This window comes from Gossypium arboreum, chromosome 1, assembly GCF_025698485.1.
Source record: "Gossypium arboreum isolate Shixiya-1 chromosome 1, ASM2569848v2, whole genome shotgun sequence".
NCBI classification, from domain to species: domain Eukaryota; kingdom Viridiplantae; phylum Streptophyta; class Magnoliopsida; order Malvales; family Malvaceae; genus Gossypium; species Gossypium arboreum.
In genome coordinates, this window is record NC_069070.1 from 2,807,100 (window position 1) to 2,879,188 (window position 72,089).

General features: G+C 30.2%; 6 protein-coding genes, 1 long non-coding RNA gene and 2 other non-coding genes across 15 annotated transcripts; 2 read left to right on the top strand and 7 right to left on the bottom strand.

Annotated features, from left to right (window-relative positions):
- Positions 1-2,359: 2,359 nt before the first annotated feature.
- Positions 2,360-2,431, bottom strand: TRNAH-GUG (transfer RNA histidin (anticodon GUG)). The gene has a single exon. It is a non-coding gene; the product is annotated as a tRNA-His (tRNA).
- Positions 2,432-4,190: 1,759 nt separating this feature from the next.
- On the bottom strand, positions 4,191-4,262 carry TRNAH-GUG (transfer RNA histidin (anticodon GUG)). The gene has a single exon. It is a non-coding gene; the product is annotated as a tRNA-His (tRNA).
- Positions 4,263-4,977: 715 nt separating this feature from the next.
- Positions 4,978-6,686, top strand: LOC108482493 (G-type lectin S-receptor-like serine/threonine-protein kinase LECRK3). The gene is given in 2 exon segments (XM_017785627.2): positions 4,978-5,766; positions 5,769-6,686. Coding segments are annotated over 2 exon segments (1,383 nt in total). The 5' UTR covers positions 4,978-5,127; the 3' UTR covers positions 6,513-6,686.
- A 1,728-nt stretch (positions 6,687-8,414) lies between these two features.
- Positions 8,415-10,309, bottom strand: LOC108481328 (molybdenum cofactor sulfurase-like). 2 transcript variants are annotated; one of them, XM_017784476.2, is made up of 2 exons: positions 9,976-10,309; positions 8,415-9,861 (listed from the first exon to the last, which is right to left on the bottom strand). In XM_017784476.2, exons 1-2 carry the CDS (start codon positions 10,171-10,173, stop codon positions 8,509-8,511), a joined length of 1,551 nt encoding a protein of 516 aa, XP_017639965.2. In that variant the 5' UTR covers positions 10,174-10,309; the 3' UTR covers positions 8,415-8,508. The 2 variants fall into 2 exon arrangements, with proteins under 2 accessions (XP_017639965.2, XP_052878227.1); XM_053022267.1 differs by having other exon boundaries at positions 8,415-10,309.
- Positions 10,310-23,827: 13,518 nt separating this feature from the next.
- LOC108457656 (SPX domain-containing membrane protein At4g22990) lies at positions 23,828-28,345 on the bottom strand. 3 transcript variants are annotated; one of them, XM_017756718.2, is made up of 11 exons: positions 28,020-28,345; positions 26,976-27,035; positions 26,694-26,814; positions 26,278-26,589; positions 26,030-26,134; positions 25,510-25,964; positions 25,141-25,433; positions 24,872-25,050; positions 24,568-24,758; positions 24,353-24,486; positions 23,828-24,241 (listed from the first exon to the last, which is right to left on the bottom strand). In XM_017756718.2, exons 2-11 carry the CDS (start codon positions 27,026-27,028, stop codon positions 24,003-24,005), a joined length of 2,082 nt encoding a protein of 693 aa, XP_017612207.1. In that variant the 5' UTR covers positions 27,029-27,035; positions 28,020-28,345; the 3' UTR covers positions 23,828-24,002. The 3 variants fall into 3 exon arrangements, with proteins under 3 accessions (XP_017612207.1, XP_052882176.1, XP_052882178.1); XM_053026216.1 differs by lacking the exon at positions 28,020-28,345 and adding an exon at positions 27,449-27,951; XM_053026218.1 differs by lacking the exon at positions 28,020-28,345 and adding an exon at positions 27,251-27,429.
- A 5,190-nt stretch (positions 28,346-33,535) lies between these two features.
- On the bottom strand, positions 33,536-38,626 carry LOC108449983 (uncharacterized). Of its 4 annotated transcripts, none has more exons than XR_008280403.1 (11): positions 38,437-38,626; positions 37,704-37,855; positions 37,404-37,491; positions 35,693-36,221; positions 35,525-35,578; positions 35,199-35,296; positions 34,966-35,091; positions 34,796-34,885; positions 34,578-34,696; positions 33,961-34,035; positions 33,536-33,816 (listed from the first exon to the last, which is right to left on the bottom strand). XR_008280403.1 is itself a non-coding variant. In XM_017747426.2 (9 exons), exons 1-9 carry the CDS (start codon positions 38,494-38,496, stop codon positions 34,580-34,582), a joined length of 1,314 nt encoding a protein of 437 aa, XP_017602915.1. In that variant the 5' UTR covers positions 38,497-38,626; the 3' UTR covers positions 34,320-34,579. The 4 variants fall into 4 exon arrangements, 1 of the variants encoding a protein (XP_017602915.1); XR_008280401.1 differs by having other exon boundaries at positions 33,942-34,035; XR_008280402.1 differs by having other exon boundaries at positions 33,916-34,035.
- A 3,951-nt stretch (positions 38,627-42,577) lies between these two features.
- LOC108484994 (dehydration-responsive element-binding protein 1A-like) lies at positions 42,578-44,013 on the bottom strand. Its single transcript, XM_017788866.2, has one exon. The coding sequence runs from the start codon at positions 43,934-43,936 to the stop codon at positions 43,130-43,132; it is 807 nt and encodes a 268-aa protein (XP_017644355.1). The 5' UTR covers positions 43,937-44,013; the 3' UTR covers positions 42,578-43,129.
- A 14,029-nt stretch (positions 44,014-58,042) lies between these two features.
- LOC128285341 (uncharacterized) lies at positions 58,043-58,926 on the top strand. The gene is made up of 2 exons (XR_008275887.1): positions 58,043-58,390; positions 58,622-58,926. It is a non-coding gene; the product is annotated as an uncharacterized LOC128285341 (long non-coding RNA).
- A 4,378-nt stretch (positions 58,927-63,304) lies between these two features.
- LOC108487457 (ethylene-responsive transcription factor ERF027) lies at positions 63,305-64,197 on the bottom strand. The gene has a single exon (XM_017791812.2). The coding sequence runs from the start codon at positions 64,001-64,003 to the stop codon at positions 63,473-63,475; it is 531 nt and encodes a 176-aa protein (XP_017647301.1). The 5' UTR covers positions 64,004-64,197; the 3' UTR covers positions 63,305-63,472.
- Between the last annotated feature and the right edge of the window lie 7,892 nt (positions 64,198-72,089).

Consider the following 72,089-nt stretch of genomic DNA (forward strand, 5'->3'; position numbering starts at 1 on the left):
CTTGAATAAGATTTAAGAACAAAGATAATATGGATAACTAGTCAAAATAAATAAAATCAACAATATATATTAATCTTACATTATAATTTCTTTGTATTCAAAAGAAAAATGATTAATCGAAAAGTAGCATTGTTTGAATATAATTGGTTAAAATGTATTTGAATGAAATTTGATATTTAATTAATGTATTTGAAAAGTTATTTTGTTAATGAAGCCTTGACATATCAGGTAAAAGTTGAGACTTCGAGTTTCGAATACTTAAGTTTAAGTGTCACTATCAAAGATTGATTATGTATGTTGGAGTTGGAGTTGGAATTTGGATTATTTCCGATATTTCACATGTCAGTGCGCTGTAATGATTTGATTATATTTTGTAGTTGCTCGAACATGTAATTGTATTTATAAAATTCTTAAAAAAAATTTTAAAAACTCCAATCTAATTTTTACCATTATTAATATTTTTCATCAAAATTTACTATATCAATAGCTGACATAAAAAGAATCAAATTATGAATATGGGACTTTTAAAATAAAAATAAAAAGTTCAAAATTTTCTGAAGAAGATACAAAGGGTGGGGGTGGGGGGCTGAGGCCCTACCCTGCCTTCTACCAATCTCTTTGAATATATCATGTAATCACATTAAAAATAAATTATTATGAATTCAATAAGCTATCTTGATATAAATACAAATTATATCACGGATTAGATTAAAACTTTTAAACCTAAAAATTAAGAGATTTTTATTTATGGAATCTTAGCTAAATTGATATAGGCACTACTATTAATACATAATAATATGAGTTTGAGTGTTCAAATGCATTATTCTCTTATTTATGGCCATTAAGATATGCCTTAAAATGCTTAAACCAGTTAAGGACTCTTCATGTTTAAGTAGCCTTTGAAATTGGAATTTGTCTCTAACCCACTTAATGCTCTTCTTGGGCCATTTTAAACATCTATTTTTCCTAATTATATTAAATAAAATTTTATATTTAATTATTTTTTGTCACCTAATTATAAAAAGTTATAAAATGATCACTCAATTATTAATAAATTTCTTTTTGGTCACCTAATTATAAAAAATTATAAAATGATCATCTAACTATTCAATTTTGTCATATTTGATTACTAACTTACTAATATAAAGAACTCCAAAATAATTGAATGATAAAAAGATAAAATTTAGTGCTAAGAAAACTTAGATTGTGCTTTGTTTCATGTAAAACCTTTTACACAAAATATTTTTCTTATTTTCCCATGTTTGTTTGACATAACATGACTTGGTCAAAGTAAGTCATTTTCTAAGCCAAAATAAAATGATTTTTTTTTGTGTGTAAAATGTGTTTATCAATTCTAATTTCGTAATACATTTTTCAACTTTAACTATTCAAAGCTTCGTAACACTCAAAAATTTCTCTTCAAACTTTTAACCAAAAACAATCATCATTATCGGCGTCTATGTCTCTCCTTTGACCGCGATAACTCAGGTGAGTTAAGTCAATGTTCTGATCCATTCATCTTTCCTTCGAAAATGTTGAGATTTTTTCTATTATATGTTCATCTTTGTTTCACGTTCTTTGATTTGCTATTTTTATTGATTTTAACATTATTTTCCCATTTCTGTCAATAAGTTCATTATGAATATAAAGAAATTTATTTATTTTCTCAATTGAAACAAAATATATTTGGTGGCAGGTAGGGAAAAATTATAACTTTTAAAAATAACAACAATGACCCAATGTCTTTACTGATTATTATTTTATTTACAATTTTGGTACTTGTTATGATATTTTCTCAAAGTAGCTTTCAAGACCTTAAAAGAAAAGACAGAAAATTCAACAATATATATTAATCTTACATTAAACTCTCTTTGTGTCCAAAGAAAAAGATGTTTAAATGATTTTATATTGAAAGTTAAGTGTGTGAATATAATTGATTAAAATGTATTATCATCTTTTTATTTGAATGAAATTTGATATTTAATTAACGTAATTACAAAGTTAAAGAATTTATAAATGAAGTCTCGACACATTTGCCAAAAGCTTAGACCTTGATTTTGAGCACCAAAGTTGAAGTGTCATTGTTCACAATTATGCATATTCGACGGTTTGAGTTTTAGTCAAGATCATTTCTGATGTTTTTGTTATTCTATATATTGTAATAATTGATTATATTTTGTATTTGAAAAATCCTTTAAAAAAAGTTTAAAAAATTAAACCACACCGGCAATGTTATTATAAATTCAATAAATGAGCAATGTTGGCAAAAAGGCGAATCATGTAAGTAAAAAACTTCATAAGATTATAGCAAAAGATCATAGATGCACTGAAACAGATGAAAAAAGAGAAAATTAAAGAATGTGGCTGCTGGGATTCGAGCCCAGGTCTCCACGGCCACAACGTGGAATTCTTACCACTAAACTACGGCCACTTGGTTGGTACTTCGTTATTGGGTCACTAATAAATTTCAATTAAAGTGTTTTGAAAACAAATTATGAAAAGATAAAATGATAAATTTAGCCCTCAACGTTTAATCTTTATCAATTTAACCATTATTCTTTTTTCGAGCTAAATTTGATCATTAACCTTTCAAAAAGAGTTAAATCACTATTTTTTTTTACAGAAATACTAACTAAAACATTATTTTTTTAATGATATTGGCATGGCAATCCGTGTGACAGTCCACATGTATTTTTTTGCTAAAACGACACTATTTGCCTTATATGTCACGCCAACAAATAACTTAAAAATTATAGAAATATTAAAAAATTAAAATTAAAAAATAGGATGAAGTACACATGAATTGTCATACTGCCTGCCATGTTTAAAAATTTAATGTTTTAATCAATATTTCCGTTAAAACATAGCAATTCGAGTCTTATTGAAAGGTTGATGGTTAAATTCGACTCTCTTAAAAAAGTTGATGGCCATATTTAGCTTAAAAAAAATAAGGGCCAAATTGATAAAAATATATAAATGCTAAGTGCTAAATTTATCATTAATACCTAAAAACATTTAACACCTTTTGTAGTATATTTAGAAAAGGAAAAAGTGAAGAATCTCAAAACTACACATGAGCTTTAATTTTTGTGCAATTTTATATATGAAGTATTAATTTAATTCAAATTTTACAAATTACTAACACAATTATCGATATAGCACCATTTTAAGTATACATATTGCAATACAAATAATTATATAACTCTAATATAAAAATAAATTGATGTATTTATTCCTTTGAATGTGTACAAGTTAATCAAAAATAAAGTTTCATGTATACATTGAACCACAATCAAAATTTCATGTGTATAATTGTGTCAAATCAAAATTCATATATCAAATTGAACATCATATCAAAGTTCATTATCCCAAAAGAAAATTATTCAAATTCTTCAAAGGTTTTTAAAAAAAAATTCACTTTTACCTCCCCATGATTTGAAGAATATCTACTTTATCTTTGGTAAAAAATTACTAACCCCTAACAATTATTTAAATTAATTAATATTTTTTAACTTCAATTTTTACATTCAATAATTTTAATTAAAAATAATAAAATTATCAATTTATAACTTCCCTTCGATATAGAATAATTGTTATACCTACACACGTGAGCTAGCCTCACGTCTTGTTGACCTCGTTGGTCAATGCCACGAACTAGAATTTCCTCCTGATACAAGAATGCCCACAAGGCCAACATCCCGCGAGCTCATATCGTGAGGACCACACGCTTGACATGAATAAAATACTTGCATTCCTATAACATCATATATTCATTGTCCTGACATGACAACTCATACTTACAAGGATAGGATATTAATAAATTAGTTGGGTTTTAAGGAGTATAGAACACACACACTCTCTCTCAAACTCTAATCGTTTCAATGAACACGGATTTCAATTACTTATGACTCTTTACCCACCGAGTGAAATGTTACAAACTACAATAACCTTAACTTTATATCAATAATGACTTATAAATAAATCCTAATAATTTTATTTAAATAAATTTATATGTTAATTAATTATAAATAAATATTAACAGTTCTCAGTTTAGAATCTTGAATTTAATTTTGAGTTATAATATTTATTTATTTAAAATTAAAAACCTCATAAGATTATAGCAAAACCAGCTAGGAGATGAACTTCTTTTCCTTGATTTTTTCAGTCCATAACAAAAATGGTTCAACAAATGTGGCTGCTGGGATTCGAGCCCAGGTCTCCACGGCCACAACGTGGAATTCTTACCACTAAACTACAGCCACATAAAATTTTAAATTAAATATTTACTAATTTTTGGGATGTTGAACGTGGTTTATAGTTCAACCCAAGCTTCCATTTTGATCTTTCTATTTCCTGACGGCTGCATGTTTTGCTGCCTCTACCATCAACATGAATCTCATTGTAGTTAAAATCAAAAAATTTATAGCAAGACTAATTATAAAAAGTTAAAATACATATGGCCTGCAATGCAAGTCATTTTCTTGACTAACCATATTTGTTTCCAATTTCTTTTATTAATTTCACATTCAGGCCGGCCGGTAGATGAAATTGGAGAAGATACGGACGCAGCTCTTGCTGTATAGAGTCAATGAAACCATGTTTCAAGTTCATATATAAAAGCATAAACAGGTCATGCGTAGGACGAGACTTCATATTCATTTATGTTGAAGTTGGCATGCATGCAGCAAATGCAGCACATGAAGCAGCCAAGAAGCAGAACAAGCTGCAAAGCCATACTTATGCTGGCTAAAGTTCAAGCTGCTGTTCATTTTGTTACTTCAAGCACTAGTTTGGTTTTTTAGTTCAAAATGAACTGAGTTGGTATAGCTTTTAATGTAATTAGGTGCTGATAGATTGATAAATCAACTTACCTATGTGTGCAAGTAATGTTTTCATAAATTCCAATATAGCTTAGTAGTGTTAGGTGGATGTTTAGGTGATGAAGTTGACTATAAATGTTTTGTTTTTCTTATTGAAAAGATGAGCTAAATGAGCTGAAGCCATAGCTCCCTTGCTGCATATTTGTGAGCAAGTAAAAATACTGTCTTGTTCTGTCCTGTATTTCTTCCTCTGCTCTGCTCCTCCTCCAAAATCCCCAACAATTTACAGATTCTTTATTATCCATCCATGGCTTTTGATTTTAAACTACAATGTCCTTTTTGTTTTTTCCTGTTCTTTCTGCTACTATTATACACAACCACTGCTCAAAGCTATAGCAACATAAGCTTGGGTTTATCCTTTGTCGCACAAGATGATAACTTAGTATGGCGGGCATCACGTTCGGGTGATTTTGCTGTCGGTTTTCGAAAAATGGAAATGGATGGCTTCTTACTATCAATTTGGTTCGACAAAATACCTGAAAAAACTGTTGTTTGGTCGGCCAATAGAAACGATCCAGTCGAAAAAGGGTCGATAGTTGAACTGACAACCGGTGGTAACTTGGTCGTTAAAGATCAAAAAGGCAGGCAGATTTGGAGTTCTATTTCGGCTGATACTGGCGTTTCATATGCAGCCTTGCTTGACACAGGGAACTTGGTGCTAGCGAGCCAAGATAATACGATATTGTGGCAGAGCTTCGAGAATCCTACCGATACGCTGTTACCAACACAGACTATGAAACTTGACACTCAAGTCATTGCCCACTACACGGAAACGAATTACTCAAGTGGACGGTACAAGTTTATGCTGCAACGTGATGGGAACCTTCTGCTATATACCACGAACTTTCCGTTTAATGATGCTGTGGCAGCTTACTGGTCGACCCAAGATTCAAAGCCGAAGTAGCAGCAATTGGACGATCAAACCATAAAAACTTAGTACATCTACTCGGTTACTGCAACGAAGGACAAAACCGTCTCTTGGTGTATGAATACATGAGAAATGGTTCATTAGCAAAGTTCTTGTTCAAAATTTCTAGGCCAAACTTGTACGAAAGAACAAGAATTGCTTTAGGAATTGCAGAAGGGCTATGTTACTTGCATGAACAATGTAGCTCTCGTATCATACATTGTGATATCAAGCCGGAAAATATCCTTTTAGACGACACATTCTCACCACGAATTTCAGATTTCGGGTTATCGAAGCTTTTGAAAAACGATCAAAGTAGAACCACAACTGCAATACGAGGAACTAAAGGATATGTTGCCCCAGAATGGTTCAAAAACATGGCTATTACAATCAAAGTCGATGTTTATAGCTTTGGTATTTTGTTGCTGGAGGTTATTTGTTGTCGAAAAAATTTCGAACAAGATGTAGAGGAAGAAGAAGAGATGATATTGGCTGATTGGGTTTATGATTGTTATAAGAGTGGAACATTGCATTGTTTAGTGGAGAAGGATGAAGAAGCCATGAAAGATATGAAAAAGGTTAAGAAATTTGTGATGATTGCTATATGGTGTATTCAAGAAGATCCATCTTTGAGACCTATGATGAAGAAAGTAATACAAATGATGGAAGGTGCAGTTGAAGTTCCTGTTCCTCCTGATCCTAACTCAATTTTTAGTTCAATCTAAATTTGCTTTTGTAGACTAAATAAAGGTTGTTTACAACTGAGCTTCTGCATGTATTTAAAGCTAGCTCCATTACTTAGTTTTGTTAGGTGGATTATGAACTATTTTTAGTATCTAATATTTTGCATCCTTGTCGATTTTTTAATTTTTTTAATCGATGCTTAATCTTGTTCTCTATTATTTGAGGTTAGTGTTTTATCTCGTAACTCCATCGAAAATCACAAACGATTCACAAAATGAAAACATTTAATCTAATCAGGTCATACATAATAAATACTATTGAAACCATGCATTTTTTATCAACAAAGTAAAGGATTTTGGAATCTAATTTTATTCTAATTGAAAATAAAAGTAAAAATTTAAAATCTCAATAAGAGCGCTTTGTATTTTAAAAATTGAAAATTAATAGTTTTGAATAACGACGACTAAAATATGATATCGAAATTTGATATTTAATTCATATACTTAAAAATTAAAAGAAATTAAATCTTTTAATGTTTCAACTTAAAATTTTAATCTAATTATTAACACTTAATATTTTTACATATTAGGATGGAAAATTATCATCCGTCCTATTTTATTTCCTTTCATTTTTCTTCTCAACCAAGCACACTCAAAATTCATCTTAATGCATAAAAATATATCCTTTCAAATTGGAAAGAGGAAAGGAGAGCGAAAGAGAAAGATGTGAATGTTAGTTCAAAATTATATATTTTTAAATGTTTTATTTTCTTCTATTTTATTTTTCAACTCTACCAAGCAACGGAGGAAAGGAAATTACTTTTTTCTTTTTATTTTTCATCCTTGCTACTAAGCAACCTACAGAAAAAAAAAATATATTTTTCATCTTTCTATTTTTCCACCACTCTAATTTTTTATTTTTCCAATTTTCTTTTCACTCTACCAAATAAAGTTTAAATATTAAATAACCTTTCAAATTGAAATTTGTTTCTAACCCTTAGAAATTCATATAAATTGAAAATATGTTAAAATTTATATACAAACATAATTTTACAAAATTAAATATATAATAATATATATTTTAAAAGAGAAAATAACAATATAAACGTTACATTTTAATGAGTTACCCTTCCATAAAAATACAAATTTATTTTAAGAAAAACTAAAATATAACCGATAGAAAATAAATATGTAATAAATATATTTATTAACAATCAATAAAATTTTAAAAATCAATTCAGCCTTTGAATATAATGACATAAGATTTCAAATTTAAATTTAATTATAAAAAATTATTAATTTTATATAAAAATAAAAATATTTTAATAAAAATATAACTTAATTTACGTATAAAAATGTTTTAATAAATCCTAAATTCTAAAACACTTCAGTATGACGTCAGGATGACGTGCATAACCCGCTAGCTTTTTTAGCAACTCGGTAGATTTACAAGGATGGGATATTTTTCTTAGATAATAGGTAAATTAGATTATTAGTCATTAAATTATGAATAAATTTTTATTTCAGTCATTTAACTAAAATAAATAACAATTTGATCATAAAATTATTCAAAATATTTATTTAAATTATTAAATTGTTGAAATTGATGTTATATAGTTTTATTTATTTACACAGCAACTTATTTCTCTCATATTCGCATTGATCATTAAATTAATTTAAATTTAAGATATATATTTTACACATTAATAAAAATTAATTAATTGTATCAATCATCTAATTTTACTTAAAATTCACTGACAAAACTTAAAAAAGAAAGGCCTTAATAACTTAATAACTTAATTTTTGAGATGAAATTTCGTCAATCATTTAATATCTGAAATGACACCAACTGTGATGGCCTTTATGTCAATTTTGTCAGATTCATTAATGGATTTCTCTGTTTTTTCCTGGTATAAAGATCTCATTAACTAATTGGCACTGAAATTAAAGAACCTTGCTTCCCCAAAAAAGAGAAACAACAAAGGTTTCATACCAGACAATAATATACAAAGAATGAAAGAATTAACAAGTTTTTGGACTAAATTTCAATTGTTTTTTGATTAAGAGCTTTATATCTCCATTTTTCTTTATCTAAAAAATCAGCATCCAAGAACCTTGAAACAAATACCCAAAGCCTATAAATGTCTTCAAAATTAGTAAGGAACCCAATTGCAGCTGTAACAACATCTATCCCAGGGTGAAACTTATCTTTCTCCTTCATTTCTTCATGTTTATCACCGAACCAAATGTGTTGTAAACACCCAATGCTCAATGAAATATTGTTCCTATCAGCCAGTTTTTGCACTAATGCAGGATCAATTCTTTCCCCTTTCCAATCAAATACATTGAAAGCCAATGCTGGACCTCGGTCAAACATTACTTTTGGACCATAGATTTTGACAGCAGGGATTCCAGTTTCTGAATGTGGATGTTGGAGACTCATCAATGCATTCACTAACCAGTTAATCAAGCTCCTTGTTCTGCTACTTATTAGTACAAGACCTAATGAATCTGCATGGTCCAAGGCCTTGCATTGTAGGGTGTTGCTGGTTCTTGAATCTATTATTTCCTCAATTTCATGCAATGGTGCCTTTCCTTTGGGTGCTTCTAGCTTCAATGGTGGAACAAGGCTCACGATCCCAACATTAGTGGTTGAACCTTTCAAAACAGATGAACCAATGGATTTCTTGATAAACAAGCAGCAAAACCCTGATGGGTTTTCACCAAAAACTTTGAAAAATGAACAAATAAGGAAATCAGGGTCAAACAATGAAAGCCCTAAAGTCTCCATTTCTTTAGCACCTAATGCAGTTGCATCGAGCAATACATGCCATCCATTTTCCTGAGCTAAACTCATCCATGTATATGAATATCTAGACCCCGTAACCTTTGATTGAAGTGGAATGACAAATAACCCTCTCTTTTTTATTATCTTCTTCCTTAACTTCTCTGTTTGAATTTGCAGATTAGGCCATGAAAAACAAGCTGACATGCAATTTGCTCCTCTCTTTTTTGCTTTCTCAATCATTACATCAATAGCTTCACTTTGATAATCATAAACAGTGAGAAGATTTTGATTAGACCCAAAAGGATAAGATTCAACCAAAAGCTTAAAAGCTGAAGCTTGATTAGCAGTGAAAACCATGGTATAATCAGTTTCTGAAACATTCATAAAACTCATAATCCTTTTCTTAATCCCAGACTGAAACTCAGTTTCTTCACCATATAAAAGCTGAGAATTCAAGTTTATTGACTTACAACAAATATCAAAAAACGGTGACCCTTGAAGCTGAGAATAAGAGAAAAGACCATGCCCAATGTAATCAAAACAAGCAACATTCAAATCCAAATGAGGGTATTCACTAGCTCGGATCTTATCAGCTTCATCTGTCTGGGAATAGTGAGGGTAAACTTTGTTGAAACAAGCAAAGGATTCATGATATGAAGGGAGAGATTCATGGTTGGTGAAATGGAAATGAGGGTAGAGAGAAGAAGTGGTGCTAACCTCGAATTGGTAACGTGATGCAGCAGCACTTTGGGGTTTTGAAGAAGAAGAAGAAGCTTCAACATTATGGGGAAAACCAAGGAAGGGATTCGGACAACAACCAGAAGATGAACAACAGGCTTTAGAGGCCTCTCTTATCCAAGGTGATTGCATTTCTTGGTCTATAAATTCATGTTTTTGTTGGTTTATGTAGAACATAAATGCTAAATAAAGTCTTCAATTATTAGCATTGGGACAGGTTTCTTTTTTTTTTTTTTTTTTGAAAAACCCCATCATCAAGCATTACTCAATTGAATTGACCTCGTCTTCCATGGATTACAATGCTATGTGTCCTCTTGTAAATTTAATATTCTTCATTTACTCGTTGACCCAAAATCCACAACATGGGTTTTTGTTTACAATTTATAATTGATTCAAGGGGTTTTGTGCAACTTTTTACATATATAATATGAAATGATTAAAGGAAAACTGTTAAAAGAAATTAAAATTAAAATGATAAAATTCATAAACATTTGAAGATGAAATTTATCATTATATCTCAAAATTAATCCAAATATATATTCTTAAAATTATATATTATATAAAATATAAATCTTATAATAATAGTGATATATACAAAGTCAAGCATTTCCATCATGCTTTCTAAATCAACAAGAATATGATTAACTTTTCTTACTTCGCTTTTTATTTTTAATTTCAATAAAATGATCAAAAGTTGCTTTAAAATTCTCGTGAAGATGCTTAAGATGAAGAAGCCAACAAGCAGAAAATGGCAAGGAAAACTTTTGGAAATGAACGGCTTTTTAATGGAGGCCCAAAAAACCTTCATTTTCATTGTTTTTTATTATTTTAAAATATGCTATAACTCTTTATACTTTTTATAAATTTAGAATTTTGTTTTTTTACTTTTTAAATTTTAAAATTTAGGTCCAACTATTAATACTATAAAAATTATTTTGTTAAATATAGGTTCGTTATAACGCCAATCTTTGAGTTACATAGCTGCTAAGTGAGTATTCTTTTTTTTATTGCCGACAAAGTAGAGAGACAAAAATTTTGAAATATAAAAAATAGAGGGATTAAATTCTTTAAAATAGAATTAAATTTCAAAATTTTGAAAAGTAAGTATAACTTATTGCATATTTTTTCTATTAACATTAGTGGTCTCTTGTTTCCTTTTTTACTTTTGGATTGTTGTACAAGTCAAGCTCAATTGTGGCCCCTTTGCCCCCACCACTCGATTATAGGCAAATTTTCAATCACTTATATTAAACAAAGACTTCACCCAAGTCTGCCTTAGTAGTTTTTACATTGTTTAAGTTATGGGTTTTGTTAAATTAATAATTTGGTCCTTATATTATTATTAATATTATATTTTAACCTAAATCACTAATTATATTTAAAAAGGTATAATGATAAATTTAGTTCTCAATTTTTATATCTTTTATTTATTTGATCTCTTTTTAAGCTAAATTTAGCCATTAACATTTCAAGATGAGTTAACTTGATTTTTTTTAATGAAAATGTTAACTAAACATTAAAATCTTAAAAATATTGGCATGGTAACTTGCATGGAAGTTTATTTATACTTTATGCTGACATACATTATTTGTCTTATATGTCACGTCAATAAATAATTTTAAAATTATAAAAATATTCAAAAATAAAAATATTCATAGAAATTAAAATAAAGTACATGTGAATCGTCAGATGCGGGCTGTCATGTTTAAAGATTTAACATTTTAGTCAGTATTTTTGTTAAAAAAATAATTCAAGTCTTTTGAAAAGTTATAGTTAAATTTGACATTTTTAAAAGTTAAGGGCCAAATTTAGCTAAAAAAGAGTCAAATTATCACATGTTCGTAAATGTTAAGCACTTAATTTAATATTATGTAATTTAAAAATATTTTTAGTTTGGTATAATTTGACACAAATTGTGAACTTGAGTTCGTATTTTTAAACCACAAATTAGTCAAAATAACTAATTTTTATGGTTATATCAATAATAATATAAGTAGTAAATAAGTACAAAGAATATTCTCTAAATTAAGTCTATACGAAACTGTCGACGAGGCTTCCTCTACAATCGTACATGATTTTGCTTTAGAAATTTCCAACTTCCTTTTTGGATCCAAGACGTTTTTACATTATTGTACTTACCATTTAGGGCCAAATTCATGAAAAATTGTTGGGTTTAAACATCAAATTATATATTTTTATGAAATTAAAATATAATTTTATCTTATATTTAATGATTTTTAAAATAGTTAAATCGAAATTTTAATATTTTTGGGTTCAAACTATAATTTTACCATATTAATTTAAGATTTTATGAATTTGGGGTCAAAAGCAACAAATTTTCATTTTAAGGGGTCAGGGCTCTTATCAGCCTCCTTCTTCATCCGTTCAAGTCTTGTGTAATAGGGTACTCGTATTCATAGAAGTTTTCATTTTCATTTTCATTTTCGTGCTTATCCTAATTGTTGATTCAAGTTATGCATGACAAAAAGGAGCATTAGAATGGTCTCAGTTCCTGAATATTCAGATAATAAAAAGAAAGAAAAAAGTAAAAATAATAATAGCATTGAGTATAAATTCCATCAAATTTTCCTTACTTAATCGAACAACCCAAAATCTAGTTATTTCAACTACATTAAATGACCTTTGAAATTGGTCAAGACTCTCTAATTTATGACCGCTTATTTATGGTACCAGTTGTTACTTTATTGAATTTGCTTTATTAATAGGCTCATTATTCAACTTTGATCGTTATGAGCTGGTACCAAAATCGAGTCCTAAACAAGCAGATCTAATTTTAACAATTAGAACAATAACAATGAAAATTATACCAAAATCGAGTCCTAAACAAGCAGATCTAATTTTAACAACCGGAACAATAACAATGAAAATGATGCATAAAATGCATTTTGAACTCAAGGAGCAGCTAGTGGTTTTGGTCCTCCCAAAATGAATATTTTTTATTTATTTTTAAGTCACTTAAAGAATTATAAAATAGAAAAAAAAATTCTTTTTAACTTTAAAAAATATATATTTCAATTTAGACCCTCTAAAAGATAAATTAACAAATCTAATCAAACTGTTTAAGAAATAAAAAAATTATCAAGAAAATATTTAAAAAGGTTGTCGAAATCTGAACTCAAAAACTACCCAGACCACAAATTCCACCAAACTACGTACGTTGTCATGTGATAAATGGTGAAGTTTCAAAATTGATCAATTATTACGCATTTGAAACTTATATTTTATCTATTAATGCCAAAGTTTTTGGTCTTCTCCAATTTGTACAATCTAATTGTTTGTTCTCGAAATGTTTGGAAAGTAAAAACAACGCAATAAAGATTGAAAAGGACCAAAGCATATACACCATAGAATGGTATAAAGTTTTTGCATTTATATAATATTCACATATAAATTTATGTATGTTTGAGTTGTAGTGTTGCGTATTGGTTCGGGTGATTGCTTTTGCGTAGTTAGTTCCTCTAAGGTCCAAGAAAAAGACTTGTGTTGGTCCATGGTTGTATTTCCTCCTTTCTTCCCTTCCACGATTACAACCTTACAATCAAGAATAGTTTCGCACATGTACTATACATTTTTAAAATATATAGAGCGTTTATTATTAAGGGTAATTTACAAAAATAGTTACTTTTGTTTGCCTCAGGTTACATTTTAGTCACTTATGTTTAAAATATTACGTTTTAGTCACTTATGTTATTATTTTGTTACGAAGTGATCACTCTACCGTTAAGTTCCGTTATCTCTCTAACGGTAATCGTAGGTGACAGTCCAACTAGATTTTAGGTGCCAACTTAGATTTTTAAATGGGATGAAAATAAACTTTTAATTAAAAAAATTTAATTAATTAAAATTTTCAAATCTAAACATTAACTAAAAAAACTGTTCATCTTCTCTTTTTAACTTTTCTTCTATCTCTTATTTTCTTCAATAGATTTTTTTTTATTTGATTGGAAAAACTATTATTAAGATCAAAATAGTTGAAATCAGCAATAAGAAACAATAATCTGGAATATCCACAAAGAGATTGTGAACATACAAGTTGATTCAGATAGAAAAAATTTGATTGAGAAACCAATTATTCAAGAACTGTGAAAGAACTAGAAAATATAATAATTAGGAACAAAAACAGTGAAAGTAACAACCCTTTTCTGAAAATTTTAAAATTAGCTTTAATGAAACATGTTTCTGGTTGCATTTTATGGGATGTCTATTGATGCAAAATAAAATATATGTTTACAAACCATTTTAAAAAGTAGAAGAAAATATCAAGAATTTTAATTTAGGATTTTCATTAAACAATAAAAAATCTAATCTTTTGTTTTTCAGTACTGAATAAAAGAGATAGAGGAATACAAAGAAGACATGGCTGAACCTTCCATTAAATCCATCTTTATGAAGCAGTCAATTTGATTTTAACTATTTTGATCTTAATAATAGTTTTTCCAGTCAAATGAGAAAAAAAAAACCATCGAAAAAAAAAGAGATGGAAGAAAAATTAAAAAGAGGATATGAACAGTTTATTTAGTTAAGGTTTAAGTTTAAAAATTTTAATTAATTAAATTTTTTAATTAAAAATCTATTTTTATCCTATCTAGAAATCCAAGTTGGCACTTAAAATCTAGTTGGACTGCCACGTAGGATTACCGTTAGAGAGATAACAGAACTTAACGGTAGAGTGATCACTTCGTAACAAAATAATAAGATAAGTGACTAAAACGTAACATTTCAAACATAAGTGACTAAAATGTAACCTAAGGCAAACAAAAGTGACTATTTTTGTAGATTACCCTATTATTAAAGGATATGACTATCTATTTAGATAGTTGTGTTCTTACGAAAAGACATGAGAATTCTTATAAATAGGAGTCAAATATGTTCTTTCATTATTTTTTATATTTTTAGATTGTTTTATAAAGAATTATTACAAAAACTCTTTATAAAAATTGCTATTATTGTTATGCTCCGTTCAATGCTTAGTGGATTGTTTTCGTCAATGCAAAATGTCTGGTTCATTGAATCTTCGAGGTTTATTTGTCAATAACTCATTAACACACCGTAATATAAGTGAGGTGAATAAATCCTTAAAAAAGATATAACATTAATTTTTCGTAAGTTTATTTTTATCCCCACACACTAATAATCAACATAAAAAAATTTATTTATGCGGTTCGAAAATTTCTGTGAAGCTTTACCTAATGAGTTAATCCTCTAAAACAGTAAAACTAATATTGCTCTCTCCATTAATTCGGCCATATAACCTAAACAAGTAGTCAATATATACGAGTAAAAAGGCTTGTTGAATCACATATTTATTTAAAATAGTCTTCAATATTCAATATAATGGAAAAGATTTTCTGACTGACAAACTCCTTTAACTTGGACTGAAGGGGAAGTGTTTATAGATGAGGCAAGGTATAATGTGTTGCCAGCTTTTTCTTAGTGTTTCTTCAAGTTGCAACTGCCATTGAAGCTGGCAGTTATGAAGGGCACTAACAGTTTCGGTAGTTAATTTAATAACGGAAGTAACTAATAAACATAAAGGCAATTCTTAGAGTTATCGTTTTGCATCATCTCAATCAACAAACCGACAATCTGGTTAAAGTTACGTTTATGTGCCAAACACCAGACCAGGCAAGTTAAGAATTGTTGTCTTTGGGTGTAGTTCGTGTATAGTCCAATTATGCCACCTGGTGTTCAATTAGTTTGCTAAGCAATGGTCATTGTGCTAGTTAGCTCAGTTGCTAAACTCTCAATAACTATATAAATATGCATGTAAGTCAGTTTTAGGATTAATCAAGATTCCCACTTCTCTCCTTTCGTTTTCTCTCTATTTCCTTCCATCCAAACACTCCACATTCATGGATTCAACCTGGTTTTTGAGTCGTGTTTCATTAGTTAGAATACTGTTCTTGAATGCCTAACATTAGGGAGGAAGCTAGAAATTTGTTTTGAGAGCCGGAATTAAGTAGTATATTTTTACAATATTAAAAATGTAATTATACTATTTTAATTGTTGAGATGGTAAATCTCACATCTAAAATATATAAGGTTGTGGAGTGGTTGTACTACTATAAATAAAAGTGGTTTTTCCATCTTTAAATTATCTCAAAATTTGTCATTTTCTTCTTAACGCAATTTTCTCTCTTCCTATTTATAATTTTTCACTTGTTATCTTTTGTAATGAAATATATTTAGTAGTGTTCGAGGACGTAGAAGTAATTTGTTGAACATCGTTAAATTTTTGTGTCTTTTATTGTTTTATATATATTAAATTACATTGTAGGGAGAATTTTCTAGTATAATAATTTATTCTTTTTCATTCTATTTGCACAACATTAATAGCTTATATCTTTATAATGTTTAACTAATTAAATCAAAATTTTATCATTTTTAGGAGATTAAAATATAATTTTATCATTACTACTTTAAAATTTTATAAATTATAAAGAGATTAATTTTTTTTTTTAATTTTAAAGTCCGAGCCCTACCAGCCTCCTTGGTTAACATGGTTGATTTTGACTGTGGAAATTCATAGTTATTGATTGTTTCATCTAATGCTACCAAGAACTTTACTAACAAGAAAGCAAATATTCATCTTGATGAAAGAAACTTCTCATTGTGGAAACAACAACTCTTATTGTGGAAAACTATGGTCTCGAACCCTTCCTTGAAGGAGTTGGTTTGTTGATGAAAATGTTTAAAAGATCAAGAATCCCATGTAGCTTTGTTGTGAGCACATACATTTGCCTATTGGGATATCGTTAATGAAACGGTCTATCAGAATATATAATTTACAATTGAAAATCACAAATGAATTTAACAAGACAATCATCCATAGGCATGCATGCATGATCTTTCACTTTTGTTATATATTACTTTCTTTACTTGAAAAAAATACTTGGCACAATGAACCCTAGCTAATATACTAAGAAAAAAATCACATTAAAAAATCAAATATCATACCTTTTGAAAGATCTGTATATAAAGGTAAAATTGTTTAGAGATTTATTAAGATGAATCAGTTAAAGGGCAACTCTCCTTTGGCGAGCTTCCTTTTGAATATTATTTCTTCAAGCTTTAAACCCGCCAGAGGAAAAAAGCCCTGCAACTACTTCACTTTGTAATCAATATTTTTCATGTTGTGTATAAACCTAGCTAGCTCTCAATGGTTTTAGCTCAGGCATGATCCAATGGTGTTAGGGTTTTGGGACACTTTATCCGGAGGAAGTATGAACTTCAGTCTTGAACTTAAACAACAATGTAATGAATCTGGATGAAAAATAAAGAAAACTTGAAGTTAAAGTCTGGTGATTCTGAGCTTGAAAAATAGAATGAAATTGAAGGCAAGAAAAGAGAGAGTATTTTGGATGAAATTCTAATGAATTTTCATTATATTGAACTTTGGCATAAGGCCATTACATATACCAGACAATGGCTGGTCTAAATTAACAAATACATCACCTAAACATTACCTAACTCCACTTAATTCATTGGAACTAGGTGAAATTGACTTGCACACTTAGACAAAGTTGGTAATCAGCTCTTTCACCATCTAGTTTCATCAAATGTCATCCAAACATAGTTCAAAATGCACTAAATTACAAAACATTATTAAAGGTAACAAAATGAAACCGAGATGAAACAGTAGCATTGATATCTTCAGTTGCATGTATTTCATCTGGCAATACTGCAGCAGCTACTTCTTCATATTTCATCCACATGACTTATGTGCATGAATTCTTCTTGGTTGCATGAGCTGCATGGAGGGCCATTCTCTAACACTCCTCCTTGGTCTCCATGCTGCTGATTCCTAACTGCTTCCTTAATTTGATGAACCTTGACACACCAAGAGCCTTTGTGAAGATATCAACAACCTGTTCTTCTGAATTGCAATGATTCAACTCTACCTCTTGAGCTTGTTCCATTTCCCTTACCACATGTAGCTTGATGCTGAAATGCTTTGTTCTACCATGTAAAATAGGATTCTTTGCAATTGCAACAGCAGACATGTTATCACAATAGATCTTTGTTGCTTCCCTTTGATGCAGGTTCAAATCAGCTAGGATTTTCCTCAGCCAAATGGCTTGATTAACGATGATTGCAATCGCAACATACTCAAACCTGCATTGATTGAGCCACTATAGATTGCTTCTTTGAACTCCAGCAGAACATTGCTGAGCCTATTGTGAATGCATAACTAGAAGTGCTTTTCATATCATCTTTTGAACTAGCCCAGTCATTATCAGTATAACCTATCAACTTCAAATTTTCAGTTTTTCTAAACCGTATCCCATGGCTCAAAGTACCCTTGATGTACCTGAGCACTCTTTTTGCTGCTTAAAAATGTTGTATGTTGCAGCAATGCATGAATCTCGATAGCATACTTACAGCAAACATGATATCTGGTCTAGTAGCAGTTAAGTACAATAAGCAACCAACTCGACTCCTATAGGCAGATTCACTGACCTGTTCATGATCTCCTTTGCTTGACAGCTTCATTCCAACAGTCATAGGTGTGCTTGTTGGCTTGGAATTCTCCATAGAGAATTTGCTTAAGATTTTTGCAGCAAATGTCTTCTGTCTCAAGAAGATTTCACTTTGTTTTTGCAGCACCTCCATTCTAAGAAAATATGTCATTTGCCCCAAATCAGACATCTCAAACATGTCTTTCATTTTGGCCTTAAAATCAGCCAATATAATTTGATCTCCTTCTGTCACCAAGAGATCATCCACATGAAGGGACACAATGAGCTGTGTTTCAGCCTGTTCCTTTACAATGTTGGTTCACTGATGCTTCTTTCAAATCCCAAACTGATCAAGTAACTGTCAATTCTGGCATACCAGTCTCTAGGAGCTTGTTTCAAGCCATACAAGGCTTTCTTCAGTTTGTACACTTTGTGCTCTTCACCAGGCACTTTGAATCCTTCAGGCTGTTCTACATAAATTTCTTCTTCAAGGAATCCATTGAGGAAGGCTGACTTCACATCCAGTTGATGTATGATCCATTACTTTTGTGCAGCTAAAGCAACTAATAATCTGATTGTATCAAGCCTGGCTACTGGTGTAAAAGTTTCCATGTAGTCTAGACCATATTGTTGACTGAACCTCTTAACAACAAGTCTAGCTTTCAGCTTATTTAAACTGCCATCAGCATTCTGTTTTGCTCGAAAAACCCATATGACACCAATGGCCTTTCTGTTGGCAGTTCTTTCAGTCAGCTCCCATGTTTGATTCTTCTGAATCATTTTAATTTCATCAATCATGGCTTGCTTCCACCCTTTATCAGCTTCAACTTCTTCAAAACTGGTTGGCTCCACTATAGCAACTTATTCTCTTTCATAAATTTCAGTTAAGAGTCTGGTCCTTCTAACCGGCACATCATCTATGTTTATTTCTAGATCAACTTGATCAGGTTCAATCTGACCTGTTATGAGTTCTTCAGAAACATCTTCAGATTCATTTCTTTCCCAGTTCCACTAAGCCTTTTCATCAAACACAACATCCCTGCTCACTTGAATTTTGTTTGTTACAGGATCTAAAATCTTGTACCCTTTCTTGACCATACTGTAGCCTGCTAGAATTCCAGGCACAACTTTCTAGGACAGCTTGTCCCTTTTTACTGCTGGTATATAGCTGTAACATAGACAACCAAAAACCTTCAAATGAGCCAATGATGGCTTAAACCCAAACCAGGCTTCAAATAGAGTCTTATGGTCCAATATCTTGGTTGGTAGCCTGTTCTGAATATAAAGAGCAGTATTAACTGCTTCAGCCCACATGGTCTTGGGCAAATTCTTCTGAAATAGAAAACATCTGGCTATATTCATCATGCTTCTATTTTTCTTTCCACTTACACCAATTTTTTGAGGTGTATAAGTGTTAGTGAGCTGGTGTTTGATGCTGCTTCATCGCAAAAGGTATTAAACCCGGATGAAGTATACTCAGTCCCATTGTCTGACCTCAAGATCTTCAACTTACAACCTGTTTCAGGCAATGTTGAGAGCACCTTCTCCACGATCCTTACCTCACTAAACTGTTTTCCAAGCAATCTTATGTTGTTTACCACAACCATAATCCTATCTGAATACTGTTTGATAGTTTCTTCTTCCTTCATCTTCAAGTTCTCGAACTCCCTTCTCAGATTCAACAACTGCTGCTACCTTGTCCTCTCAGTACCTTGGAACTCTTCCTTGAGCTTGTCCTAGGCTTGTTTTAGAGTCTCACAAGCCATGATCCTTGTGAAAATTACATCAAACACATTATTTTAGATGCAAGACATGGCCTTGTGTCTCTTAGTTCTTTCATCAGAATGTTGTCTGATTTGAGCCACTATTGGGTTGGCTCTTAGAGATGCTAGTTCAACATCTGAGTTGATAACCTCCCACAAATCAAATTCTTGCAGGTAGGTCTTCATTTTTACTACCCATATGTGGTAGCCTTCTTCGCTGAACACTGGTGGTGGCACTGGTGAGAATCCTGATGAAGACATGGTTCTACAAGTCCACTAAGAATTTGGCTCTAGATACCAATTGTTGGGGTTTTAGGACACTTTATCCGGAGGAAGTATGAACTTCAGTCTGGAACTTAAACAACAATGTAATGAATCCAGATGAAGAATGAAGAAAATTTGAAGTTAAAGCCTGGTGATTCTGAGCTTGAAAAACAGAATGAAATTGAAGGCAAGAAAAGAGAGAGTATTTTGGATGAAATTCTAATAAATTTTCATTACATTGAACTTTGGCATAAGGCCATTACATATACCAGACAATGGTTGGTCTAAATTAACAAATACATCACCTAAACATTACCTAACTCCACTTAATTCATTGGAAATAGGTGAAATTGACTTGTACACTTAGACAAAGCTGGTAATCAGTTCTTTCACCATCTAGTTACATCAAATGTCATCCAAACATAGTTCAAAATGAACTAAATTATAAAACATTATTAAAGGTAACAAAATGAAACCGAGATAAAACAGTAGCATTGATATCCTCAGTTGCATGTATTTCATCTGTCAATACTGCAGCAGCTACTTCATATTTCATCCACAAGACTTATGTGCATGAATTCTTCTTGGTTGCATGAGCTGCATAGAGGGCCATTCTCTAACAAATGGAAATTTATAGGGTCTTGTTTAACACTATATATATATATATATAGCAGCATATGCTGAGGATATCCATTGGTGCCTGCTTTAAGCTCAAAAGCCTTATTCAGCTATATCCATATTCATTTATGGAGAAAAGGGATCAATGAGAGATGCTTGCTTTTCACTTAATGGTTAAGTGGCACCAAAACGTGGGTCTTTTGAGGGTATATCTTTTGTAATATTCTTTTAATTTTAATTTTAATTTTTTACTTTACTTTTAAGATTTTTATGGCTTTTAAGTGAATTTGGAAATAGGAGGGTGAGTATCAGCGTTGAATCAAATCAAGTTGAATTAAATGAAAATATGTTGAATTTGTCGAGTTGACGAGTCTTATTTTATTATATTTAACTTTATTTGAAATTCTTTTCTAATCGAGTATAGTGAAATAGAATTTGAATCGAAAAAATTTATTTGAATTAAATTAAAAAAAATTAATCAGACATATTGAAACTTTTTGACAATATGTCTAAATTCTAAGTTAAAGAGCATATGTACGTATGTACGATAAACTTGATTTGATAATTTAACATTTATATATGTATTTAAGATTTTAAATCAAATTTAATTCTTTGAATCTATATATATATATAGAATTTTGGAAAAAAATTTTATAAATATTTTGAATTTTAGAAGATTATTTTGAATTTTTTAAAGGAGCCATTTGCATATTTTCAAAACTATTAGAGTCTCAAAGGATATGTACGTCAAATTGAATTTGAAAATCAATTATTTACTTAAGTTAATTTAAAAAATAATTTAAATAATTTAATTTGATTAACTCAAAATTTAAAAAATATTTTTTTCAAATCGAAATGATGTTTTCTAATCCTATCTATAGGTGACCATTTTAATCTTTATTTCTCCGAGAATAAATTTCCCAAGAGAAATGTAAAGTTATTTTGCACTTTCCCTTTGTCTTTCCACATTTTCGTCAGAGATCCTACGACGAACCAAGTTACAAATTTTCATAATATGCAAAAGATTTCTCAATGTCAACCATTTTCATAAATGCAAAGTATTGACATATGGTTTCAAACCTCACATTTGGACCCATTGGGACAATATCTTCATACCCATGCAGCTGTATCACTTTTAAGTTAAAAGTATCAATTTCAAAAACCAACAAATTTGATCATTTTGGCTTTGCTATTCGATAATTAGTGGTGGAATTCAAACTACTTTAATGACACAAAGAAGGCTTTTCTAAAGAAAGACGCACTAAGATGACAGGTAGGTGTCACGATCCGTGTGTGAGTAAGGCCTCATCAAAATCAAAACTGGGCAAACACGAGACAATTGAGTTTTCAAAGTGCCCCAAAAAACTAGAAATCCAAAAAAAAAAACTGGATCCTTGTAGGTTCATGTAGAATATTTCGGAAGCTCGAGTAGTATCCATCTATGTATAGCATTTAATAAAGTTAAGTGGAAAGGCTCTAAATGCGATATTGACTATTGATTGACTGTTGATTGTAATCGTTTGTAATTGTTAGATCAAATAAAGTTTACTCATATAAGGAGACGCACTCCTCTCTCGTTTGATTCTGCCTATCCCAATAGGACCTTATAAAAAAAAGGAGCTGTCAAGAGGTTCCATAGGCAGCACGTTTGTACAAGATCGTAATATAACACGTCATCTCGTCTCCACTTCATTGAAGAGTACCTATGCACCACGGCCCGGTTCATTAATAAGGAAGTTAGAGTTGGGGTGGGAGCCTACTATGTGTAATCAAGTATAACACATCCAAGCTAGCTTTTGAGTAATAACACTATCACATTCACCCAACTCTCTTGCATTCTCTTCCTTGTTTACTTTGTCTAAGCAAAGTGTGCCAAGCCTCTCCTGAGCAAAGATTTAAAGCTATCTTAAGCTCATTGTCATTGGAATCAAATTTAAGACTACACATGACCAAAGTTAAAATCTCGAGCCGTGACATAGAATCTTGGTCTTTTAATTACCTTTTAGACCTTTAAAATTTGTAAAATTGTAACGAATCAAATGATAAAATTCATGTTTTGCCCTCAAAACACTTCAATTTGAGGCCACAACCTACCATGTAACGAAAGCGCATTATATCTAATGAGATTTATGTTAAAGATGAATGCCAATACCACCTTGAATTGGGAGGGAGAAGACAAAAAGCCTTGGCGCAATAGCAAGGGATGACGACAGCATGGTGCTGGGTGCTAGATTTTGAGCTTAAAACTAGCCCACCATGAGACTTAGGAATTTAACCCGTTACCCGAGACTTCAAGAAATTAGTAATTGAAATGATAATTAATCTTAATGAGATTATCTTTAATGAGTCATCACTTAATATAGCCTGAACTTAGATTTCTCATCCAATATCCATGGAAACAACACAACTGAATACTATAGTCTAGTTTTTTCCTTTTTTTCAAGTAAAAATTTGAATGGATATTAACATGTTTGGAATAAAATATATAACTAAATCAGATACTATCCAAAAAGGAAAAAAAATAAAAACTTATTTAAAATCAGAAATATAACATTTGAGCAGCTTTCGAAAAATTCTCGACTTTTATGAAATCTGAAACTTTTGCCAGTAAGCTAGTAATTGATATCCTCAGCTATTAATTTAACCCAAAGAAAAACACCTTAAATTGCATTACGTTTACATCCATATTTTGAGACCTCAAATAGGTTTTTAAGACTAGGAGAAAACCAAAATTTTATTACAATCCAATCATATAAGATAATCAATGCCAAAGTTTTTTCATTAATAAACAAATAATTGAACAGCGAAACAAAATGTCACTGAATTGTGAACAGAATAATGAATTTTTTTTTTCCTTTTTTTCATTTGGCTTTGAATTTGATCAATACAAGGAGTTGTAGGTAAAGCATGTAGCAACAATAGAGGCAACGCATATGAGAAATGAAGGAAGAAGAGTGATATTCAAAAGCCGACTCTCACCTAAGTACCCTGCCAACGTTATCGTGGCGTCGGCAATCACTCGAGCGATCGTCCCGGCTTCTGTTGATAATAGTCCGCCATTGTAAGTTCCGCGAGATAGCCTTGATGACATTACTCGAGAAAGCAGTGACAAGTTGACACCTGATGAACAACAACAAAAATGAATTCTATAGGTCCGTAATATAAAACTGGAAAAAGAAATGGGGGGTTGGGTCTGTAATTCTTTGTAAAACCGAATTAAAATATGTCTACCTTCAAGCACTTCGGCCGAAACAAACATTATGAGCCCGGAACAAACATATTGGGGTATAGTGTATGGTATTATCATATGGAAGCTAAGCAATATGCCTATGCAAACCATAATTTCAGATGCCAATAAAATTTGCCTGCGAGGAACAGATAGAAACAGATGCATTAGACAAACAATTCCAGAGCTCATGGTCGACAAAGATTCGAATAGGAAGTACCTGTCTTCAAACATATTGCTAATGTAGCTGCCAACAACAATATTTACGGGAAGGACTGTTAAGCCAAGACATGCAAGAAAGATAGAAACTGTGCTTGTAGACCAGGTGAAGTAGTAAGTCGTGATGACGCTAGATTCTGAGAGTAAAATTTCCATTGCGTATTTGAGCATGAAATATATCAACAACTGAACCTGATGATATTATAAGATTCCGGGTCAGAGAATGTTCAAGTATTAAAGGATCTAGTCTTAAAATTTCTAAACAAAACGATACACAAGTACCACAACAGCCTTTGATAGTATACCTTTACTGACGGTGTAAGTAGTCTATAAGCTGACACAATTGATGTAGCAGGCTGACGAGATTCCTCAGGAGCTTCTTCACTTCCGTCACCTTCTGGATCTTCATCATCTTCTTGTTTCTCTTCTGAAGTAATCAGCAACGGTTGTTTACCTTCCTCGAGTGCACCGTTTTCTAGTGTTTCTGTATTTACGAACATGATGTAAATAAATCATTTTAACGGATTGCTTAACATATCAAGCACAAAAAGATGATTGATAGAAGAACACGTACCAGAACTAGATGCAGGAGGTTCTTCTATATCACGGGACGGTTCTTTAAATGAGATCCACAACCAAACGAGATATACAAGCCAAGCTACAGCCATAACCCATCCCGGCAAAGTGTTTGCATTAAATGTCAACTTGTAAATTTTGAAATTTGTTTGAAGTATGCCGGCAAGAGCAGGACCACAAGCCATCCCCAAAGCGCTGGCACTAACAAAACCAGCCGATGCCTGCATCCGGATTTTTAATGGTACGCAATCGCTGATATAACGACGGTTAACAGCTCTAGCCGAACCCAATCTACAATGACAAGATTAAATTCATCAAGCTAAAAGGAAAAAAGTAAAAAAAAGAAACATATGAGACGAACACGTACCCACAAAACAGCCGACCAAGTATTAGAACCGTTAATGAGTTCATATCATAAGCCAATGCGTACATGGTATTCCCCACGAAAAGGACAATACTGCTAAATACAAGAGGTCTGAAGTATGATCGATTAGACCATGCACTAAAATACACGGAAGAAAACACTTGTGCAACAGCCATTGCCCCGATAACAATACCACAAACCGTTGCAGCAGCTCCAAGGCTCATTGAGTAGTCATCTGCTGTGGGGACGATAATATATGTATTGACCATATAGAGGAACGTGTTTGCTAAGTTCAATAGGAGTGACATAAAATGGTATCTCTCGTCATCAATGCGTTCATCGGTAGGAGCAGGTAGCTCTTCTTGCATAATGAGGGCATGTTGTGCCAGAAAGTTAAGGAAGTTTGTCGAGTGACTTAACCTATCCACAGCTGCTTTTATCGAATCAACCACTGGATCCTGGATATGTCCTGAGTAAGTAAAATAGCATAGCCATAGTTAATACAACTAAATATAGGAAAAACCTGGAGAGGAAGGGCTGGAGGATCGTAAATTGATAAGTAGCTTCCTTGACGATCCTGAAGTTCATGAAGATTACGAGATATTGCTCCAACAACAGCCCCTAAACCCTGCAAATTATACAACAGCCCCACTATTAAATGTTCACAATCTCATCCAAAAATCGAGCAAGAGCTGGACGGGAAAACGCTATCAACTAGAAATATAAATGCCTAAAACAAAAAGCGAAGCCTGTCAGAATTTGACACGTTACCACATGCTTGAACACTTGTTGTAGCTGAGAATAAGGATGATTAGCACGAGTTTTGACATAGTAATCGGTGAATCTATAGCGAAAGCGTTTGTCAAATTTTTTCAATATCTTTCGCAAACCAATAGCATTCATTTCAACAAAATAGAGAAGCTTCAACAGATCTAGGCCGACTGCTCTATAAGCCTCTCTAAGTTCTGTTATTTGGGATATTTCCGGCGTCTCCTCGAGTGCATCATGTTGTTCTCTAAGATTTGTTAACCTGCTTGCAAGTTGGCCTTGTTGCTCCAATATGAAAAGGACAGTCTTCTCAATCTAAAAAAAAAAAAAAGGAAAGTATGAGAAATACATCGTATTGTCAGGAAAAGCATTTTTCATGCTCTTTTATTGTAATGAGCGTGCAAGAAGCTACACTATACCTGATTATCCAACATTCTCGAGAAATCCTTGAGAACATGTCGGCGATCTTGTGTCCCAACTTCCATTTGTTGAGCATACTGTTTGACTCGCTTCTTCATTAATTTGTAGTTTAGGTAAAATCTGCAAAGAATTAAAATTCAACCACACGATAAAATACAATCTCCCTGCTAATAACATGATAAAAAAGCATAGTTTTAACATAGAAGAAAACTAAGAACACATAATACGTAGGAAGCAGTTTAACAACAACATACACAAGAATAAGAAAAGACCAAACATACCCTTGCCATTCTTGAATTTGTCTTTCCTTCAACTTCTTCCCAAAGGCAACCATCTTTTAACTACACATTAATGAAGTAAAATCAGAATATACCGTAATATCGTAAGAACTGATAGTGCTTGCGGATCCAACAAAGTCGCCAAGAAAGCATACTCGAACTAAATTATAAATTTTCAACCAAATTCCCCCATACATGTAAACATAAGCTAAATACAAAGATGCTGCCACAATTTTATTTGTCCAAAAACAGGTGAAAAACCAGAACAGTATATGTACCATGGACCATAACTTTTCCAGACTATTCCAAAATCATGTGCAACATAAATACGCCATTGCCTCGTTAGAGAAAAAAGGTTGGGACCAATAGCTTAAGCAGCAGAATCACGAAACTATCATTTTAATATGAATTAATTTTCTTAAACTTAATGTCTCACTTCTGATATTAGTAATTGATAAATAGAAGGAGCTCGATACCCTTTTAAGTAAAGTCTCGAGTTTAAGTCGGCTCTAGTAGAGTTTGCTTCCTAAATGAAATCCGACCCGACTCGATTCTGGATTTAGTCATCTAAAGTTGATAAACAGAAGTAACTATATATCATCTAATCAAACTATCACTGTGTCAAAGGCAAATATGGCAAGCCATCCTAATTGACTTAGTCAGCTAAATTACGTGTTGTGATTGTGGTTCTTACTTATTAGTGACTAAAAAACAAAAAGCTGAGTGCATCATGTAAACGTAACTTTATCATCACTGAGTTCAAACAGTGAGTTTTCAATAATTTTAACAGCTAGCAAATCATTCACTGGAAAATTTACAAAAGCTGGTAAATATTACAGAGACTTTTTAATGATGCTCTGTTTGGCTACCGAGAAAATTCGAGAAAAAAAACTGAAACTCGGAAAAGTTGAGAACTTTAAACTAATAAAATGATGGCTAACAGATCGAAATAGAAGGAAAAAAATGGGTATTGATTGTTTTCTCAGCAACTAAAAACAGATCCAACAGCAAAACAAATAAATAAATAATACAACGAAATGAAATTACCTAATGAAACAAGTACAAGTTGCTCTCTTCTTATTTAGTTCGAAATGAATTTAGATGACCATCAACGAACAAAAATTATTAAAATACGAAGAAGAAGAAGAAGAAGCAATGAAAAGCAAGAGAAGTACAAAAAAAGGAGCTTTTTTTATATATGAAACTCTTTGAATTGGAATCTGAGTTTGGGTAATTGAAGGAAAATAGATTTGTAGAGAAAGATACGTTTTTTTTTAAAAGAAAAAAATGGGCTTTTCAGTGATTTACTTTTCCTTTGAGATAATTGACGAAAGGTGGAACGAAAAATGGAAAATTCTCAGCCAGCAATTATTATTTATCAAATTATTAGGAGAGAGAGAGAGAGAGAGAGAGAAAGAGATGGGAAGTTGTATTCTAGTTTTATTTGCATTCCTATTACCGCTTGATTTTAAAGGGTAAATTACCTCAAGGTCACAAATTTATTAGTATATTTATATTTTAGTCATTCAACTTAAAAAGTTACAAAATAATCATTAAACTATTTGAAAATTTTTATTTAAATCACTAGACTATTAAAATTATTGTTGTATAGCCTTTGTTGTTTAAATACATGTACTAATCGAAAGCTCTTCTTTTCCTTTTCTTCTACAATTTAATTTTTTTTTTTTGCATGAAACATTTTTTAACATCATAAATTTGCAAACCAAAATCCAAACAACTATGTTCTTTGATCTTCGACACTAACCTTCAGATCGACTTAAATTTAAGTTATGTTCTACTCGATGGGTATTGATCCACCGCAATGATCGTTGAACTGTCACTTGGATCTTGCTAGCCGAGTTTTTTTAGAAAAAACTTAATAGCTCAATGACTTAAATGATTTTTTTGTATAACTCAATGACATAAATGAAAACTTTCAAACAGTTTAATGACAATTTTGTTACTTTTTTTAAGTTAAACGATCAAAATGTAAACTTCTTAATAGTTTAGAGACATTAGGTGTAGTTTACCCATTTTTAAAAGAATCTAATTTTAGTTTAACATCTTATTTTTATATTTTAATTTGGTATAATTTTATTTATATTTTATAATATTATTAGTTGGTTGAAATTTAGAAATTAGTTTATATTTTTTATTTTCAAGAATTTAGTCCTCTATTTTTAGATTTCAAAATTCACGCCCAATTGTTAAAAGCATTAAATTTTTTGTTAAACATTTTAGCTCGACACTTTTAAATAAAAAATAACGTTCTAATAAACTTGAATTTAACAAAATAATTTTAATAGTGTTAATAGTTGGATCTATATTTTGAAATCTAAAATGTTGAGGGACTAAATTATTAGAAATAAAAATACAATGACCATATTTCAAATTTACAAGAATTACAAGGACTTGTAACGTGTTTTAACCTAATAAATTTACATGTTATCCAAATAAATAAGTTTTTTTTTTTGGGGGAATCAATGTCACTACTTTGTAATAGAGAATTAAATTATATTGAATTACAATGGAATAATTAAATTTCAAATATTAACATAATAGAAGGACTAGAACCAAAATTATGCCTTTTAAAATGAATTCACATCGGTCTAATTATGCTCTCACTCCTAATACTCCTTAGAATTTTGGAATTTAATCTCTTTATTTTTTTACTTTTAAATATACCTCTAAAAAGTTTCATTGATTAGCAAATAGCAGCAATGTCGTACAGAATCAGTTCATGCAAGTTATTTTGGTAATCCAACTCATTCACAAGCAGATTGACCCTACTAACTCCTTTAATTTATTTACTTTTATTCTAATAATTTAGTCCTTATTAATATATTAATTGACTTCTATTAATTTTAAATGTGTTATTAATAAATATTTAATTTTAAACTAAATCTTTGAATATCAATATGTTAGATATTCAAATTTAATGATCCAGTTATATTTTAACTTATAAATCAAACAAGTAGAGAAATTAAATTATTGAAATTAAAACTAGAGTGACTAAATTTAAAAAATCCAAAAATATAAGATACCAGAAACGTAATTGTATCAGAGATTGAGTAGACAACATGGACACCCAAATGACTTTGCTTAGGGTACGCAATAGAAAGAAAGTGACGCATATGATTTTCTAATTAAATGTTTTAATTTAATATCTTAATTAATACAATAAATATTTTGTTTAAAAGTTAATCAATGTGTTATGTGTTATGTCATATTAAAAGGATTGATAACGATCTAATAGTTAAATTGATCAATTTAATAGCACTTATTATAGATGTAAATTTTCAAGCAGATCCGATGTATTTATTATATTAATTTAAAATAGTATATATAGCAATATTTATTGAATAATTATGTCAAATTGATGTATTTATATAAATAAAATATGACAGTTGAATTATTAAAATATTAATAATATAAAAATAACACCAATGTCATTTTTTCTTTTTTAATTTTATAGCTTAAATAAAAATATAATTTTTAAAATAAATAATTATTGAAGCACACATCAAAGAGTAGAATAAAATTATAAATACAAAAAGAATTTCTTATTTTTATTTTATAATACTAAATAGAAAAATTGAAATACTTGAAAGATGTTTTATAATATCTCAGTGGGCTATAATCATACATGATTTGAGCCATATATTTTGGAGCACACATGCGAATCTATTTCCTTTGACTCTTTGAGCACCTTATATTATAAAGTTGACTTTTATTAAAGACTTAAAGAAGAAAAATATGATTTTCAATTGAATTGATTGATTAAATTTAAAAATTTAGTGTTTATTTTTTAGATTTTAAAATTTAAATTAAACAGTTGATAAATTTTAAATTATTTTATTAAATTTAAGTTCATTACAACGGAATCTTTTAGTTATATTACTTTGGACTATTTATGATGGACTTTGTCTGGCGTGGGATAATAGTTTAGCTAATATTATGATTGAAATTAATTGTGCACAAGTTATGGAAGTCATCTTAAATAGGTCCTATGGGCAATTGTATAGGGACCTAATTTCGAGAATTCAGGAACTTTGTAGAAAACAGTGGAGGGTACTTATTAAGAAGATTTCAACAGAAGTCAATGTAACTGCACACTTGTTGGCTGGGAAGATAAAAGCGTTTCCTTATGCTCCAATAGTTTTCTAGGAACCTTCGGAAGTGATTGTTGATCAATTACGATTTGATAGTAGGTTTATGCATGATGATGTTGAAATAATACTGTAATTATTTTGATACTTTATTTACAAAAAAAATGTCACATCAACTAATTTAACTGTGCTAACAATTAAACTTGATTTTGAAATATAAAAGCAAGCTGATTAAATTTTAAATTTATAAAAATAAGGGATTTATAACATATTTAAGAAGAATAGCTTAAAAATAATTATATCAAGAGAAATACTGAAAACTACTAGCATTAACATTAGCCATTGACACAATCCCATATAGATGATGAAAAAAAAAAACAAAACTGAACTTTCATGATTGGATAGGTGACTAAGGTTGTTCATCCTAGAACTTATCCGGATTTAAATATCCGATATAAGCCTTTATTTAGACAACTTTTAATTCTACATAAAAAAAATAAAACGTCGAAATTTTATAATAACAAGTAACTCTATTCTATTATTTATACATGTTGTCAATTTATACTTACTTTTTATTAATTTTATTTTTCAATATATAGTAACTTTTACAATTTAATATCTTTTATATTTTTTAATTCTTCTATAATTCAGGAAAATTCTATAAAATAAAAATTCTGAATTTTATGCGTGTGTGAAATTTTGTACATATTTTTTTATTTACTTGTTATTGTCATATCATTATTTTTAACATAAATTTAGTAATGAGTGGATTAAGATTTACAAACCTATAAAATGAAGTGATTAAATTCACTAGTGATTGGATTAAGATATACAAAGCTATAAAAATGCATTGACTAAATTTACTAAAGAAAAAGTAAAGGATATGAATTAATTTGGGAAATGTGGACCAAAAATGTGGCAAACTGGATAAATTACAAAGAATGATTACAAATTTTTAAAAGAAAAAGAAAAAAAGGGCCAATATGTGAAAGTGGGGCTGTCCTGTTTGGATTTGGAAAGAAATTAGTGCAACTTTATATGGGTTGATTGAAACTTGAAGTGACACAAGTGGTGTTCATTTAGTGCCTAATTGATTTTTTGGCAGATTGTGTCCATATGTCTCCTATATTAATTTTTTATAAAAATATAAAAATGTGTTAGAAAAAAAAATCATATGCTTATACTTATATTTATTTGTTTTTAAAAAATTAAAAATTTTAAAGATAAATAAATAAAATTTAAATATTAACGGAGCGAGATGGGATAGAGATGGATGTATTTAACATTTATAGAAATGATAATAATTTTAAAATTATTTATCTATAGTGGAGTGGAATAAGTATTGAAATAAAATGTGCTAATTGTACAATAATAGTGGATTTAACAATAGTTGCCTCATCTCACTTCTTTGCTATCTCTAGTCTTGACACTATTGACAAAAGCTAAGGTCTTAAATTTTACAATGCCGAGTTTTGAGTCCTACTATCTTTAATTATAATATGTAGGTCTCCTTTCGACTATTTACATATAACTTATCTGAGTTTTGTCAATTTTTATTATGCATTATCTTAATTGATTATATATTATAATTGATAGTTATATCAGTAAAACTTTTTAAAATAAATCAAAATGTAATAAAAAAATTCTTTTTAATTTATATTAATTAAATTTAAATTCTGGAATTCCTTATGACTCAAACTGATTCATTGTGTCCAAATCAAACAAGAAACATAGACAAGCATTGAGTTGGAATCCACGAGTGAATGGGAAGACCAAAAGAGAAGTGAAATATGGGCGCACATGATTAGCAAATGCAATCTTTCAAACCAACAATATATTTTAAAGCTGAAAGTTATGGGTTTTTATTTACCCACTTTCTCTTTTTTTGACATAAACCTACTATAATTTTCAAGGCATAGACCTACTTGTTATTAATATATCAGCAAGAGTATTATTTCGGTGGATAAATTTTCTATAGAGTTTATTAATATCAGTATTCATTAATTTTCTTCGATCTATCTGAATGATGGGTCTTAACTCGGGAGAAAGAACTATTAATATACATAAAACCATCCATGTTAGTTCTATATTTGTTCGAATAAAATGCTTGGCCAATTTTACGTGCCTCAACTCGTGAGGCCTTCTTCTCTTAAGCGATAAGAATTCACAAATCTAGATCAATGTATTTTTAAATTTCTTAAAACGAAAATTGAAGTGATAATATATCATAATTTCATCATCATATATTAATAAAATTCAAGTTCAAGAATCAAATTGAAAAAAAGTTGTCAAATTTTAAGATTGAAATGGACAAAAAGAATTTAGAGACCAAGATGGTAAAGTTATCAGTTTTAAGGACTAAATGTTAATTTTATCTCTTTTGATATTGGTATGTATCAGTTTTACTTTTAATAAAATATTATATTATTTGTACATGTAAATATAACTCCATAATACACATAAAAATATATTTATATAATAATTAAAAATTGTTCAAAATATCAAAATTATTTACAAAGCATAAATTATTTGATACCGAAACGGTATTTAATGACACACCGTGAATCTCGGCCAAGATTCTTGACCAAGTTACGAAGGTTGCCGCCGTTTGGCAGTTATAGGCTTTAACCGCCTTAACCTATGAAGTTAAATTCAACAAACCAAATGACTTGATGTATGCCTCCCTCCATGCACATCTAAAGGGAACAAGTTAAATCATGGTTGACCTCCTGTACCTGTAATTACACAAGTCCATATGCGGGTTTGATGTGATTTTGAGTATTATCCAAGTGGGATTAATATGATTTAACGTATAATCCACACGTTTAACATACATGAGACAAGTGTTGAAAGATGGAACCTGGGTATGATGATCATACAATGTCAAGTGAAACAATTCCTTTGAGCAAGGGAACCCTTTGATAACAAGTAGGACGAGTTCCACGTTACGTTTTCTGGTCAAGGTGGTTAAGTGGGCTGGTCACATATAATAACAGGTATATACATACACAAACATATTGCGTGCGTATATATGTGTATATATAAGCTATAGAACATATTGTGTGTATATAGCTATAGAACTTCCTTTCCATCTATGCATCCACCCTTTACATTGTGTAATTAGAGTAAACTATCTAAACAATAATCGAACAAAATTCTTTTCAGTAGAATGCCTTCAACTTCTAGCTTTGAAATGGCACCCAACAGATCTAAAAAAAAAAAAAACAGAAGAAAACACTTCTTTGGGATTTTGCAGATAAATGAACACTGTAATCTCTGTTTATGGTGCAACTGCTGTGAGAATATATAATAATCTCTTTTAGTCCCGACTATGAAATAGGCCCCATTGCTTTTTTTGGGGCCACCAGAACACAGCTGGTCTAGTCCCTAAGAAGCCGACCCTGGCAAAATGTAAAGGAGTAATATTCCAGGAAAATTACACTCATTCAAGTTTACATTATATTTTCTGGGGCTCAAAATAATGGATTTCACATACAGTTACGAGGCTGGTGCATACTCTTGGATTGCTGTTACCAGTTTGTTTCGGTCATCCTCTGTTTTTGTTCTAATTAAGAAGGTACGTGCCACTATCTCTTGGTTATCGCCACCTTCATCCTACAAAATCCAAGACATGTCACTCAAATACTCGAAACAAAGTCCACTCAAATACTCGAAACAAGGTCAAATTCTGCAAGGAAGGTTAAAACATATTACCGAGGTATGAAATATTGCAACAAGGGAATTCTTTTGTGCACTTGTTTTGATCCCAGGATATAGCAATGCATTTAGCAACACCTTCCCCACCTGCAACCAATAGATTGTTATAGTCTTGTAGAAGTGAACTTGTCTTTTTGTAACTGATAAATGTGTATAAAGGAACATACCTCATTTCGAACAACGATTGTTGGTTTGGAATCTTTCGAACCCTTGCTGATACCCTCTTTGCATTTAATGGAAAGTTGCCCAGTGCCTTTATCTTTCCATGAATCTTTATCTGCTGGATCAGTTGACTGGCATGACACAAGAGGGAAGGTCAGAACCCAAAACACCATGTTACAAGTCAAGAGTAGGCAAACACGAAAAATCACTACTGAACACAAGTTTTCAGAAGATACACCTTGACATAAAGCTTGCATTTGACTTCATGAACAACAACAATACCCTTCTCTTCCGACTTCTTCACTGATGGACTGCTTGGCTGTGGCAACTCATTTTCTGACAATCCAACGTGACACTTATTAATATGCACATGGTGAGACAGGAACGAAATTAAAAGTTGAGGTGGAGAGGCAAAGGGTTAACCTATTGAGTTAAAACTAATAAAACGAAGTAACCTAGAAAAGAAAAAATTACATGACCAGGCTTAATTTAATGAAGGAATGCCTTAAGACTTAAGCAATATCCAGTAAATAAGGACCAGGAGATTAAGTTTGATTGCCCTACCATCATCTGCATCATCTGCTGCATTGTTGTCCACTGAAACTGAGCTCTGAGTTCCTGAAATAACAAAATAGGATGTAAAATACGCAGTTGTCTTAAAATCTTCAAGCTAATAATGTTGAGTTTTAATCCTTGTATAGTACTTGTAGCAAAAAGCAATGAAACACCTACCAAACAAGAAAGGGCTCTGACTATTAGAGAATGCTCCAGTGCTCCAAGGAGATGCAAAGCTTGAGGTCATGTTAGATGAAGAAAAGCTATTTGTTGCACTGGAGGAAGTAAAATTTGCGGTTGAAAGGCCAAACGAAAAGCTTGAGTTTGAACCAGCTGCGATTGAGCTTGTTGTCAGACCAACTGGAGTGAAGCTTGTAGTTGAACTAGCTGAGGTAAAGCTAGTAGTTGTACCCAATGGAGGAAATTTTTTAGTCATATCAGCTGGAGTCGAGCGTGTAGTTGTAGTGTTTAGAGAAAACATCCCAGCTGTGGTGCCTGGAGAAAAACTCAGAGTTGTAGAGCCTGGAATAAGGCTTGTAGTTGTGCTGGTTGGAGTGAATCCAATTTTCCCTTGAAAAAACTTATTCTCAGTATTCTTGGTTTCAGGAACCATTTTGCTTTCATTTTTATGGGATTCAGCAGCAGACAAACTATCACCATTAGCCGCATTCGCTTTGAGCCAATTGACAACATCACTGAACTTGTCCTGCAAACAAGGAAATGGAGTACCTCTCAAGTTAGCAAACAAAAGCAATAATGCCTTAAATATATGAGGTCTATTCTTGCATACTAATTTAAATATTAGTGGAAGTCACAGATACTCAGATGAGGGTTATCTGTGATACAAGCCCAATGAGAACTTCAAAATAGATGCACAGTCTACCTAAAGTTGTCAACAAAACTGCTAGTGGAAAGATATAAATCTTTCCAATTTTTGTCCTCTAAAGGTGCATGGCATGAGCAAGTAACACCCAATTGCAAACACAACTAAATACTGATATATAAAATGATAAGTGTGTAATTTCTAAATTATTTGTGATATTTCTCACCTTGAATTATGCTATTTATGTTCTTAATTATATTTATATGTTGTTTGTTTGATTTAGGGAATAACTAGAGAAAAAGGAGCTTAAAGTTCATTTTTGACAAGCTTTTTGAGGTTTGGACTTTTAACCCAGTGCAGTTTCAGTATTTTGGCCATAACTTCAGCTAACTTCAGCTACAAGCCTCAGTTTTGGGCCCATAACATACCTATTCGGAGGGAATTGAAAGGTTTATCTGAAGTGATTTCATGGCTAAAGCCCAAAAACGTCAGAAAGATGTCCAAAAATGGCCTGAAAGTTTGACGCAAAAATAGTCAAGAAACCTAAAAAGTTTCTGTTCAATTTAATTAAGGGCACTTTTTTATTTTCTCCATTAAGTTATTTTTACCTTATAAATAGACATCATTAGGTTAAGACTAGGGGAGACTTAGACCTAGGCGATCTTAGTTTTATTTTGTTTTCTTTAAACCGAAAAAACTTGTCAAAAATAAACTTCAAGCTCCTTTTTCTCCAATTATTTCCTGAATCAATAATAAACAAAATATAAATATAAATAATATAATTAAGAACATAAATACAATAATTAGAGGCAAGAAATATCACAAATAATTTAGAAATTATGCACTTATCATAAAACAAGCACAGCAGCTAGCTTTAGTTTACTCATATAAAGAAATAATGTGAAGAAACAAAAGTAACAAGAAGAGGCAAAACAAAATCCTTTTAAAGTCAGAACTCAAAGAATCTAACAGTACAGCCCTAGAATTAGCAATTAAATGTATTCACTTAAGACTGTAAAAACATGACCATATTTCTCAAGTGGATGATAAACCATCAGAAATTACCATAATGTTTGAAGCATGACTTAGGTAATCACTAACACCATCTTGCCAAAGCTCATCAGGGTGATTCTTCAGTTGTGACTGCACCCAACTGCTAACATGAAATGTTGTTATGGACAATAAATAAAATCTTTAAGTTCGCTAAGGTCCAGAGACAAAGAAGCAAGAAGCTTGGCTATACTAGGGACTGACAAGAACATTAAATACATCAAACATGTTTTATAAGTAGCAAAAGATCAAATCATTTAGTCTTAAACAAGCATATATAGCATAAGCACGTTGTAGAAACATCACAGACAGGACCTTGCAAATTGGATGTTGAGAGCTTTCACATGCCGCCGAGACAACTCAGCTCGCTGTGGGTCTAATGGTGGTGTTGCATTCGGCTGCTGTTGAGATGGTTCTGCCCTTTGAGGATCAAAAGGAGATCCTGCCATTATTCTTTTGTTGCGGAACTGCAGACCACGATTGATGAATTCAACAACGTGATTGATACATCGAAACATCAAATGATAAAAACTGACTATTAGGTAGTTATACAAAATAGTCATAATTACTCCTCCCCCTTCCTTTCAACAATGCAAGCACACTCTAATCTTTTGAAACTCTAGTCATTAACAAGTTTGTTCTCTCGGTTTTTCAAAACATTAACAATGATAGCCATGATCAAACACTTTCATCTTCCATCAATTCCAAGTCCATTCTTCAAAACCCAATAAACCCACATCAGATATTAAAAAAGAAAACCTTCGACCTTCCTAAGATGCTTGTCAGCTAACTGAAACTAAAAAAACACGCAAAAGATTCGAATTTTAACAGTCTTTTCCATTAATTCAAAGCTCATTAACTTCCTTATTTACAAGTCAATTAAACCCACAAAAACTTACTAACAAATCACTACAGAAATGTCCTCTTTCTTTACTTTAGCATTTAGAAACAGAAAATAAATAAATTAGGTTTATACTATCAATTTGAGGGAATGAAACTACATTTAAAAAGAAAAAACTAAAAATATGTAAAATTTCAGAAAACTCACAGCAGAATCATTGGCATCGGCAGCCGAGCTCGATAAGGCAAATCTTTTCGTACCGTTCATGGTGAGATTGAGCGGTTCAATTGAGGTTTAAGGGGAAAAAAAAGGGATATTTAGGGTTCAAAAAGGAAATTAATTTTTTTGGGGGGATGGCTTTTGTTTCAGGCTAAAAGGAAGTGGAGAGGAACTTTCAATAATTTTTTGGGGTTTAATTATGGAAAACTTTTGAAATTGAGAAAGGGTTGATTATAACCGTCCGATCGAGTGGGGAAAATAGACTTTTAATTGAAACCGTTAGATTGGTTTTCCAAAGCTATCGTCGGCCACGTGCTTGTTTTACTTCCATGATTGGGCCCACCATCATAGGCTCAGGCCTGAATTTTGTCAGAACATGCATGTGGTCCACTTTCGTACATAAATTTTAATGTAAAAGAACGTCGTCGTTTCTCTTGGAGAACAACTGCCGCTGAATAAGGGCCGGGCCGGGCCGGGCGGAATTTAGGTTGTACCTATGCATAATATTAATATCGTATATAATTATATAAATCTAATTTCACCTCAAATATATGGAAGTCTATTTATATATTTAAATGAGTAATTTAAATTCATTTAAATTCTCCCATATTTATTTTAAAAATATAATTTTATTTAATATTTAAAATTATATATTTTTATTAAAATTTTAAACATAAACAATATGTTTTTAATATTTATATTATAATATAGTTAATTTAATTAAATATTATATAATTTAGATAATATATATAAAAGAAAATTTATTAAATTATAAACTTGAAAAGAGTTATGCTTAAGCTTTAATTTATATTTTAAGTGAGTTTAGTTTTTGGTCAAAGGCTATTTTTTGAACTTAATATTTTTTTTGCTCAAACTTTCTTAAATTTTGAGTGAATTTTCAAACTTAAACAGATAACTTGATTCTTAAATCGACTTGAATGTGCTTAACATAGTTTCACTGGTTTAATGCACCTCATTTTGTGTATTTTTAAGTGATTTTATGTGATTGCCTTTCATTATCTAAGATATGCAATCAAAATACTTCATCCTATTCTATAGTAGAGAATGTTTATTGTTGGGACAGAGTGATAAGGCATTAAGGGTCCTTTAGATGTGAACGTGATGCATTTAGCTTTTATTTTATCTTACACTATAATATTATTATAGCATTTAATTTTATTATTATTGGTATTATTATATTAACTACAGATAAATGCACTGTCTGTCAATATTGTGATGGGCAAAAATCCAACCCGCAGAGTTCCAGAGTACAACTATTGAGGATGATGTCTCTGCTTTTTAGTAGATAGCAATAGAAAACAGTGAAACCCCTTTTTAACTGAAGGGACTGTCCTGAAATTAGTAAATATTTTTCTTCACAGTGGGGAGGCCATTGTCGCAACTGGCACTGTTACTTATGGAGTATAGGCATCTAACATTTTCAGATTTCCACCCCCGCATAAAAGATAGTTTGTAACAAAAATAAAGGCTTAAGTCTTTAATGAACGTTTAAGACCTATTCCCAACCCATCTATATTAGGTTAATGTTTATGAATGCAATAATAGTCTTTTAGGAGTTTAAATTGAGTTTAAATCGGTATAATATTAATATATATATATATATATATATATATATTGTCAACGTGAATTAGATGTTCAATACATGTATACTTTTGTATAAACAATTTGAATTTAAGTTTAAAAAATCATCCTAAATTTTAATAATGTTGGCTTTTAACTCGTTAGATATAACTTGTTCATGTAGTAAGTATAAATATATTTAAAATTTAATCCATGTGTCCTAAGTATACTCTTGTTAGGTCCAAATTTTAGAGCTTTTATTTAGTTCTCAAGTATCAATATTCAATATCATATCGATAAGGTTTTTATTGGTCTAACTATCAACCTATACGTTAAATGTTAGTATAATATGAAATTTAGTATATTTAAAATTAAGAGATTAAATTTTAAATACATATATACCAATCATATTAGACAATTAATTGTTAATTTTAAAATATATATGATCCAATGAATGTGATTCAATTTGGGTTATAAGGTTGATTTAATGAAAGTTAATTGTTAATATTATTAGCTAATTATGTATTTTTATCAAATCAACTCTAAAATACTAATTAAATATTAAAAATTAATATTGTTACCTTTTGAGAAGAAAATATATAACTTCTATCAACTATAAGTACCAAATTAAACTGAAAAATAACACAAGTATCACACTATGTAAAATTTTGTAAAACTTGGTGACAATAATAAAATTAATTTTGAAACGTGGAGTGTAATTAATCTATTAATTAAGTGGTTCAAGAGATTTAATAACACTAATTTTTTTTGGTAACAATAATAACATTAAATTTAATATCATCTTCACTTCCAATTTACTCCCTTCTTGAATTATAAATTAGTAAGTTTGAAGTATCCCATTATCATCAACATCATACTTTTTCACCATCATCACCATGAATAAAAACACCATAAACTCCATTTCCATGCTTATTTTGTTACTGTACGGGAACACCATGTGTGAATCAAAATGCAAGAAACCCGAAGAGCTACCATTGCATGAAATTTACGTAACCAATTACATGTCCTATGAAGAAACGATTAGATGCTTTCGTTACGACCTAACCGACAATTACCTAGGAACCAGGTTGTTAAAACCTCGTCAAGAAACCAGGTTTTGTTTCAGGTACGGTTTAACCCCCGACACTATATACTACTGTAGCATGATCAATGGTTCATTTGTTGCCTACAAAAACAGCTATGATTGTGTACAAAACAAGGTTAATCTTTGTAAATGGAGGATTTATGAAACGTATGCCGAGGTTTATTCATTGAATCAACAGAGATGGATTCGGTTCGATTATGAACAAGTTAAGGATCCAGGGTGTTATAAGAATGTGTGTTTAAGGTTTCCACGCGGATATCCTTACCATAAAGCTTCATGTGATAATGAAAGTTCTCAACCCAGTGCGTTTCATTAGTTTAATGTTGTCTTTGTATGATCTTTGTTCGAAATTTTGAAATAATGGGTTGATTTTATAAGTATTCAATGTCTATTTTTCTTTGGATAAATTTACCCTCAAGGTAATTAAACTATTAGTAAGTTTACATTTTGGTCACTAAATTTCAAAAAATTACAAATGATCACTGAGTACTATTCGAAAGTTTTCATTTAAGTTACTGGCCTGTTAAAATTGATGTTTAATGGTCTTCTTTGTTTGCACCTCCTGCAGTACCAATTAAAAGTTTTCCTTTTTCTTTTCTATTCTACATTTCAATTTTTTTTTTATAAAACAACTTTGAGCATCATAAATTTACGAACCAAAACTCAAATAAATTTCTTCTTTGATCTTCAATACTAATCATCAGATCGACTTGTATCTAAGGTATATATGTTTTTCTACTCATTGATGGGTACCAGTTGTTAAATGTCACTTGGAGCTTGTTAACCAAACTTAAAAAACAAGAAAAGAAAAAAGAACCTTAAGAGCCTAGTGACTTAAATAAAAACTTTTGAATAATTCAATGACTTAAATGAAAATTTTTGAATAGTTCATTGACCAATTTGTATCTTTTTGAAATTGAGTGACCAAAACAAATATGTAAAATTAGTTCTTCTAATTTATAAATGAGCAATTTAATCCTTATTCATTTAATTTTAAAACAAATATGTAAAATTATAAATAAGGCTCAATGCACACTTTAGTACCTAAAGTATATCATTTTTCTCACTTTAGTCCTTAAAGATTTTTGGCCCATTCTAATCCCTAACGTTATCAAATGTTCGCACTGTTTAATGTTAAAGCTTACCACCATTTAAAGTTTTATTCCTTTCAATTTTTTTTACCCTTAAATTGGAAGGAAACTACACTTAAGCGTACTCGAACTCATGCCTTTCTTGTTGCTACCATAGCAATAGTACCAACTAAGCTTCAATCAACCCCTTTACTTCAAAATTAAATATATAGGAATTTGTACAAAAAAATTGTATAGGACTTAAGTTGCGTACTTCTATAATAAAGAGACTAATTTATGCTTCAAATTATTGTATAAGGACCCATCCAACAATTTAACCATTAATAATTGAATACCAACAAAAGAATGACTATTGGAAAAAAGAACCATTTTTTTTTTTAACGTGTGGTTGTCATTGAAAACCAGATAGCCTAAAATTTCTCGAAGTACATGCCCTTAACTAGTTGACTTAAACTTCAACATCCTATTACAAAACAATATATCTACATCTATATATGTATTATTTATCCTTACTATATCTATATTAATATATATGAATCTAAAGATGATAATTGATGGAAGATGTAACGGTCTGCGAGGCATGCCACTTTGATCTTTTAAAAAATTACTAGTTAAAGCCAGCACTCAGCTGAAAAATTTAATACAATTTCCATAAATATTTAATCCTTTTCTGTATCCCCTATAAAAATGAGAAAAGAAAAAAAAAATCAAAGAGATAGAGAGATAAAACAAGGAATCAAAGGAACCATGGATGCTTTCTATCATCATTCAATGCTTTACCAAACTCACCACCTTCCTTTCTTCTTCAAATTTCCTCCTCTAGCTTCTACCACCCCTTTGCTATTATCCTCTTCCCTTCAGGTATTGATCAGTTTTGTAAAAAAATACCTTACTGAAAAAAAAATCAGTAACTCCACAAGGAAACATCGATATCACTATCATCATCATCATCCGGATTAGTACTCCTAGGTGGAGAAAGTAAAAGTCCTTCAGCCATGCTAGCAAGCAAGTTCGGCATGTCGAACATTGCTTCTTCATCCACAAAGTTAACCTCGACGCCACTCGAAGAAGCCTCCACACTTCCCTGCCTTGTGCCACCGCCCCCCAACTGTTCCTCCGATTCTTTAGGCCTAAACGCTTCGGCCGCCTCCACAGCTGCTCGTCTAATGTCGATAGCATCCATTGAAGCCGGCAAAGGCAACTTCCAAACTGAATCAGCAAAATTAAGGCAAGCACTTTTACCTCTAAACGCTAATGCAGCAACATCATGTGCTCGTGCAGCCATTTCAGGTGTAGGATAAGTACCGAGCCAAATGCGAGTTTTTTTATTAGGCTCACGTAACTCACATACCCATTTGTTCTTTTTCCTTTGTCGTACACCTCTAAAAATAGGATGACGAGTCTCTTTGAATATTCTCCTTCCTGCACGTTTCTTTGGCTTACTCGTTGCTAATGAATAAACTTCTTCGGATGACGATGACGGTGTCTCCGCCGTTTCAGCCGCCATAAAGTAGAAGACTTTTGTGTTGGGCTTTTTAAGCTGCAAAAAAAAAAACCTATGGAGTTGGATTTGGAACTCAAAGAGGGAACGATAGTGAAACTTTATTGTGTGGGTTTTTAAGGAATGGCTGACGCCTGGCAGCCTTGCGGTTTTCACACGGACGCCCATACGAAGAAAGAGGGAACAGTGTATGGTCCACGGTTTCCACATAGGGAGGTTTAAGCTAAGAAATAGGTTGACAAAGAAAACTAGGAAAGTCCAAGCGCAAACCAAATCACTTTCAAAATACCCAAGTCCAGGTTCTAGGCGTTGGGTATTTAACGAGTTTTTGACTTTCAGCAATATTTTTCTTAGGCCGAAGTCATTTTTATTTATTTTATGTTATATCTTAATCATTTATATTTAAAATATTACATTTTAGTCATTTATATTATCATATTGTAATATTTTAGTCACTGAACTATTAATTTTAGTTAACAATGTAATGTCAAGGTGATGTGATACATAAATCTATCATTTTAAATGAAAATTTTAGGTTAAATTCTACAATTGGCCCCTCTATTTTTTCATTTTGAGCAATTTAATTTTTTCTTTTACGTTCTTTACCTTCATTTTTTTCTTTTATTTTTCATTTTCTTCTGCTTCTCCCTCTACTTTTCTCTCTTCTCTATTTCTTTTAACATAATTTTTCTATGTTTTCCATTTGTTAAAGCTAGTCCCTATACTTTTATTTTGGTGTTGTGCATTTTCTATACGTTCTGTTTAATCTTCCTTTTGATTAGTTTTTAATATGTTTTCAGCTTAGAGCAACAAGTCTGTATTGATCTTCAATGAAAACCCAAAATAAATATATTCTTTTATTTAATTTTCTTTTTTGCTTCTTATAGACAATTGTGAAATGGGGTTTATGATATCTTATAGTTATTGTTGAAACTATACAAAGGGTCCAAAAATAAATTATTGTGGTGATTTTATAGAATTTCTTGGACATAATATTTCAATGAAGATTCTCATGAATTTGGTTAACCCTTCTAATCTCATTATGATTAGCTTAGTTTCTAGTTCTTGGCATTAATTTGGTAAGCAAATTAATATTTTTCGTAGAATATTTTAGCTTGGTGTTCTACTATATACCAAAGAAGAACCGATATTGATTAATTCAATAGGATCAATTTTATTCATCTTGCAATGTCCAAAAACGATTTCTGGTTTCCACATAGAATATGTAACCAAATATATTTGGCTTTAACAAATAAAGAAATAAAACGAAAAAAATTAAATTGTTCAAAAAAAAAGTATAGGGACTAGTTTTAACAAACGAAAAACATAGAAAAACGACATTAAAAGAAATGGAGAAGGGAGGAAAATAGAGGGAGAAGCAGATAAGAATGAAAAAAAAGGAAAAAATTAAAAGAAATTAAAAAAATAAGAATTAAATTGCTCACAAAAAAGGATCAATTGTATAATTTAACCTAAATTTTCCATTTGAAATGATGATTTAACGTGTCATGTCAGCTTACCATTACATTGTTAATGACAATTAACAGATCAGTAACTAAAATGTTATAACATGAATAATGTAAATGACTAAAATATAATATTTCAAATATAAATAATTAAAATGTAATTTCAGTCGAACTAAAGTGACTATTTTAATAGTTTACCATTTTTTTTAATTTTTAATCTCAGTATGACGAAAGGTGCTTACAACAACGCGCTTGATTGGGAAAGGAAATTTTGTGGACTAAGAAAACCACCTGTAAACTGTCCGTACCATGCAAATTCTAAAATGGATTGGTTTGGTTTTATTTTAAAATTTTATTTATTTATTTTGAATTTAGGTTTAGGGATATTCGGAGTAAAATTATTCGGAGATTTTGTATTATAAGTTAAATTATTTTTATTAAAATAGGATAAATTAGTTTTATACCTTAAATTAAGGAATAAATTTATCTCTTTTGTTAAAATATTTATTCTTTTATATGATTAAAATTGATATGTTGGATAAAATAATCAGATAGTTATAGGTGACATGTCACGTATACCTCATTTTAAGGTATGTGGACAAGATTTTAACAACAAAAATGGACAAAAAAATTAACTAATTGATTGGTTTGCTTTTTTATCTGACATATAGGAATTGATTTGCCTATTTTTTAAGTAAAGGAGACTTAATATAATCTGACCCCTAATACATCGACCTCCATAGTGCTTTTACCAATTTAAGTCATTTTCAGTTTAGATTAATTTTGGGTTTAGATTCAAGTCATTTGGGTTTGTCTATCCAATTTTGCGAATTAGTCCTTCTTGAATTATTTGATTGAATCATTTTAAGTTTCGATCAATTTAAATTTAGGTCATTTTGGGTTTAATATGCATATCTAACTAATAGTAAGGGTGAGTTTGGATGGACGATTAACTTACTTTTTGTCTCACGCTACAGTATCAGTACAATATCTAATCTCACCGCCATTACTATTTTTACACTAAACGCATCGCCTATCCAAACTTACTCTAAATTACACTTTGAAACTTCGTGTTTTAGAAAACTAATTTCTTATATCACTTTCGTATATTTACGTGATTAATTATTTTTAATTAATAGATTATATTTTATTTTATTTAACTAATGGAAATAGTTATTATTAAAAAACACTTGATCATTTTACTCTCATGTAAAGTAAAACAACTGAAGTATTTTATAATAAAATATCACGTACTTATATATAGATTTTATTAGTTTAAATTATAATGAAAATATACTTAAATTTTAATCTAGTAACTTATTTACTTTAGTTATTCAAATATTTTATTTAGTTTAAATGTAATCATAAGGTATATTACTCTGAAATGAAAAATGTAAATTTAAAACATTATAAATATTTAAAAATATTTCAATAAATCGTGATATAAATGTTGGTTTTTAGATACAAACTATTGAAATGCGTTGTATACTTGTATAGTGTAAACATAAAATTTCATTTTCACCATATTACGCAACCTTATGGTCTTAATCATAATTATTTATGTTTTATCTTTTCTTCTCGATCCTCGTGTATCAGGCGAGGCCTCATGATACGCTTCAACTTACATAATCATGCATGCAATGTATTTAGGTTCTTTTTTCCTTTTCAAGACAAATCCTAAAACAGTACGGAAACCGACTCAAAAACATGAGATTCCATTTTCATACTTTTATTTTTTACTTAAATTTTGATTATATATAGATCGAGCAATAGTTCGATTGGTATTAATATTATAATTAGTGTAAAATAATATAAATTTAAATATATTAAAATATGTTATATTTTATTTAAGAATTGATGTGAGACTATAAATAATTCTAAATATTGTATTAAAAGATCATATTATTAAGAATTTATAATCAAATCATATATTGGATTTATTATTCGTGCACAACGTTTTCCTAATGATTTGTTTTGAAAAAATCTAATTTTTATTTTGAACGAGGAAAATGGAAGTTGACATTAAATTGTTTAATAAGGAAATTTTTTGATGTTATTTCTATTTATATGATTACAGACTGGAATTTGTATTATACTGTCAAATATTTTGACTTTTCAAACCTGTTGAAATCTCAAGCTGGGAATATCATTTTGTGTAAATTTATATTACATAATGTAAAGATGAAAATGGCTAATTATTTTTATAATTAATATTTTAATGATTCAATCATTGAACTTATCAATATAATTATATTTGTTTTATATGTAAAATTTCGAATTAATTCAATATCTTTATTATATCGATTTAAAATACTCTATTTATTAATATATATTCAACGATTAAATTTTTACATAAAACAAATAATTAGAAGTTTTAAATTTACATCAAATTTGATGTGCATGATCTATATAAATAGACCATAAAATATAATGGCATGATTGTTAAAATATTAATCATATAAATTATTATGGAAGCATGTAAAACTACTTTAAAAGCATGTAAAACTACTTTAATTTTTACACTGTGTAAGTAGATCTATATATATATATATATATATATATAAATAAGTAAGCTTTCAATTTATATTTTCTTTTGTTTAAGTTTAACTATATGCAGTTTTTTTCTTAAAAGTGGTTTAAATCAAATGTAGGGATGTCAAAGTTTAAACTGTCCGATAGATTTCAAACTGATATGTTTCAAATGGAGTAATTTTTTTTTTCTTTTGAAAAGTATATTTGGAGCATAGTGAAGTGGAACTTTTTTTTTTGAACCGTAGATATAGAGGGTTTATGGTAATTGTTTGCCTCGTCCCACCTCTCTCTACCATATGATATTATCATTTTATCCTTATATATACATATATATTGAAAAGGTAATAATGTAATAATGTGTTATATAAAAAGTCCGTATGTTTTAATGTTTAAATATTTACTTGTATTTAAAAATTTTAAAATTTTAAAAATAAAGGCATAATTATAAAAATTACCCTCAACGTTTTGAGGATTTTTCACACCAACCCTTAAGGTTGCTTTTATGCAATGCCACCCACAACATTGCAAAAAATTTCAAATAATGCCAAAATTAATTGAGACCATTAGTCAATTGACGATCGACATTTTCTAACATGGCATGACACCTCAATTGTTGATTCATCCTGACATGGCATGACACTGTAAAAAAAAAAGCGCTAAGAGATAAAAAAAAATTAAAATGATGTGAAATATTAAATGGTCCAACGAGTCGAATCCTAAAATAAAAATACAAAATTAAATTCTAAAATTACGAAAATAATAAATCTTAATGTACTAATATTTTCGTCTTTTATTATTTTTATATGAAATATTTAAATAAAACAACTGAAAGTTTAAAGATTAAACACAATCTAAAAAGGGTTTATTGATAATACCTTTACATATAATTGGAGTGGTTTTTATACATATATTTGAAGGCCCAGATATAATCTAGAATACATAAAGTGGTGAGAAAAGAACAAAGAAGGTCCAGATACTAATGTCATCGCCAACGTCAGGGGCGGCTCCAAGGTGCAGGCAGGGGCCTTCCTTCTTCACCCTAAATACCAAATTGTCATTTTAGTCCCTTTATATTTTTAAAATTATAAATTAATTTAATCTCTTTAAAATTTTAAGTATATACAAGGATAAAATTGTATTTTAACCCCTTAAAAGTTTTTAATTTTAATTTTAACACAAAAATAAATTTATGGCTTCATTCTCGACCAACCAAGTGACGCAGTGAACGAGAGCATTAATAGTAGAATCACAAATAATTAAGGTTAAGACCTGATTGAAAATTTAAGATGTCTAGATATGATTAAGAGGTGTCAATATCATGACATTGGTAACATAATTTGTCTGGTTTGGAACCCAACCTTGACAAATAATAACATGGATGGGTTTGACAACTTCTTTAACATGGAATGTGACTTTTATTCTCACTTTATCGTACATATATTTGGGGCGAATTAAACATTTTTTTCTTTTTGAATTCAAGGTGCAATTTTGTTATAAATTAAATCATTTAATAGGGACTTATTAATCGTAATTTTCTTTATTTTTAAAGTCAAATCGTGGTCGAAAAAGATAATTATAAGCCGAACAACGGTGCGTGGTCGAAAAAGATAATTATAAGCCGAACAACGGTGCGGGAACTTAAGCAGCGAAGGTGTCAATGGCACAAAAGAGAGGCCAAGGTTTTCAGTTGAGAGAAGATTGCTGATAACCTTAATCCGTTAGTGATTAAAGGTAATGATTAATTCATATAATTATTTTAATTAGAGTAACTAAATTAAAAAAAAATTATAATACTCAAAATAAGACAAACTCTATTTTAAAGTGACCGTGGGTGTAGTTCACCCTCTTTTTAAATTCATCATTTTTAAAGAAATTAAATGTAATTTCTTTTATTTTTGAGGATCAAAATACAATTTAATCATAATTTAACCATTTAATAGAGAGTTATATAATAATTTTGCTTTTGAGGGAGGGCAAAGTCCCTCTCTGCCCCTCTCAAGTTGGGCTTATTAAAGTCCAAAATAATTGCAATTGGGCTTATTAAAGTCCAAACTTTATACCCCACTCTGAAGTTGGGAAATAAAACACAATAATATGTATATTACTAATTACATATAATATGTATATTACTAATTACATATTTTAGATTCGTTTTATGGAATTATTTACTTCACCATAGACCTATAACATAAATATTATATGAATCATAATTGACTTATGTACATCATTGTAAAACTAAACTAATTTTATACATTTTCATAATCTTTTGTACAATAAATAGTTTAGTAATTAAATTGTTGAATTTATTAATATTGATTTAAATATTATTTAAATTAATATATAGGATTAATATTTTGTATACGGATAGTGTATTTTTATTTCACGAGTAATTTTAAAAATTGTTATGTCTTTTTTAAAAAAATATATATATTTTTAATATTATACTATACTTGTATAGGACACTTGTGAATCTCTTGATCTTGCTTGTGACGTCTAAAAACTCCATCGGCAATGTACTAAATATTTTCTCCTATATTTAATGGTTAGAATTTTTTTTTACATAAGACAAATAGCCATAAATTTTTATTTTACTCCAAATATGACATGCATGATATGTGTAAATGAAAAAAGGAATATTATGATTGAATTGTTAAAATATTAATGTACAAAAGAAATTATGAAAGTGTGTAAAATCACTTTAGTTTTATGGTTAAGTTCTACTATTAGTCCTTATACTTTGTGACATGTGGATTTAGTCCTACTTTTCAAAATTTAAAATTTCAGTCCTCACCAAATGGTAACTGTTAAATTCATTCAGTTAAGTTATTCTATTCCCAGAATCTAAAGCGACAAATGTGTTATTAATAGATGTAATGCTTTGTCAACTTATTATTTCTACATATTACTTACTAAAAATTCAGTTAATAGATTAACGACAGTCATTTATGTTAAGACTAATATTATAAAATTCAAAAAGTATTGGGACTTAGAACGATCCATTGGAGAACATGGACTAAATCCACAATTGTATGCGTAGTACAAGACTAGTAATTGAATTTAACTAAATGAGTTTAACTACTATTATTTGGGTCAAGACTAAAATTTCAAAATTTTAAAAAGTATAGGAATAAAATTCACTAATTTGAAAAATTCAAAGTCTAAAATTGATCAAATTAAAGCATAGGGATTAAATCTATAACTTTTTCAAATTACAGGGACTAATAGCAGAATTTAACCATTATAAACTATGCTTAGAGCTTGACTCTAGATACTAGAATTGTTCATAGGTCAGGCTCAGACTTGAACATTCAAGGCTCGAGCTCGGCTTGGCTCATTGTTAAGTTTATAATACTTTATATTATGTTATTTTTATATATTATGTAATTTAAAACACATTAAAGAAAACAAACTTATACTAAATATATAATTACTCTAATGTAAACATTAAAATAATGTTAAGCTAACTATATAAAAATTAATAAATAAAAAATATTAAAATAAGATAAATACTTTTTTAAAAAATTTAAAAAATAATATTGGCGGGTTTAAAATGAGCTTAGGTTAATCTTTTAAAAATATGAGCAAAATTTTAGGCTCATATTTTGGGCTGAATTTTAAACAAAAATAAAACATATTAATATCATAATTAGACCCAACTCAAACCTAACTCGATCCAGAACCACTTGTATTTAATACTGTTCACCCACCATTGAAATTGGACAACCCTCCTACAAAATTTGAAGCTGCTTTCATTTTCCTTTAAAATCATTTTAAAAGTAGTTGTCAACTAAAGTAAGATTTCAGACATGCTTTCATGATGCATAATTTTAGTTCATGCAGTTCTTTTTATTGCAATGTTTGATATAGATAGAAATTCATATTTTAATATACTTGTCCCACACAAACACACTTTAATTTATTTAGTATGATTAAGGATCAATCAGCTAATGTTAATAATCAATTAAAACAAAAGAGAATAAAGAGGGAGAATTTTTTTTTTTTTTACTTTTGGGTAAACAACGATCAAGATTACTAAATAATTAGTAAGTTTAGATTTTAATTGGTTAATTTCGAAGTTACAAAACGATCATTAAACTGTTCAAATATTTTTATTTAAATTATTGAGCTGTTAAAATTACTATTGTATGGCATTTTTTGTTCATTCTGCCTACTCCAGTCGGAAGCTCTCATCTCCATTCTCTTCTACAGTTCATTTTTTTATGAAACAACTTTGAACCTCACGAATCTACGAATCAAAATTCAAATAATTTTTTCTCTGATCTCCGACACTGACCATCAAATCAACTTGGATTTAATGTATGTTCTTCTACTTATCAATAGGTATTAATCCACCACACAATCGTCGAATCGTCCCTTGAAGCTCGCTAGCTAAATTTTTTTTGAAAAAAAAAACTTAACAATTCAGTGACTAAAATAACAACTTTCGAATAGTTGAGTGATCATTTTGTAACCTTTTGAAGTTAAGTGACCAAAATGTAAACTTACTAATGGTTTAGTGACTTTGGATATAATTTTACCCTTTATTTTTTTTCATGATTATATAAAACGAAATAATAAAATTAAAGAGGATTAAGAAAGTTTGTGAAGAGCCACATTGGATGGTTGTTCGTCTTCATAGGTCCATCTTTTCCGTACTAAATTTATATTAATTAAATTAACCTTTTGTGTACGTAGTACGTATATTTATTTTAAAATTGATTGTTGATTATTTTAAGTTAATTTATTTACATTGTTACTAATCTCTTTCTGGCTTTAGAATTATCTTGTCGATGAACTTTACATAAAGGTAACAATTTTATAAAATTGAAAATTAAGATGAGAGATATTAGTAGTGGGGTCACCATCTTGAAATTCACTTGCTTAAAATGGAATATATGTTATGATTACGAAGTTCAATTTTATTTAAATTTTTGGGTAATGAAGAGAAGTGAAGTGTAAATTCTCGACGTCTCACTCGAGATAGTTCGTGATTTAATGAATAGAAATAAATTTTTAGGCATTATTTCTGTTTAATGTTATTCTTATAATTTTTTGACTTTTTTCTCATAAAAAAAAAGTGAAGGACCACAACTTTCTAAACCTTAAAAATTGTGCTAATTAAAAGTTCCAATAAAGTAATTTCCCAGAAATTATTAACCCCTCTTAACTTGTAAAGTTGTACAAGTTAATTCATCAAACATGCTTTCTTCTGTCGTCATGGTACTATCTAGTAAGAGCTTAGGGAATACTTAAACCAATCACCTTTTACAGGTAAATTGTTCAGATGGAATGATTATCACTTATCACTTATATATTTTATAACCTACTTATTTTCACGTCCCTCATTTAATAATGACTTTTGAAGAGATTGTTGGATAAAACATGTTAGCGAATAAAATATTTAATATAAATAAATAATTATATATATAAAATAAAATATAAATAGAATAAGTTTATATTAAATTTGTCAAATACGTAAATTCAATAAAAATTGTAACACAAGGTTGAAATCGAAAAGAAAAGAAGAGATTTACTAAACGTTGAGGCCTGTTTAACACAGTTTCCTTAAGATAGATTTGGCTGCTCTTATGGTACTTGGAGAAACATTGGTCGAATGTCTCCCAAGATATAACAACAACAATGATCAAAGCAGTAGCACCTCTACAGCAATTAAAGAACGAGCGTTGCCTTTTTCTATCACCGGAACATTGGAAAATATATAGAGAAAAAAAAGAGTTTTGAGAGCAAAATAAATTCGGTGTGAGAGAGTATGAGAGTTATAAAAATTCTACAGAATTCATAACCTTTTATAGACATTTAAAATGGTGGAATTTTTGGAAATATTCACAAAATCTACCATTAAGGAGCCAACAAATCAATAATTTCATGTTGGGCTAAAATATCCACAGGCTCATTTTGGACCCGACCTGCCTAGACATTTCGCGTCTCCCACATTGTGCAGATGCACCCCCTACTTTGTCGAGTTTGGACTTGCAATCCCACCCCTACGCACAATGTAGGATTCCAAGCTTAATCATTCAATCATTCTTTAAGAGAGTTCCCATATATATACACATCTCACACTTAGTATTTAACCAATGTGGGATCTAAACCTTTACTTTTCCTCAACAAATATTTCCAAGTAGCTTAATTTGAGCATAAATTTCTCATTCATCACTCAACCATTTTGAGCATATTATATACCATTGTAAAGGTCTTATGGAGTAGAAAATTAAACCATAAATTTATGATTCAACTCTCTACCTTTACCTATTGAGAATATGCCTCAAAGTTCCCATAAAATGCTATTTTTCCAACAGGGACTAGTTGGCTAATTAGAGATAGTCATGTGTCTCACTAGATCCAATTATATAAACTTTCTTTCACCTTTGAGAGAGGGGACAAACTCCCTATTAACTAACTCAAACAACTTTATCCTCTATCTTTTCATTCGACTATCTTCCTCACTTACTTATTTATCCCAACCTTAGTTTCACCATCACCATTGTACGACTCTCCACTCCTTTAGAGTGAATTGACTATGATCTCCACCACATTCACCTCCACATCATCTCTTTGTATCAACAATTGATACGGTGAGTACAGACAACATGACTTATTCAACTATTGACATTCTTTTCAATGTAGAAGAAGGAACTCAAAATCAACAACAAACCTAAACCCTACCATTTTAAACTCAACCTTAAAATAACAACAGATAGTATATCCAACAACAATATTAGTCGGGTCACCCCTAAGATCCTTGTGCTACTTATGATTCTCATCATCCTCACTGTGGAGGCTATCCTCAGTGCTACTAGTGCCTTCACCCATATACTATCCCCTATATCATCAAGGTAATACTAATGCACCCCAAGGTGAGAAAACTTTCCAAAATCCTTATTCAAATTCCAACAATTCACGAAGATGGAAGAAAAAATGAGAATGTTAGACAAATAGCTTTCTACATAGCAAAGGTTATACTAATAGTAGCAATAGCGCTAACAAGAGCTCAATCAGAGAAATGAAAAAATATTATTAAGGACTTTAGATCTTCAGTAATAGAACCCTCTGCTAGTTGCCTAAAAAGAGGAGCCAACTCAGCCTTTTCTCAATTGGAGATGAAATTGCAATCCCACTAACCTTCTAGATCAACCACAAGAGTAAAACCCAAAAGCGCAGGGAGGTTTGTTTGAAGAAAAAATGTAAACACTAAGGAAAAAGGATGATTTAAAGAAGCCTTTAACTCCGAAAGTGGTAGTGCATTACATGTCTTTGACATTTAAGCTTTCTAAAGAAATGGACAATGGTCATGGTGATTTACAATACCATCTAGCTTACTACAACAATCATATGAACATTTGAGGTGCATTGGATGCAGTGAAATGTTGTGCCTTTTGTATAACCCTCAAGGACAGTGCTAGAACTTAGCACTTGTCATTGCCAGAAGATCTATCCATACTTTTGATAAGTTAGTGATGTCTACTAAACTAACTAATAAATCAATTAAGACAAGTGCACCTATCAATTAATAGTATAACTATGGTGAGCACAAATATCGTTCCCTCGAGGACTATTATTTAACCTAATAATTCAAAGAATTGATTAAAACTAAAATTAACTAACTAAATTAACTAACGAGTGTGTCAAAAAAATAAAACATACAAAAAAAAAAAATCAAATATCAACTAAGTGAGAAAACAATACCTAGGTAAAAATCCACCTAGACTTCATATATAATTATCAATCTAATTTATGCGATTTCTTTTCTTAGTTCTTTGATCAATAGAAATCCCTAATTTAAGCTAATACCTCTTTCATGCATAAGAGCCACTAAATCTGGGTTGATTAATTAAAATTTCTTTCTAATTAAAAACCCCTATTATTGCATTAATTCACTCTATGGACCCCCTATTAGATTTTACTCTAACCCGGTAGATTTATGTCTTCCTATTTCTAGAATTGCATACAACTTCATTCAATTATGCAATATCTAATCACAAGAAGAATCTATTCAACCTCAAACTTATGCACATCAAACATGGATTAATACTCTAGAATTATCAACCCAATAACAATTAAGCATTCATAATTGTAAACAAAGAAACTAAGATTTTATTGCATAAAACTAGAAATACAATAGAATCTATCGTAAGGTTCATCTCCCCTAAATATTTAGAAAATTAGTTCATACTTGCAAGAACTAACACAAAAATACAATATAACCACTAAAATAAAAGAAATCCATGATAACTCTCTTAGAAATCAACTTGGACTCTTGAATCTTGAATGAAAATTGCTTGGAAATCAGCTTCAATGGTGTTCTTTCAATAATTTTCATGCTATTTTATTATGGCTCCATTATCCTCTCTTTATTTTATCATTTACACCTTCTTAAAGTTCCAAAAAATTCTAAAAAATGACACTTTTTGTTGTCAGCACACATGGTTCCTGAAATCCACACACCCGTGTGGTTTGCCTGTGTGAAACTCTGTTGCCCGTGTTTAGCTTTCAGATTGCTCTATTGTTTTAATTTCTACCCGTTTTTCACTCCTATTACTCCCCAAGTGCTCTATTAAGCACCAAAACATGGATATAAAGGATTAAGAGTGTATAACATGCATAATTTTTTTTAAAAGAGACCCAATTTATTGTTTCATCTAGGGCCCAAAAAATGTCAAGAACGTGCCTGATTTCATAAACAAACAATTATATTAATCCAATGTGTAAATAGATGTATGTATCTATTTCTTTAAACGTATACAATTGAATCAAAATCAAAGTTGTATGTATACATATGAACCACGTACAATTCAAGTTTCATGTATACAATTGTTGAAACCTCTTTTTTGAAATCGACTTTTCATTTGAAAAATGAAAATGGAGTCGCCACCAATAATTTTTATGAGGAATTATTGGATCACCTCGTAATTTGATTATTTTAATAAAAGGTTTGATTCACTAAAATAATGATTTTCGGTCTACAAAATCCAATAAATGAGTTTGGGAGTCAGTTACGCACAAGGAAGGATTAGCACCCTTGTGACGGCCAAAATTGGTACCTAGTTGATTACTTGATGTCTTAGTGTCGAGAATTGAAAATTTGAAGAGAATTTAAAAAACGATCCCTTTTTGTATTAAGAAATTGCTTAACTAAATTAAATGTAATAGAAAAGGCCTTATTCCGAGTTAGTCGAGAAGAAGGATCATGCCTCGTGAGTTAGGACAAGATGCCTCTAATTCTTGAAAAGCAAAATAACCGTCGTTTGATCATTACCTAAATCTTTTTTTTTTTGTTATTTTAAATAGGATATTCAATTACTTCGGTTTTAGGAAGATGCCATACTCCGTAAGTTAAGAGCACAACTCCTCGAATTCCAAAAATAATTAACATTGTCTCGGTTTTAAGTATTTTCTATTTGTTAGATAAAACGAAGGTAAATTTTTAAATGATATATATTTAATTTATTTAGGCATGATGTAAAACGGATAAATAGATTTTAACATGATTACATAGTGATTAACAAAATAAGGTAAAATGGTAGAGGTGAAAAGAATGAAATAATAACATTAGAATGATAAATAAATAACTAAACATAATAAGAAAATAAAAGAGTTAGGCTCATGAATTATAATAAGCAACTATAGCGATAATAAAAATACACCTATTTATAATAATAATAGCGATAATCATGTCATGGTTATCATCATAATATTAACATGAACGACAATAATAATAATACTAATAATAACAAATCGGGAAAAACGCACAAATAAAAGGAAACATAAACAATATAAATTTTAAATATATAAAAAAGGGTAAAAAGTAATAAATAAATAAATAATAAAAAACAGATCATAAAAGGTTGAAATTAAATAAATAAAGGATTGAATCGAAATTTAAATGAAACTAAGAGCATAAGTTGTAATAAAATAAATAAATTAATTAATAAAGTAGACTAAGGGACCAAAACTGAACGCGCGAAAAGGAACAGGGATCAAATGGGAAATTATTCCCAGACCCCCTAAACACACCGTTCCAAGAGGGACCAAAATGAAAAAATCCAAAATCACATGGTATAAATTTAAAAAAAAAAGAAAAAAAAGAAACAAGACTGGATTGAAAAGAAATCAAAAAGTGGAAGGACTAGGGAAATAAATAGACCCCATATAAAAACACGCGGATCTTATGCGGTTCGGGTCATGTCATCGGGCTAAGCATCAAAATGACGCCGTTTTAGGGCTTCTGAAGCCTAGCCAAAACAACTTCGTACTGGGGCCCTATATAAGTAAAAAAATTCATTAAAAAAATCACTTCCCTTAATTTAAAAAAAAAATCCTTTCCCTTCTCCTTTTTTTCCTCTGAATGCAACCCAGGGTCCAACTATAGGGCTGTCGGGAGCCCGTCATGGTCACCGGTCATCGGCAACTGCGACCGTCGGCTCTAGTGGCTGAAATTACAAAAACGAGCCCTTTCAGTCCCTCTTCGGCCCAAATCTGAAAGCAAGCCTTTTGTTCGAAAAAAAAGAAACCTTTAGCCGCTCTACCTAGCTGATGCACGCCTTTCACACCTTATTCCGTCGAAGCCCATGCCAAACCCTAAAAGGTTCTGGGGTTTTCGATGTTGGAAAAGACCTCCGCCGATGGAGGGAGGTGGAACGACTAGGTAAAAAAAGATTTTTATCTTCTTATTTATTATGTTTTTGAAAAAAACAAAAAAATAAAATAATCACCTTCGTTTTTTCTTTTAATGTTTTCTTTTCTTCGTATTTTCTGTTCTCTTTTTGAATCTTACAAAAGTTCGGCCTTTATAGCCTTTCAATTACAATATTTCTCTCTTTTTTCCTTTTTGTCTCTACTCTGTGATGTTGCTTCTGTGCTTTTTTCTCCTTTGCAGGTACCATCGTCAACGGCGACGACGGGAGTTGCGCCTTGGCTATTTTGGTGCAACGGTGGCATAGAAGGCGTCAGGCCTTGGGGTGCGAGCATGTTGACATGGTGAGAAGCGGCGCCAAGGGGGTTAGGATTTTTTTTTTAACTTTTTGAGAATAGTTTAGGTTATGAGCTATTGGGCTTCGGGTTATTGGATATTAGGTTTAGCAAATGGGTTGGGTTATTGGACTCTTTTTTGTTTGGGCCAATCTATTTTGTAAATAGACTTTTATTTATTTTTTATTGTTTTGTTTATTGGGCGGGATAAAATTAACCTGTTATAACAATAACATCAAATCAAAATTTACGTACAAAATTACATATTAAACTAAAATTAATGTATAAATTTAATATTTATCCTTAATTTTTAAATTAATGAAACCGAAGGAAATATAGTTAAATGAGAATATAGATTGGAGGTCGGCAAATCATCATGTTGCAATTGCATTCATGCAATGCTCATTAATTGAAACACCGAATTCATTTTTTGTTCTTGTTAGGCTTTTTGTATTTTTTTTCAGACGTCAGTTTCACTATTGGGTGATTCTAATAAAAATTTTCAAAGAAAAAATTAATACATATATATCTATATATATATATGCAAATTAAAAATCGAAATTCATGTTGAACACAGAGATAATAAATATATAGAGAGAGAAAGACATATTACCAACCAGGGGAGAAGAAAGTGAAAGTGAAGGGTTAACAAAAAAAGCAAACAAAGATGGTTATGTCGGCCAACTTTGGTCAAAAAAACTCTTTTTTTCGTTTCAAAAAAAAGAATTTCGGCTACTACTTTTTTTGGGCGTAGAGAATATATACCCCCACACCCACAATCGTATATATTGTTTTGATTAGATTATTATTATATTTAAAGGTACCAATGAAAGCTAAGGACTTTTATTCTTTTTGTTCAATATTGAGGGCAGCTCTATAAAGGGGTGTGGATTTTCTCGGCCGACTTCAAAATTTAACCACGTTTTTGGGCATTTCCTCTTGCAAAATTAATCATATTCAAGACCCCAAAAAAGACAATAAGAAATCATACTTGATAAGAGAAATGAATCAGAATTAGGGTAGATTAGTTGATTGGATCTATTAGATTAAGAATCGGTTGATACATTAGTTCAGAAAATAAATTAAATTTAATCAATTGATCCTCAAACTAGTAAGAACTAAGTTAATTAATTAATTGAACTAAATTTTTTAATAAAATTTTAATAATTTATTTAATTAAATTAATTATATTGATCGAATTGACAATTAATTACCTAATCGACTTAAGCATTAATTCAATTAAAAAAATATTTTATTTTCATACAATGAGTTGAGTAATGATAATTCTCATGAATGGGGAAGTGGTAACTGGTAAGCACTAAAAAGCATTTAAAAAGAAAAGATTGCTTGGTAACATCACAAATTGTTAATTTGACATATCTTTGAGTGCTAGCTTGAACATACCATTAAGGACCCACTAGATATTTCATGAGATGTTTGTCTCCTTAAAGAGGAGAAAAAGTCATGTAGGCCCTAATAGTTATATGTAGTTAGAGGTTAATGATCCATCATCATTATATCTTCTTTTCCTTCCTTTTTTTTTTCCTTAATTTAACCTCTCTTTTTTTACATATACATGTATACTATCGTATATCAAATTTATTTTACTACTATTTAAATAATAATTTTATTATACACCAATGATCACTGACTCGAAATTCAGATGAGATTTGAGTCTCTTACTCGTGACTCGGATAGGCCCTACTAGGTGCACATGCGCAAGGGGTATAACGAGAGAACAACAGGGGTAGCTCGCAGTATCAACTCGTACGAGCTAAGGAGAGTTTGCGGTCTCAGTTTGCCATATCTAAAAAGCTTGCGTGTGGAGAAACGCAAAGTCCAGCAGACGACCCAGACAATACACATGTCCAGTATGCCCGAAGTACGCTCTGAATGTCAGTCCTATGAATAGTGGAGTCAAATCCATGAACAATAGAATCAAATTATGAACAATAATAATATGTATAAATACTTGAATATTCTCTTTAATAGGACACGAGATAAAAATTACTCAAACAAATTTCCTATCATTGCATTGCTATTAATAGAAATACCTTTCCTACGTGATAATTTATTCTAAACCCACCATCCCAATTGCGGTGGAGAGAAATTGCCATACTTGTACACATTAATTATGTTTGATAATGTGAGCTATCCTAGCTTCTATATATGTAATTACTTTTTAGGTATTCATTAAAAATATGTTACTTCATATTTAAAAAGAAAAAAACTTAACTAATACCCTACACAACTAACACTACATCAATTCTTAATAATAATGTAATGCTAATTACCCTAATTTTTGTGTTAATTAATTAAATGAAATTAAAGGATAATAATAGTAAGCAATATTTAAAATTTAGTGTTTAGGGTTAGAATTTAAATATTAGAGTTTTAAGATTTATTTGAGTTAAGGTTAGGATTTAAAGTTTACAACTTTAGGACTTAAATTTGGGTAAGATTTTAGTGTGTTTGAACCCCATAATTGATGTAATTATAAGAAATTATAATTACTACGGCTGTAATTACATGAACTTGTAATTATAGGAAATTTTGATTCTATAGACATATTTGCTTACATCTTAAAAAAGAATTTTTTTTAAATTTGAAAGTCAGTTTTAGCTAATTACTCATATAATTCACTCAATTCTCAACTTCTCTAAGAATTTGATATTTTTATTAGATTACTTTAATTAAATTCAATTCGATATTACTTACAAATTATAATTGTTATCCAAACATGTTGCTCATGTATAAATATAATTCATTACACTTAAATTCAATTATTAAATGACTTTCCAACTAAGTATTTAAAGTTTAAAGATATATTAAAATAGAGAAAGAATTGTATGAAACAGGGGTACCATGTCATCCTGTATTGAAACAGGGGTACCATGTCATCCTGTATCCCTTTTCAATTATTTAATTATATTTCAATAATTTTTTTATGTCATTGATACATAATTTTAAAAACTTTTTAACCTGAACCTTGAATCCTGAATCCTGAACCTTGAATTCAGAACATGAAACCCTAAACTTGAACATGAAACCCTAAATTTAGCCTTTTGGTTTAGAGTTTAAGGTTAGGGTTTGGGTTTTAATTTAAGTTCAAGTTTAGGGTTTAGAATTTTTGGTTCGAAGTTCGGGGTTTAGGTTAAAAAAGTTATCAATGACATGGAAAAATTTATAGAAATTTCATCAAATGAGAAATGATTATATGGAATTGTGATTTCACGTCATCCTTATCCCTTCCCAATAGTAGAATGACAACAGGAGAATGATTGGAAAATAATAAAGATGACGTGGAATCACAATTCCATACAATCTCTTCTCGTCATCAAATAATTAAAAAATAAATACAGGATGATATTTTATATAATTCTTTCTGTATTAAAATATTCGTCAATATCTGAAATATATCAAATCACATATTACTATTAATGAATGGTTAAAGAAATTGAAATAAAGTACTGAAATAAGTTGAAGTGATTAAAGTGACTCAAAGTTGTTACAAAAGCTTCTCATCAAAATCATAGCATTCCCTCTCCTATTAAAAGTATTACATAGGTAGGCGAAATAAATAAACTAATTGTAAAATTTGTGATTGGAATGTAACTTTGCAGTCAAATCCCATTTACCAGAAGGGTTAGAACAAAGAGTCAAACAACTCGGCAGACACAATCCATTGCCATGTTCAATCCTAATAATGTGTTATATATTTGGTTATGATGAAAAACAACATAAAATTCAAAATGCAAGTATAGTTGAGACACCTGTAGACGTTGTTCATAATAAAGGGTCCCCCCGACAATTTAACAGTGCCACTGTTTAATCAAATAGACATGTCTATCTCATAACCTCTATTTTCATTTTTTAAACTTTCAATCTTTCATCAAATGGATATATATTGACATTATGTTCACTGTGCACAATAGGTCCCCCCTTCTTTCTCCATCTTAACGTTTTGACTCATAATTTCTCTCGAATTCCAAAAAGTTTTAACAAAATTTATGCATCATTACTTAGTGACTAACATGATTAAAGAAGTACCCTTTTTTCTGTTGGCTCGAATTCGGATCATATGAATAGAAACATGACTTTTATATATGGATTTAATTTGTATGAATTTCGAATTTAATCTGGACCCATGTAATTATACAATCAGGACAAAAATATGATTAAGGAAACATCATCTGATTCTTGTCAATGTTGCTTAAAATGAGAGGAAAATGTTTAAAAATACACATTAAAAGGGACAATATGAAGAGTTCGAAACTTTGAATTCGTCTTCAACAAATCAAAATGGAAGAGAACTCGAAACAGTCACATGAAAGAGGGAAGAAGAAGACTAAAAAGAAGAAGATTAAATCATTTCATACATACATACATACATACATATGTATAGATACCTACCTAAAACAGCACTCTTAAAGAAAGAAATATTGAAACCCTAACCAAAGGCGCCTTAAATCCAAAAATAAATTTACGTGCTGCAAAACACTAGTGTGTTTTTTTTTGTTTGTTTTTTGTTTACCAAATTTGTCTTCATTATATATATATATATATATTATTTCATAAGGAGACAAGTTAATAATGCTCAAAGCTGCAACTTAATACCACCAATGGGCACTTTTTTTCTTTCTTCCTTTTTTCCAAAATCCTAACATGTCCTTGTTTCCGGCCCACATTTGATGAAAATGAAAAGACCAAAATAATGTAGCAGCTTATAGCAGCATTATTAGAAAAATATTGAATCAAATCAATAACTCCATAAGCTTTCTCCATTACAATTATCTGGCGAGTCATCGTCGTCATCGGAAGGTATCAAGCTAATTCTCGGCGGTGAAACCAGCAATCCCTTTGCCATATCCACCAACAAATTAGGCATGTTCAAAAATACATCCTCATCCACATACTCTCCTGTAGCGAACCCTTCATCTTTGACCACATGATGTTGAACTGTCCCTACTAGGTTACTACTCTCACTACTTTTGTTTTCACCTCTTTGCATCGCCGCCGCCGCCGCCGCCGCTTTTCGTATATCGGCTGACGACATAGAAGCCGGAATAGGATACGAAGCAACGGAATCCGGGAAGTTCACAACAGCTTCACTACCTTTTAGGGCTAGTGCAGCCACATCATAAGCAGCAGCAGCCATTTCCGGTGTCGGATACGTACCGAGCCATATACGTGTAGTTTTACGCGGTTCACGGATTTCAGACACCCATTTTCCGCTCCGGCATCTGATTCCACGATACATTGGGTGTTTACTGGAGGAACTAGAGGCCATGGCTAGTGAAAAAATAGCTCACACACGTGTTACTAGTACTTGTTGTGAAGGGATCTATGTGGGACTTGGATGTTTAGCATGGTCAGCCATACATATATATATTGAACTGGTTTATAGTATAATAGAAAAGCTGAGTTTACTCTACAGAAGGAAAGGGGAAAACGTGGGGATTTCGTGGGACAAATCGTGGTAATTTTTTTCAATTAGGGTTTTTCTTAAAGTAGAAAATGATGGCCAAGAGTTGATACTGTCTTTTTATTTTGATGAAAAATAATTTGTGGTTTATGATTTCAGCAAGGACGCGTCTTATTGGATAGCTAAAGTACTCTCAAGGCTATATAATACTTAGCTGTTTTCTATTATTCATTTTTATGGATATATTTGCCATTAGATGCATGCTTGCACGCGCATAACACGCGAGCATAAATGGCTTTGTAGATTTTTAATTTACAAATTAGAGATTGAGAACAATCGTGGGTTGGCATTAGGTTCAAGCTCCAAATGTTGGGTTAATTTGTAGAGTTTTGGAATTGGAGGATTGGTGTATATTTATTGGGTACATGCATTTGGCGCAAACCTAGCTAGCACTAAAAGTATATATAGCCATATGTGGGAAAGCAAAAATTGTAAGAAGAGAAGAATAAATTCAATTTCTTTTATTGTGATTTTGGTATGAAAGATGAACAATGGGGAGAAAGAAAGAAATTTTAAATACAATTGTTAATTTAAATTAAAGTGGTGAATTGGGTGTTTTAAAGTTGATATTGGATTAATCAATCTCAAAAGGTTAATTTGGAAGTTAAGCTATTTTGGTCATTTTAGTTCAAGACGTTTGAGGTTGGGTTAATTATGGGTTCATTTCTTTTAAAAATCGAATTGTTTTAAGTTTGGATCATTTCGAGATTGTATCGTTTTGGGTTATGTATATTTGAGTTTGAAGCTCATTGTTTTTTTCGTTAGATCTTTATGAGTTTTGATTATTTGGATTCTGATCACTTTAGGTTTGGTTCATTTTGTGTTACCTATTTTGATCATTTTGAGTTCAAATCCTTTCGAGTTTAGATTAGATGTGTTTTGGTTCTTGAAATTTTTAAATAAAGTCAAATTTGAAATCAATTTACTAAATTCGGGTTTTCAAATTGAAGTTAGAATTAACAAATTGAATAAAAACATGAAAACTTTTTTCCTTCTCTTTTCTCGATGCAATCAATCTCAATTACCCACAAATTTCTCAAACCCCTAAATTAAAAGATATCACGAGCTTAAACACACTTAAATCTATATTTTCTAAATTATTTCAACAATAACTTACTAAGATAATACTCAAACAACACATTTTTGCTATTTGATTTAAAACAAACAGAAAAAAAAACGTACAAGTCTACTTTATTTCTCTTTCACCAAATAACAAATAAGAAGAAAAATACAATAAAAGTTTGTGTACATTTTAATCAATTTTGGACCCAAAAGAAAATTGCCAACCTTTGTCAACAAAAAATAATCATTGTGTATTGCATATATTAGTGTGGAGTAAGAAAATTATTTTGAAAATTTAATAGCTCTCACGCATGTCCAATTAATTAAGAGCATGCTTTTGATGAATAAATATTTGACAAATCAGAACACCTGATCCAAGTTTTACTTATCTTTATAGGACTATAGGGTCCTATGTTAAAATAATTCCCTAAAATATTGCTTCAAACCTGTTGCCAAAGACTAATAGTTAGAAAAAATAGGAAAAGATTTTGACAAAAGTTCTTGACTTATAGTCTTATAGTTGCTTTTATTTTAAGGATAATGATTTAATTGATTTAGTACGGTGGAGTTTTTTTTTTAATTTTATATATGTATTAAAAATTATTATACGTTTTAATTGTATTTAATAAAATAAAATATTTGACTCATCTAATAATTATTTTTGAAATATATATTCCTTTATTTGACAGGACTGACAAAGTAGATTTTCTTGTTTCTATTTGATTGATCACTTTACCTAAGAGCGCCTATATGATGAAATTCCATTTCCATCTTAGAAAGTAGGTGGTTTTTATATGAAAAAAAAATTAAAAATTAAAAATTGAATCTCAATACTACTATTTATGAATATCGAGAAAAGGATTAATTTCACATTTCGGAAATAAAAATCTCATTACAATCGAGGTTGGAGCGATCATTATTGCTTTGGATGTGTATTTAGCAATGGGGTGAAAAGGTAAAAGCTCTCTAATCATTGAGATTGGATCAAATGAGGTGTTTAGTTGGTTTGAGAACAAAAGATTGAGATCGTGGTTGCTGCAATCTATCTTCAAGGATAATGAAAACAGAATGGTTAGAGTAGGTAATGTTTCTTTTTAGAAAGCTGAAAAGCACGGAAATGAGATGGCTTATGCTCTGGCGTTAGTTGGAATAAAAAGGCCTAGAATATTTAAGGCATGGGGGTGAATATATCTTGAGTGATGTTGCTATGTTTCTTCTGAGGAATTAGTTAGCTGTTAGTGTCTAAAGGATTCTTGGTTATATGGGGCTTTTGTTTTGGTTGCTTGCACAGTTTTTTTAGAGGGTAGAATATTAGAGGGGGGTTTTGGGGGGTCTAGTGGTATGAAATTATAATGTTATTGAGTTGAGATTTTGGTGTTTTATACTTGGGAGAGGGATACGTTCATGAGAGATTGTTGCATTTTGCAGATTGTAACATAATTTGTAAATGCTTAAAATATGTAATAATTTGATCGAGCAAATAAATAAATAAAAATTTCAATTTGTTGGTCATGGATGTTCATTCTATAATTCATATCAATAATTTAAGTTATAATAATTATCTCTTACTTCTATTAAATGTGCGTGAATTATACCAAAATATATATTTCAAAATAAATAAAAAAATGTTTAGCTAAATGGTATAATATATTAATTATGTTTTTTAAATATAATAAAATAGTATTTTAATTTCAACCCTCTAGTGAAAAAATTTAACTTTCACTCCAATTAATGCATAAAGATTTTGCCACATTTTTGTGAATAAGATGAAATGAATGCTCCCACTATGAGGTCCCATTTTCATCATATTTGAATCTTGACCCAAAAAAGATTTTTGATTTTTAAGATATGGTTGTTAATTAAAATTAAATTAAATTATATATACTGAAACAAAATCACTTATATTAATGTAAAATTAAAGTGATTTACATTTTTCATAATTTATTATACGATATTTTAAATCGATATGATAAAGATATGATATTTATTAACAAAATTTATATAAATGGCAAATATAAATATTTTAATAAATTTAAAGATTGAATTATTAAAATATTAATTATAAAATTATTTTAATTGTGGATTAATTCCATCCAAATATATTATTGTTAGGTGGGTGATAAAATGTATATATTCCTTGGCTGAAATAATGCCAACAAGGATTGGTGGAAGTGCCATGCATGCTTGTTTACATATACGAGAGAGAGTCCACAATGTGTCCTTGTCTTCATTTGTCTACCTACACATGGTTTTGCTGTTTAAATTCATAATTTGAGCCCACATTTTATTGTCCAATACATTGTTTTCATGGTCCCTTCTTTAGATCATTATATATATATATATATATCTATATCTTTGTAAGTATCGGAAAATCCTATAAGAACTTTCACTTTTCTTTCATTTTCTTTGAAATAAAAAAATTGATTTGAAATATTTATGAGTAATTCAGATGAACCTATTTAAAGCCCCCTTTTTTTGTTGATTGGTATCTCTGAAAATATGGCTACTTTTTCATTATGAAATATGTTTGAGAGATTACAAATAAAGTATGTAGGTTTGATGATCTTTTAGTCCCTTTATTCTTTAGATTTTTGGAATTTAGTGTTTTCGCTTTGTATTAATTAAGGAATTTAGTCATTTTACTGGTGTAATTAAGGATGACAATGAAGCGGGACAAAAGTAGATGTTGCTAAATACATTATCGCTCTCTCGACAATCCACCTTGTCCCATTATGGTTGTATAATCTTGAAAATCACTATCTCCTTCAAAGATATTAGATGCATCTATTCCCGTCTCACCTCACTCTACTTCAATTTAATATTTGTTACTTATTTTTAATATTTTCAATCATTTCAAAGTCAAGTAAATATTAAAATATAATTCTTCAAAAATAATAATTAAACATAAAATATATGAATTTTTTTCTATAATATGTTGTTACATTTTTACTCTTTTAATAATTAAATATATATATAAGGATAAAATATTAATCTCATAAATGAAAAAGGTTAGGCAAGACAATCAATTACTATAACCACTCTATACCAACTGTTCAAAATAAAAATCTATCCTACCCTGCATCCATTTTTCAAAAAGAAATCTACTCCATTCTGAGTGGAGTAGTTCGGATTCATCGATTGTTTGTTGATAAACTTTGAATAAAATTGAATATAGTATTTAATATTTAAATACTTGATTTAAAAATTAAAACCTAATCGATAAAAACACATTCAAATTTTAATATAAATTAATTAATAGTGTTATCAATTAAATTTTATTTTTAAATTTGATAAATAAAAGACTAAATTATTAAAATTAAAATCCAATAACATTACTAGACTAAATGCATATATACATATACATGTTGTCTTCTATTTTATGATTAAAGTCAAATCAAAAGTAGGAAGAAAAAGTCTATCGCCAGCTTGCCACTCCTTCTAACCGACTGTTGGTTATTTAAAAATATTTTAAGAAAAAGTATACTTACTGTGATTTCCCTTTGAAAATGCAGTAATTTCCCTGTAACTCAAAAGTCAAACCTCAACTGACACAAACGTTGACAATACAGTAATAGCATTAGGAGAGTCGGCCACAACTGTACAAAATTTAAAGCCCATCTCGTTTCGAATTAATTCACACGCGGCAGCCTCCAAATGTCGTATGATTGCGTGAACCCTGAAGGCGAAGTATGTACATGTGAGGTGTTTCTGAAAGGGCTATTTTCCCATGCTTGAAAAAGCTTGATTTTTATAAATTTTTGTATTTATAATAACTTAGGATGGTTCACTCGATTGGATCGAGAACCGTAAGATAGCTAGAGAATTTTGTTTAAGATAACATTTCGATGTTTAATGCCATAAAGTGACTAAATCTTTGGGAATGCAAGGTATGCCTAAAGAGACTTATTGCTTGCAAAGGCTAAAGGTTTTTATCTGAAAAAGTGGATGTGCCTAGAAAGGTTCCATGTTCTCGAAGGCCGAGTGTGCCTGGATTGGCAGGGTATGTTTGGGGAGGTTTTGCACTTGAAATGACTTTGTATTAAAAAAAACCAAATGTATGAAGACGCGATCTGTAGTTGAAACTGTATAAACTCAAATTTTAGTGAATTGTACTCGAGAAGATGTACGATCGAAGTTTAGTGAATTGTATTTAAAAAGGTATAAGCTCAAAATTTTACTAGTTATTATTGCAATTGTGATTATACTAGTATTAGGGACCAAAATAGATTAAAATAAGGGCTATAAGTAAAGTTTATTTGAATATATTCACCTTAAACTGAATATTTGATAATTAAGAGAGACTAAAAATGATATTATTCTATTAAAAAAACCCCAAACCTCATTGATTGTATGTGTAACTTGTAATCTCTTAAAAAATAATAGGGTTTTTCTTCCTTTTTTTTTTTGATGTCATACCCATTTCCATATAACTTCCCATTTCTGTTTCTGATGAGTGATATCCTTAATTTGCTGTAAACACTGACTGGTGCAGCCGTGCTCCTGATTCAAGGAAAATTAATTTTCCTGGAAAATTTATGTCCAATGTACTTTTCACCCTCATTGTTGCCATTGTCGGTGATTGTATCTTTGGTTATAATGATTTGGGCATTTTGGGGGTAAAATGATTTTTTTAATATTAAGTTGCTCTGAATATTGGCTTAATTTGCAGGCAAAGTTACATGCATGAATCCTTGACTGTCGAATGGCGATGTTTTGTTTACGTTGTCGCTGTAGTTGGCTGCTCCTTTGTTGTCACGGTTTTGTTTGAATTTTGAGAGAGTTTAATTTAACTCGATTATAGATAAATATAAATAAATATTTAATATTCCCTAATGTTTGTGTTAAATTATCACAATGGAAAATTTTTCAGTTTTTTTTTAAATTTGATATCTATTATCTTAAATATTTTAATTAATTAATTTTTATTAAAATATATTTAAAATTATTACATTCAAAGTTTTAAAAATATTTTAAAACATTTTAATCGATAATGAATTTTTTGGGACTAAGGGAGTAATTCATTTTTTATATCGAAATAAGTATTACAAATTCTGGACCTAATGCTAATAGATGTGAAAATCATATAAAATCTTGTCATGGGATCAATAACTGATTGAGGAGAGTATTTTATTCTATACATAATATACCCTCCTCCGAATAATGACACATGATAAGTCAGAACAATACTCAAACAATAAATTAGTTAACAGAAAATTGAGAAGCCACCCACAAGTTCTCATTTTAGAAGGCAACCATTTAGACAAGTTCAAATCATCCATCACCTAGTTCCCTAAAGATCATTGAGAACATAAAGTTATTGGTCACCAAATATCACATAGGCTTAATGGTCTTGTACCATTAAGTCAAAGTAATGACAAAATCTATCTCATCACACATGTTCTAGCCTCATCGAAAACATCCACCTCGTGCATTCCGTAATGATAGCTATATGACAAGTCTAACACGCTAACATCATCTACATGAGACCCTCTAAGGAACTAAATATTAAATTTCATTAAGGACTAACAACATATTTTAATTTTTATATTAAGGTGATTCAGATGGTGATATCTAAACCTAAATCTTTTATTATATTATAATAAATAAAAATAGTGCAACTCCGATTGTTAACACCGTTAAAATTTATATGTAAAATACATATTCATTATAATGTTTTTTTTACATTACTATCAAGTGAATATTTTTAATTTTAAAATATTATATCAACAAATTTGAAAAAAAATTTAAAATGACTAACATTTGAAATCTAAAAATTTAATAGATTAAATTAATTGAATTCTTAAATTACAAAAAAAAAAACTACATGGATTTCCATCTTTCCTTTTAAATATAGTTTGGACATTTAATGAGCAAATTGGGGATTATAGTGTGGGTTGGTTTTGTGTTCATAGTGCATTCTAAAACCCATTTATATTTGGGTTTCTACCTTTGAGGATTCCATGGATTTATGGTTCTAAACATGGGCTCAGCTTTTTGTGTAGGGATAGCATAAGGTTTGACATGTGCAATTTCTTTAAAATTTGAATATGCAAATTTTCTTTAGAGTTTTAATTTTTTATTATTCGTATTAATGCCAATTATTATTCAAATCCAAATTAATAAAATTTGCTTGATATCCAAATCCGTTAAAAATTCGTATTTGATAAGTCTGAAAAAAAATTAAAAATTAAATGAGATAATAGATATTTGAATTTGAATCTTGTAAAAGTAAAAACTAAAATTGTGGGGTGTGTCTCGTATTTTCAGCCGAACAGATGACGACGTTATGACGAGAAGCTTCCCAAAGTTACGGCGATGGATGACATCGTGACAATGTGAATGGGGATGTTGCAATGTGGCAATGTGTTCCCCACATAAATTGGGTTTCTTCTCCCTGTTAAACTCTGCTATCCTTTCTCGTTAAACTTTGATTGCTCTCATTACTTCAAGGATATTTTAGTATGATTAAACCTCTAATCTTAACTTATTTTAAGGGTCCTTGTATCCCTTGTTTTGAGAGACCAATTAAAAAGCAATTAAAGATATAGTACTATAAGGCTTTTCTTTTGGGGAGTGACAAGATGTTATCGCAAATGAGTTTTGGTGAGAGTTTTCGTGGTAACTATGGAGAAAATTTTGTTCCCGAGTTAGGGCTTTGTTTTTGGGCTTTGGGTTTGTACGTTTAGTACATTTAGTATATTTATGTTTATTTTATCCATATTGTACTCTTATTTATTTGCCTATTTAGTGAAACGCTGAAGCTTCCTTTACCTGTGGTTTTTCTCGTTTTATCTTCTCTACCTTTTCTATTTCTTTATTTATACATGTC

What these genes read in the sequence shown, in the direction of transcription:
- LOC108487457 (XM_017791812.2), bottom strand. Translation starts at nt 64,003, where the DNA reads ATGGCCTCTAGTTCCTCCAGTAAACACCCAATGTATCGTGGAATCAGA.
- LOC108481328 (XM_053022267.1), bottom strand. Translation starts at nt 10,173, where the DNA reads ATGTTCTACATAAACCAACAAAAACATGAATTTATAGACCAAGAAATG.
- LOC108457656 (XM_017756718.2), bottom strand. Translation starts at nt 27,028, where the DNA reads ATGGTTGCCTTTGGGAAGAAGTTGAAGGAAAGACAAATTCAAGAATGG. An exon ending in AGCAATATGTTTGAAGACAG is followed by an intron (nt 24,487 to 24,567) that starts GTACTTCCTATT and finishes TGTTCCTCGCAG; the next exon opens with GCAAATTTTATTGGCATCTG. An exon ending in TTCGGCCGAAGTGCTTGAAG is followed by an intron (nt 24,242 to 24,352) that starts GTAGACATATTT and finishes GTTGTTCATCAG; the next exon opens with GTGTCAACTTGTCACTGCTT.
- LOC108484994 (XM_017788866.2), bottom strand. Translation starts at nt 43,936, where the DNA reads ATGTGGAAACCGTGGACCATACACTGTTCCCTCTTTCTTCGTATGGGC.
- LOC108449983 (XM_017747426.2), bottom strand. Translation starts at nt 38,496, where the DNA reads ATGAACGGTACGAAAAGATTTGCCTTATCGAGCTCGGCTGCCGATGCC. An exon ending in TCAGAGCCCTTTCTTGTTTG is followed by an intron (nt 35,579 to 35,692) that starts GTAGGTGTTTCA and finishes TTGTTATTTCAG; the next exon opens with GAACTCAGAGCTCAGTTTCA. An exon ending in AGCAGATGATGCAGATGATG is followed by an intron (nt 35,297 to 35,524) that starts GTAGGGCAATCA and finishes TTGGATTGTCAG; the next exon opens with AAAATGAGTTGCCACAGCCA.